Genomic DNA, 72,089 nt, shown 5'->3' on the forward strand with positions numbered 1-72,089 from the left:
CAAAAAATTGAAAAATCCACCCAAAACCTAAAAAAATTTAAATTTTTATATGAAAAACTTCTTTTGCCCATATCTCCTTAAATATGCGTCCTAGAGCGAAAAGGACTTTAATTCGTGACCACCCTCAAAAAGTGAAAAATCCACCCAAAACCTAAAAAAATTGAAATTTTTATATGAAAAACTTCTTTTGCCCATATCTCCTTAAATATGCGTCCTAGAGCGAAAAGGACTTTAATTCGTGACCACCCCAAAAAAATTGAAAAATCCACCCAAAACCTAAAAAAATTTTAATTTTTATATGAAAAACTTCTTTTGCCCATATCTCCTTAAATATGCGTCCTAGAGCGAAAAGGACTTTAATTCGTGACCACCCCCAAAATAGTGAAAAATCCACCCAAAACCTAAAATAATTTAAATTTTTATATGAAAAACTTCTTTTGCCCATATCTCCTTAAATATGCGTCCTAGAGCGAAAAGGGCTTTAATTCGTGACCACCCTCAAAAAATTTAAAAATTCACCCAAAACCAAAAAAAATTTAATTTTTATATGAAAAACTTCTTTTGCCCATATCTCCTTAAATATGCGTCCTAGAGCGAAATGGACTTTAATTCGTGACCACCCTCAAAAAATTGAAAAATCCACCCAAAACCTAAAAAAATTTTAATTTTTATATGAAAAACTTCTTTTGCCCATATCTCCTTAAATATGCGTCCTAGAGCGAAAAGGACTTTAATTCGTGACCACCCTCAAAAAATTGAAAAATCCACCCAAAACCTAAAAAAATTGAAATTTTTATATGAAAAACTTCTTTTGCCCATATCTCCTTAAATATGCGTCCTAGAGCGAAAAGGACTTTAATTCGTGACCACCCCCAAAAAATTGAAAAATCCACCCAAAACCTAAAAAATTGAAATTTTTATATGAAAAACTTCTTTTGCCCAAATCTCCTTAAATATGCGTCCTAGAGCGAAAAGGACTTTAATTCGTGACCACCCTCAAAAAATTGAAAAATCCACCCAAAACCTAAAATAATTTAAATTTTTATATGAAAAACTTCTTTTGCCCATATCTCCTTAAATATGCGTCCTAGAGCGAAAAGGACTTTAATTCGTGACCACCCCCAAAAAATTTAAAAATCCACCCAAAACCTAAAAAAATTGAAATTTTTATATGAAAAACTTCTTTTGCCCATATCTCCTTAAATATGCGTCCTAGAGCGAAAAGGACTTTAATTCGTGACCACCCTCAATAAAGTGAAAAATCCACCCAAAACCTAAAAAAATTGAAATTTTTATATGAAAAACTTCTTTTGCCCATATCTCCTTAAATATGCGTCCTAGAGCGAAAATGACTTTAATTCGTGACCACCCCCAAAAAATTGAATAATCCACCCAAAACCTAAAAAAATGTAAATTTTTATATGAAAAACTTCTTTTGCCCATATCTCCTTAAATATGCGTCCTAGAGCGAAAAGGACTTTAATTCGTGACCACCCTCAAAAAATTGAAAAATCCACCCAAAACCTTAAATAATTTAAATTTTTATATGAAAAACTTATTTTGCCCATATCTCCTTAAATATGCGTCCTAGAGCGAAAAGGACTTTAATTCGTGACCACCCTCAAAAAATTGAAAAATCCACCCAAAACCTAAAAAAATTTTAATTTTTATATGAAAAACTTCTTTTGCCCATATCTCCTTAACTATGCGTCCTAGAGCAAAAAGGACTTTAATTCGTGACCACCCTCAAAAAATTGAAAAATCCACCCAAAACCTAAAAAAATTTAAATTTTTATATGAAAAACTTCTTTTGCCCATATCTCCTTAAATATGCGTCCTAGAGCGAAAAGGACTTTAATTCGTGACCACCCCCAAAAAATTGAAAAATCCACCCAAAACCTAAAAAAATTTAAATTTTTATATGAAAAACTTCTTTTGCCCATATCTCCTTAAATATGCGTCCTAGAGCGAAAAGGACTTTAATTCGTGACCACCCTCAAAAAGTGAAAAATCCACCCAAAACCTAAAAAAATTGAAATTTTTATATGAAAAACTTCTTTTGCCCATATCTCCTTAAATATGCGTCCTAGAGCGAAAAGGACTTTAATTCGTGACCACCCCAAAAAAATTGAAAAATCCACCCAAAACCTAAAAAAATTTTAATTTTTATATGAAAAACTTCTTTTGCCCATATCTCCTTAAATATGCGTCCTAGAGCGAAAAGGACTTTAATTCGTGACCACCCTCAAAAAATTGAAAAATCCACCCAAAACGTTAAATAATTTAAATTTTTATATGAAAAACTTATTTTGCCCATATCTCCTTAAATATGCGTCCTAGAGCGAAAAGGACTTTAATTCGTGACCACCCCCAAAAAATTGAAAAATCCACCCAAAACCTAAAAAAATTGAAATTTTTATATGAAAAACTTCTTTTGCCCATATCTCCTTAAATATGCGTCCTAGAGCGAAAATGACTTTAATTCGTGACCACCCCCAAAAAATTGAATAATCCACCCAAAACCTAAAAAAATGTAAATTTTTATATGAAAAACTTCTTTTGCCCATATCTCCTTAAATATGTGTCCTAGAGCGAAAAGGACTTTAATTCGTGACCACCCTCAAAAAATTGAAAAATCCACCCAAAACTTTAAATAATTTAAATTTTTATATGAAAAACTTATTTTGCCTTAAATATGCGTCCTAGAGCGAAAAGGACTTTAATTCGTGACCACCCCCAAAAAATTGAAAAATCCACCCAAAACCTAAAAAAATTGAAATTTTTATATGAAAAACTTCTTTTGCCCATATCTCCTTAAATATGCGTCCTAGAGCGAAAAGGACTTTAATTCGTGACCACCCTCAAAAAATTGAAAAATCCACCCAAAACCTAAAAAAATTCGTGACCACCCCCAAAAAATTGAAAAATCCACCCAAAACCTAAAAAAATTGAAATTTTTATATGAAAAACTTCTTTTGCCCATATCTCCTTAAATATGCGTCCTAGAGCGAAAAGGACTTTAATTCGTGACCACCCCCAAAAAATTGAAAAATCCACCCAAAACCTAAAAAAATTTAAATTTTTATATGAAAAACTTCTTTTGCCCATATCTCCTAAACTAAGCGTCCTAGAGCGAAAATGACTTTAATTCGTGACCACCCCAAAAAATTGAAAAATCCACCCAAAACCTACAAAAATGTAAATTTTTATATGAAAAACTTCTTTTGCCCATATCTCCTTAAATATGCGTCCTAGAGCGAAAATGACTTTAATTCGTGACCACCCCCAAAAAATTGAAAAATCCACCCAAAACCTAAAAAAAATGTAAATTTTTATATGAAAAACTTCTTTTGCCCATATCTCCTTAAATATGCGTCCTAGAGCGAAAAGGACTTTAATTCGTGGCCACCCGAAAAAAAGTGAAAAATCCACCCAAAACCTAAAAAAATTGAAATTTTTAATGTAAATTTTTATATGAAAAACTTCTTTTGCCCATATCTCCTTAAATATGCGTCCTAGAGCGAAAAGGACTTTAATTCGTGGCCACCCGAAAAAAAGTGAAAAATCCACCCAAAACCTAAAAAAATTGAAATTTTTATATGAAAAACTTCTTTTGCCCATATCTCCTTAAATATGCGTCCTAGAGCGAAAAGGACTTTAATTCGTGACCACCCCCAAAAAATTGAAAAATCCACCCAAAACCTAAAAAAATTTAAATTTTTATATGAAAAACTTCTTTTGCCCATATCTCCTTAAATATGCGTCCTAGAGCGAAAAGGACTTTAATTCGTGACCACCCTCAAAAAATTGAAAAATCCACCCAAAACCTAAAATAATTGAAATTTTTATATGAAAAACTTCTTTTACCCATATCTCCTTAAATATGCGTCCTAGAGCGAAAAGGGCTTTAATTCGTGACCACCCTCAAAAAATTTAAAAATTCACCCAAAACCAAAAAAAATTTAATTTTTATATGAAAAACTTCTTTTGCCCATATCTCCTTAAATATGCGTCCTAGAGCGAAAAGGACTTTAATTCGTGACCACCCTCAAAAAATTGAAAAATCCACCCAAAACCTAAAAAAATTTTAATTTTTATATGAAAAACTTCTTTTGCCCATATCTCCTTAAATATGCGTCCTAGAGCGAAAAGGACTTTAATTCGTGACCACCCTCAAAAAATTGAAAAATCCACCCAAAACCTAAAAAAATTGAAATTTTTATATGAAAAACTTCTTTTGCCCATATCTCCTTAAATATGCGTCCTAGAGCGAAAAGGACTTTAATTCGTGACCACCCCCAAAAAATTGAAAAATCCACCCAAAACCTAAAAAATTGAAATTTTTATATGAAAAACTTCTTTTGCCCAAATCTCCTTAAATATGCGTCCTAGAGCGAAAAGGACTTTAATTCGTGACCACCCTCAATAAAGTGAAAAATCCACCCAAAACCTAAAATAATTTAAATTTTTATATGAAAAACTTCTTTTGCCCATATCTCCTTAAATATGCGTCCTAGAGCGAAAAGGACTTTAATTCGTGACCACCCCCAAAAAATTTAAAAATCCACCCAAAACCTAAAAAAATTTAAATTTTTATATGAAAAACTTCTTTTGCCCATATCTCCTTAAATATGCGTCCTAGAGCGAAAAGGACTTTAATTCGTGACCACCCTCAATAAAGTGAAAAATCCACCCAAAACCTAAAAAAATTGAAATTTTTATATGAAAAACTTCTTTTGCCCATATCTCCTTAAATATGCGTCCTAGAGCGAAAATGACTTTAATTCGTGACCACCCCCAAAAAATTGAATAATCCACCCAAAACCTAAAAAAATGTAAATTTTTATATGAAAAACTTCTTTTGCCCATATCTCCTTAAATATGCGTCCTAGAGCGAAAAGGACTTTAATTCGTGACCACCCTCAAAAAATTGAAAAATCCACCCAAAACCTTAAATAATTTAAATTTTTATATGAAAAACTTATTTTGCCCATATCTCCTTAAATATGCGTCCTAGAGCGAAAAGGACTTTAATTCGTGACCACCCTCAAAAAATTGAAAAATCCACCCAAAACCTAAAAAAATTTTAATTTTTATATGAAAAACTTCTTTTGCCCATATCTCCTTAACTATGCGTCCTAGAGCAAAAAGGACTTTAATTCGTGACCACCCTCAAAAAATTGAAAAATCCACCCAAAACCTAAAAAAATTTAAATTTTTATATGAAAAACTTCTTTTGCCCATATCTCCTTAAATATGCGTCCTAGAGCGAAAAGGACTTTAATTCGTGACCACCCCCAAAAAATTGAAAAATCCACCCAAAACCTAAAAAAATTTAAATTTTTATATGAAAAACTTCTTTTGCCCATATCTCCTTAAATATGCGTCCTAGAGCGAAAAGGACTTTAATTCGTGACCACCCTCAAAAAGTGAAAAATCCACCCAAAACCTAAAAAAATTGAAATTTTTATATGAAAAACTTCTTTTGCCCATATCTCCTTAAATATGCGTCCTAGAGCGAAAAGGACTTTAATTCGTGACCACCCCAAAAAAATTGAAAAATCCACCCAAAACCTAAAAAAATTTTAATTTTTATATGAAAAACTTCTTTTGCCCATATCTCCTTAAATATGCGTCCTAGAGCGAAAAGGACTTTAATTCGTGACCACCCTCAAAAAATTGAAAAATCCACCCAAAACTTTAAATAATTTAAATTTTTATATGAAAAACTTATTTTGCCCATATCTCCTTAAATATGCGTCCTAGAGCGAAAAGGACTTTAATTCGTGACCACCCCCAAAAAATTGAAAAATCCACCCAAAACCTAAAAAAATTGAAATTTTTATATGAAAAACTTCTTTTGCCCATATCTCCTTAAATATGCGTCCTAGAGCGAAAATGACTTTAATTCGTGACCACCCCCAAAAAATTGAATAATCCACACAAAACCTAAAAAACTGTAAATTTTTATATGAAAAACTTCTTTTGCCCATATCTCCTTAAATATGCGTCCTAGAGCGAAAAGGACTTTAATTCGTGACCACCCTCAAAAAATTGAAAAATCCACCCAAAACTTTAAATAATTTAAATTTTTATATGAAAAACTTATTTTGCCCATATCTCCTTAAATATGCGTCCTAGAGCGAAAAGGACTTTAATTCGTGACCACCCCCAAAAAATTGAAAAATCCACCCAAAACCTAAAAAAATTGAAATTTTTATATGAAAAACTTCTTTTGCCCATATCTCCTTAAATATGCGTCCTAGAGCGAAAAGGACTTTAATTCGTGACCACCCTCAAAAAATTGAAAAATCCACCCAAAACCTAAAAAAATTCGTGACCACCCCCAAAAAATTGAAAAATCCACCCAAAACCTAAAAAAATTGAAATTTTTATATGAAAAACTTCTTTTGCCCATATCTCCTTAAATATGCGTCCTAGAGCGAAAAGGACTTTAATTCGTGACCACCCCCAAAAAATTGAAAAATCCACCCAAAACCTAAAAAAATTTAAATTTTTATATGAAAAACTTCTTTTGCCCATATCTCCTAAACTAAGCGTCCTAGAGCGAAAATGACTTTAATTCGTGACCACCCCAAAAAATTGAAAAATCCACCCAAAACCTACAAAAATGTAAATTTTTATATGAAAAACTTCTTTTGCCCATATCTCCTTAAATATGCGTCCTAGAGCGAAAATGACTTTAATTCGTGACCACCCCCAAAAAATTGAAAAATCCACCCAAAACCTAAAAAAAATGTAAATTTTTATATGAAAAACTTCTTTTGCCCATATCTCCTTAAATATGCGTCCTAGAGCGAAAAGGACTTTAATTCGTGGCCACCCGAAAAAAAGTGAAAAATCCACCCAAAACCTAAAAAAATTGAAATTTTTAATGTAAATTTTTATATGAAAAACTTCTTTTGCCCATATCTCCTTAAATATGCGTCCTAGAGCGAAAAGGACTTTAATTCGTGGCCACCCGAAAAAAAGTGAAAAATCCACCCAAAACCTAAAAAAATTGAAATTTTTATATGAAAAACTTCTTTTGCCCATATCTCCTTAAATATGCGTCCTAGAGCGAAAAGGACTTTAATTCGTGACCACCCCCAAAAAATTGAAAAATCCACCCAAAACCTAAAAAAATTTAAATTTTTATATGAAAAACTTCTTTTGCCCATATCTCCTTAAATATGCGTCCTAGAGCGAAAAGGACTTTAATTCGTGACCACCCTCAAAAAATTGAAAAATCCACCCAAAACCTAAAATAATTGAAATTTTTATATGAAAAACTTCTTTTACCCATATCTCCTTAAATATGCGTCCTAGAGCGAAAAGGACTTTAATTCGTGACCACCCCCAAAAAATTGAAAAATCCACCCAAAACCTAAAATAATTTAAATTTTTATATGAAAAACTTCTGTTGCCCATATCTCCTAAACTAAGCGTCCTAGAGCGAAAAGCACTTTAATTCGTGACCACCTTCAAAAAATTGAAAAATCCACCCAAAACCTAAAAAAATTGAAATTTTTATATGAAAAACTTCTTTTGCCCATATCTCCTTAAATATGCGTCCTAGAGCGAAAAGGACTTTAATTCGTGACCACCCTCAAAAAATTGAAAAATCCACCCAAAACCTAAAAAAATGTAAATTTTTATATGAAAAACTTCTTTTGCTCATATCTCCTTAAATATGCGTCCTAGAGCGAAAAGGACTTTAATTTGTGACCACCCTCAAAAAAGTGAAAAATCCACCCAAAACCTAAAAAAATTGAAATTTTTATATGAAAAACTTCTTTTGCCCATATCTCCTTAAATATGCGTCCTAGAGCGATAAGGACTTTAATTCGTGACCACCCTCAAAAAATTTAAAAATCCACCCAAAACCTAAAAAAATTGAAATTTTTATATGAAAAACTTCTTTTGCCCATATCTCCTTAAATATGCGTCCTAGAGCTAAAAGGACTTTAATTCGTGACCACCCTCAAAAAAGTGAAAAATCCACCCAAAACCTAAAAAAATTGAAATTTTTATATGAAAAACTTCTCCTTAAATATGCATCCTAGAGCGAAAAGGACTTTAATTCGTGACCACCCCCAAAAAATTGAAAAATCCACCCAAAACCTAAAAAAATTTAAATTTTTATATGAAAAACTTCTTTTGCCCATATCTCCTTAAATATGCGTCCTAGAGCGAAAAGGACTTTAATTCGTGACCACCCCCAAAAAATTGAAAAATCCACCCAAAACCTAAAATAATTTAAATTTTTATATGAAAAACTTCTTTTGCCCATATCTCCTTAAATATGCGTCCTAGAGCGAAAAGGGCTTTAATTCGTGACCACCCTCAAAAAATTGAAAAATTCACCCAAAACCAAAAAAAATTTTAATTTTTATATGAAAAACTTCTTTTGCCCATATCTCCTTAAATATGCGTCCTAGAGCGAAAAGGACTTTAATTCGTGACCACCCTCAAAAAATTTAAAAATCCACCCAAAACCTAAAAAAATTTTAATTTTTATATGAAAAACTTCTTTTGCCCATATCTCCTTAACTATGCGTCCTAGAGCAAAAAGGACTTTAATTCGTGACCACCCTCAAAAAATTGAAAAATCCACCCAAAACCTAAAAAAATTTAAATTTTTATATGAAAAACTTCTTTTGCCCATATCTCCTTAAATATGCGTCCTAGAGCGAAAAGGACTTTAATTCGTGACCACCCCCAAAAAATTGAAAAATCCACCCAAAACCTAAAAAAATTGAAATTTTTATATGAAAAACTTCTTTTGCCCAAATCTCCTTAAATATGTGCGTCCTAGAGCGAAAAGGACTTTAATTCGTGACCACCCTCAAAAAATTGAAAAATCCACCCAAAACCTAAAATAATTTAAATTTTTATATGAAAAACTTCTTTTGCCCATATCTCCTTAAATATGCGTCCTAGAGCGAAAAGGACTTTAATTCGTGACCACCCCCAAAAAATTTAAAAATCCACCCAAAACCTAAAAAAATTGAAATTTTTATATGAAAAACTTCTTTTGCCCATATCTCCTTAAATATGCGTCCTAGAGCGAAAAGGACTTTAATTCGTGACCACCCTCAAAAAAGTGAAAAATCCACCCAAAACCTAAAAAAATTTAAATTTTTATATGAAAAACTTCTTTTGCCCATATCTCCTTAAATATGCGTCCTAGAGCGAAAATGACTTTAATTCGTGACCACCCCCAAAAAATTGAATAATCCACCCAAAACCTAAAAAAATGTAAATTTTTATATGAAAAACTTCTTTTGCCCATATCTCCTTAAATATGCGTCCTAGAGCGAAAAGGACTTTAATTCGTGACCACCCTCAAAAATTGAAAAATCCACCCAAAACCTAAAATAATTTAAATTTTTATATGAAAAACTTCTTTGCCCATATCTCCTTAAATATGCGTCCTAGAGCGAAAAGGACTTTAATTCGTGACCACCCCCAAAAAATTGAAAAATCCACCCAAAACCTAAAAAAATTTAAATTTTTATATGAAAAACTTCTTTTGCCCATATCTCCTTAAATATGCGTCCTAGAGCGAAAAGGACTTTAATTCGTGACCACCCTCAAAAAGTGAAAAATCCACCCAAAACCTAAAAAAATTGAAATTTTTATATGAAAAACTTCTTTTGCCCATATCTCCTTAAATATGCGTCCTAGAGCGAAAAGGACTTTAATTCGTGACCACCCCAAAAAAATTGAAAAATCCACCCAAAACCTAAAAAAATTTTAATTTTTATATGAAAAACTTCTTTCGCCCATATCTCCTTAAATATGCGTCCTAGAGCGAAAAGGACTTTAATTCGTGACCACCCCAAAAAATTGAAAAATTCACCCAAAACCTAAAATAATTTAAATTTTTATATGAAAAACTTCTTTTGCCCATATCTCCTTAAATATGCGTCCTAGAGCGAAAAGGGCTTTAATTCGTGACCACCCTCAAAAAATTTAAAAATTCACCCAAAACCAAAAAAATTTAATTTTTATATGAAAAACTTCTTTTGCCCATATCTCCTTAAATATGCGTCCTAGAGCGAAAAGGACTTTAATTCGTGACCACCCTCAAAAAATTGAAAAATCCACCCAAAACCTAAAAAAATTTTAATTTTTATATGAAAAACTTCTTTTGCCCATATCTCCTTAAATATGCGTCCTAGAGCGAAAAGGACTTTAATTCGTGACCACCCTCAAAAAATTGAAAAATCCACCCAAAACCTAAAAAAATTGAAATTTTTATATGAAAAACTTCTTTTGCCCATATCTCCTTAAATATGCGTCCTAGAGCGAAAAGGACTTTAATTCGTGACCACCCCCAAAAAATTGAAAAATCCACCCAAAACCTAAAAAAATTTAAATTTTTATATGAAAAACTTCTTTTGCCCAAATCTCCTTAAATATGCGTCCTAGAGCGAAAAGGACTTTAATTCGTGACCACCCTCAAAAAATTGAAAAATCCACCCAAAACCTAAAATAATTTAAATTTTTATATGAAAAACTTCTTTTGCCCATATCTCCTTAAATATGCGCCCTAGAGCGAAAAGGACTTTAATTCGTGACCACCCCCAAAAAATTTAAAAATCCACCCAAAATCTAAAAAAATTGAAATTTTTATATGAAAAACTTCTTTTGCCCATATCTCCTTAAATATGCGTCCTAGAGCGAAAAGGACTTTAATTCGTGACCACCCTCAATAAAGTGAAAAATCCACCCAAAACCTAAAAAAATTGAAATTTTTATATAAAAAATTTCTTTTGCCCATATCTCCTTAAATATGCGTCCTAGAGCGAAAATGACTTTAATTCGTGACCACCCCCAAAAAATTGAATAATCCACCCAAAACCTAAAAAAATGTAAATTTTTATATGAAAAACTTCTTTTGCCCATATCTCCTTAAATATGCGTCCTAGAGCGAAAAGGACTTTAATTCGTGACCACCCTCAAAAAATTGAAAAATCCACCCAAAACCTTAAATAATTTAAATTTTTATATGAAAAACTTCTTTTGCCCATATCTCCTTAAATATGCGTCCTAGAGCGAAAAGGACTTTAATTCGTGACCACCCCCAAAAAATTGAAAAATCCACCCAAAACCTAAAAAAATTGAAATTTTTATATGAAAAACTTCTTTTGCCCATATCTCCTTAAATATGCGTCCTAGAGCGAAAAGGACTTTAATTCGTGACCACCCTCAAAAAAGTGAAAAATCCACCCAAAACCTAAAAAAATTGAAATTTTTATATGAAAAACTTCTTTTGCCCATATCTCCTTAAATATGCGTCCTAGAGCGAAAAGGACTTTAATTCGTGACCACCCCCAAAAAATTGAAAAATCCACCCAAAACCTAAAAAAATTGAAATTTTTATATGAAAAACTTCTTTTGCCCATATCTCCTTAAATATGCGCCCTAGAGCGAAAAGGACTTTAATTCGTGACCACCCCCAAAAAATTGAAAAATCCACCCAAAACCTAAAATAATTTAAATTTTTATATGAAAAACTTCTTTTGCCCATATCTCCTTAAATATGCGTCCTAGAGCGAAAATGACTTTAATTCGTGACCACCCTCAAAAAATTGAAAAATCCACCCAAAACCTAAAAAAAATGTAAATTTTTATATGAAAAACTTCTTTTGCCCATATCTCCTTAAATATGCGTCCTAGAGCGAAAAGGACTTTAATTCGTGACCACCCTCAAAAAAGTGAAAAATCCACCCAAAACCTAAAAAAATTGAAATTTTTATATGAAAAACTTCTTTTGCCCATATCTCCTTAAATATGCGTCCTAGAGCGAAAAGGACTTTAATTCGTGACCACCCCCAAAAAATTGAAAAATCCATCCAAAACCTAAAAAAATTTAAATTTTTATATGAAAAACTTCTTTTGCCCATATCTCCTTAAATATGCGTCCTAGACCGAAAAGGACTTTAATTCGTGACCACCCTCAAAAAAGTGAAAAATCCACCCAAAACCTAAAATAATTGAAATTTTTATATGAAAAACTTCTTTTGCCCATATCTCCTTAAATATGCGTCCTAGAGCGAAAAGGACTTTAATTCGTGACCACCCCCAAAAAATTGAAAAATCCACCCAAAACCTAAAATAATTTAAATTTTTATATGAAAAACTTCTTTTGCCCATATCTCCTTAAATATGCGTCCTAGAGCGAAAAGGACTTTAATTCGTGACCACCCTCAAAAAATTGAAAAATCCACCCAAAACCTAAAAAAATTTTAATTTTTATATGAAAAACTTATTTTGCCCATATCTCCTTAAATATGCGTCCTAGAGCGAAAAGGACTTTAATTCGTGACCACCCCCAAAAAATTGAATAATCCACCCAAAACCTAAAAAAATGTAAATTTTTATATGAAAAACTTCTTTTGCCCATATCTCCTTAAATATGCGTCCTAGAGCGAAAAGGACTTTAATTCGTGACCACCCTCAAAAAATTGAAAAATCCACCCAAAACCTTAAATAATTTAAATTTTTATATGAAAAACTTCTTTTGCCCATATCTCCTTAAATATGCGTCCTAGAGCGAAAAGGACTTTAATTCGTGACCACCCCCAAAAAATTGAAAAATCCACCCAAAACCTAAAAAAATTGAAATTTTTATATGAAAAACTTCTTTTGCCCATATCTCCTTAAATATGCGTCCTAGAGCGAAAAGGACTTTAATTCGTGACCACCCTCAAAAAAGTGAAAAATCCACCCAAAACCTAAAAAAATTGAAATTTTTATATGAAAAACTTCTTTTGCCCATATCTCCTTAAATATGCGTCCTAGAGCGAAAAGGACTTTAATTCGTGACCACCCCCAAAAAATTGAAAAATCCACCCAAAACCTAAAAAAATTGAAATTTTTATATGAAAAACTTCTTTTGCCCATATCTCCTTAAATATGCGCCCTAGAGCGAAAAGGACTTTAATTCGTGACCACCCCCAAAAAATTGAAAAATCCACCCAAAACCTAAAATAATTTAAATTTTTATATGAAAAACTTCTTTTGCCCATATCTCCTTAAATATGCGTCCTAGAGCGAAAAGGGCTTTAATTCGTGACCACCCTCAAAAAATTGAAAAATTCACCCAAAACCAAAAAAAATTTTAATTTTTATATGAAAAACTTCTTTTGCCCATATCTCCTTAAATATGCGTCCTAGAGCGAAAAGGACTTTAATTCGTGACCACCCTCAAAAAATTGAAAAATCCACCCAAAACCTAAAAAAATTTTAATTTTTATATGAAAAACTTATTTTGCCCATATCTCCTTAAATATGCGTCCTAGAGCGAAAAGGACTTTAATTCGTGACCACCCCCAAAAAATTGAAAAATCCACCCAAAACCTAAAAAAATTGAAATTTTTATATGAAAAACTTCTTTTGCCCATATCTCCTTAAATATGCGTCCTAGAGCGAAAATGACTTTAATTCGTGACCACCCTCAAAAAATTGAAAAATCCACCCAAAACCTAAAAAAATTGAAATTTTTATATGAAAAACTTCTTTTGCCCATATCTCCTTAAATATGCGTCCTAGAGCGAAAATGACTTTAATTCGTGACCACCCCCAAAAAAATTGAAAAATCCACCCAAAACCTAAAAAAAATGTAAATTTTTATATGAAAAACTTCTTTTGCCCATATCTCCTTAAATATGCGTCCTAGAGCGAAAAGGACTTTAATTCGTGACCACCCTCAAAAAAGTGAAAAATCCACCCAAAACCTAAAAAAATTGAAATTTTTATATGAAAAACTTCTTTTGCCCATATCTCCTTAAATATGCGTCCTAGAGCGAAAAGGACTTTAATTCGTGACCACCCCCAAAAAATTGAAAAATCCATCCAAAACCTAAAAAAATTTAAATTTTTATATGAAAAACTTCTTTTGCCCATATCTCCTTAAATATGCGTCCTAGACCGAAAAGGACTTTAATTCGTGACCACCCTCAAAAAAGTGAAAAATCCACCCAAAACCTAAAATAATTGAAATTTTTATATGAAAAACTTCTTTTGCCCATATCTCCTTAAATATGCGTCCTAGAGCGAAAAGGACTTTAATTCGTGACCACCCCCAAAAAATTGAAAAATCCACCCAAAACCTAAAATAATTTAAATTTTTAGATGAAAAACTTCTTTTGCCCATATCTCCTAAACTAAGCGTCCTAGAGCGAAAAGGACTTTAATTCGTGACCACCTTCAAAAAATTGAAAAATCCACCCAAAACCTAAAAAAATTGAAATTTTTATATGAGAAACTTCTTTTGCCCATATCTCCTTAAATATGCGTCCTAGAGCGAAAAGGACTTTAATTCGTGACCACCCTCAAAAAAGTGAAAAATCCACCCAAAACCTAAAAAAATTGAAATTTTTATATGAAAAAATTCTTTTGCCCATATCTCCTTAAATATGCGTCCTAGAGCGATAAGGACTTTAATTCGTGACCACCCTCAAAAAATTGAAAAATCCACCCAAAACCTAAAAAAATTTTAATTTTTATATGAAAAACTTCTTTTGCCCATATCTCCTTAAATATGCGTCCTAGAGCGAAAAGGACTTTAATTCATGACCACCCTCAAAAAATTAAAAAATCCACCCAAAACCTAAAAAAATTTTAATTTTTATATGAAAAACTTCTTTTGCCCATATCTCCTTAAATATGCGTCCTAGAGCGAAAAGGACTTTAATTCGTGACCACCCTCAAAAAATTGAAAAATCCACCCAAAACCTAAAAAAATTGAAATTTTTATAAGAAAAACTTCTTTTGCCCATATCTCCTTATATATGCGTCCTAGAGCGAAAAGGACTTTAATTCGTGACCACCCCCAAAAAATTGAAAAATCCACCCAAAACCTAAAAAAATTAAAATTTTTATATGAAAAACTTCTTTTGCCCAAATCTCCTTAAATATGCGTCCTAGAGCGAAAAGGACTTTAATTCGTGACCACCCTCAAAAAATTGAAAAATCCACCCAAAACCTAAAATAATTTAAATTTTTATATGAAAAACTTCTTTTGCCCATATCTCCTTAAATATGCGTCCTAGAGCGAAAAGGACTTTAATTCGTGACCACCCCCAAAAAATTGAAAAATCCACCCAAAACCTAAAAAAATTTAAATTTTTATATGAAAAACTTATTTTGCCCATATCTCATAAACTAAGCGTCCTAGAGCGAAAATGACTTTAATTCGTGACCACCCCCAAAAAATTGAAAAATCCACCCAAAACCTAAAAAAAATTAAATTTTTATATGAAAAACTTCTTTTGCCCATATCTCCTTAAATATGCGTCCTAGAGCGAAAAGGACTTTAATTCGTGACCACCCTCAAAAAATTGGAAAATCCACCCAAAACCTAAAATAATTTAAATTTTTATATGAAAAACTTCTTTTGCCCATATCTCCTTAAATATGCGTCCTAGAGCGAAAAGGACTTTAATTCGTGACCACCCCCAAAAAATTGAAAAATCCACCCAAAACCTAAAAAAATTTAAATTTTTATATGAAAAACTTCTTTTGCCCATATCTCCTTAAATATGCGTCCTAGAGCGAAAAGGACTTTAATTCGTGACCACCCTCAAAAAGTGAAAAATCCACCCAAAACCTAAAAAAATTGAAATTTTTATATGAAAAACTTCTTTTGCCTATATCTCCTTAAATATGCGTCCTAGAGCGAAAAGGACTTTAATTCGTGACCACCCCCAAAAAATTGAAAAATCCACCCAAAACCTAAAAAAATTTTAATTTTTATATGAAAAACTTCTTTTGCCCATATCTCCTTAAATATGCGTCCTAGAGCGAAAAGGACTTTAATTCGTGACCACCCCCAAAAAATTGAAAAATCCACCCAAAACCTAAAATAATTTAAATTTTTATATGAAAAACTTCTTTTGCCCATATCTCCTTAAATATGCGTCCTAGAGCGAAAAGGGCTTTAATTCGTGACCACCCTCAAAAAATTTAAAAATTCACCCAAAACCAAAAAAAAATTTAATTTTTATATGAAAAACTTCTTTTGCCCATATCTCCTTAAATATGCGTCCTAGAGCGAAAAGGACTTTAATTCGTGACCACCCTCAAAAAATTGAAAAATCCACCCAAAACCTAAAAAAATTGAAATTTTTATATGAAAAACTTCTTTTGCCCATATCTCCTTAAATATGCGTCCTAGAGCGAAAAGGACTTTAATTCGTGACCACCCTCAAAAAATTGAAAAATCCACCCAAAACCTAAAAAAATTGAAATTTTTATATGAAAAACTTCTTTTGCCCATATCTCCTTAAATATGCGTCCTAGAGCGAAAAGGACTTTAATTCGTGACCACCCCCAAAAAAATTGAAAAATCCACCCAAAACCTAAAAAAATTGAAATTTTTATATGAAAAACTTCTTTTGCCCAAATCTCCTTAAATATGCGTCCTAGAGCGAAAAGGACTTTAATTCGTGACCACCCTCAAAAAATTGAAAAATCCACCCAAAACCTAAAATAATTTAAATTTTTATATGAAAAACTTCTTTTGCCCATATCTCCTTAAATATGCGTCCTAGAGCGAAAAGGACTTTAATTCGTGACCACCCCCAAAAAATTTAAAAATCCACCCAAAACCTAAAAAAAATTAAATTTTTATATGAAAAACTTCTTTTGCCCATATCTCCTTAAATATGCGTCCTAGAGCGAAAAGGACTTTAAATCGTGACCACCCTCAAAAAGTGAAAAATCCACCCAAAACCTAAAAAAATTGAAATTTTTATATGAAAAACTTCTTTTGCCCATATCTCCTTAAATATGCGTCCTAGAGCGAAAAGGACTTTAATTCGTGACCACCCCCAAAAAATTGAAAAATCCACCCAAAACCTAAAAAAATTTTAATTTTTATATGAAAAACTTCTTTTGCCCATATCTCCTTAAATATGCGTCCTAGAGCGAAAAGGACTTTAATTCGTGACCACCCCCAAAAAATTGAAAAATCCACCCAAAACCTAAAATAATTTAAATTTTTATATGAAAAACTTCTTTTGCCCATATCTCCTTAAATATGCGTCCTAGAGCGAAAAGGGCTTTAATTCGTGACCACCCTCAAAAAATTTAAAAATTCACCCAAAACCAAAAAAAATTTAATTTTTATATGAAAAACTTCTTTTGCCCATATCTCCTTAAATATGCGTCCTAGAGCGAAAAGGAGTTTAATTCGTGACCACCCTCAAAAAATTGAAAAATCCACCCAAAACCTAAAAAAATTTTAATTTTTATATGAAAAACTTCTTTTGCCCATATCTCCTTAAATATGCGTCCTAGAGCGAAAAGGACTTTAATTCGTGACCACCCTCAAAAAATTGAAAAATCCACCCAAAACCTAAAAAAATTGAAATTTTTATATGAAAAACTTCTTTTGCCCATATCTCCTTAAATATGCGTCCTAGAGCGAAAAGGACTTTAATTCGTGACCACCCCCAAAAAATTGAAAAATCCACCCAAAACCTAAAAAAATTGAAATTTTTATATGAAAAACTTCTTTTGCCCAAATCTCCTTAAATATGCGTCCTAGAGCGAAAAGGACTTTAATTCGTGCCCACCCTCAAAAAATTGAAAAATCCACCCAAAACCTAAAATAATTTAAATTTTTATATGAAAAACTTCTTTTGCCCATATCTCCTTAAATATGCGTCCTAGAGCGAAAAGGACTTTAATTCGTGACCACCCCCAAAAAATTTAAAAATCCACCCAAAACCTAAAAAAATTGAAATTTTTATATGAAAAACTTCTTTTGCCCATATCTCCTTAAATATGCGTCCTAGAGCGAAAAGGACTTTAATTCGTGACCACCCTCAATAAAGTGAAAAATCCACCCAAAACCTAAAAAAATTGAAATTTTTATATGAAAAACTTCTTTTGCCCATATCTCCTTAAATATGCGTCCTAGAGCGAAAATGACTTTAATTCGTGACCACCCCCAAAAAATTGAATAATCCACCCAAAACCTAAAAAAATGTAAATTTTTATATGAAAAACTTCTTTTGCCCATATCTCCTTAAATATGCGTCCTAGAGCGAAAAGGACTTTAATTCGTGACCACCCTCAAAAAATTGAAAAATCCACCCAAAACCTTAAATAATTTAAATTTTTATATGAAAAACTTCTTTTGCCCATATCTCCTTAAATATGCGTCCTAGAGCGAAAAGGACTTTAATTCGTGACCACCCCCAAAAAATTGAAAAATCCACCCAAAACCTAAAAAAATGTAAATTTTTATATGAAAAACTTCTTTTGCCCATATCTCCTTAAATATGCGTCCTAGAGCGAAAAGGACTTTAATTCGTGACCACCCTCAAAAAAGTGAAAAATCCACCCAAAACCTAAAAAAATTGAAATTTTTATATGAAAAACTTCTTTTGCCCATGTCTCCTTAAATATGCGTCCTAGAGGGAAAAGGACTTTAATTCGTGACCACCCCCAAAAAATTGAAAAATCCACCCAAAACCTAAAAAAATTGAAATTTTTATATGAAAAACTTCTTTTGCCCATATCTCCTTAAATATGCGCCCTAGAGCGAAAAGGACTTTAATTCGTGACCACCCCCAAAAAATTGAATAATCCACCCAAAACCTAAAAAAATGTAAATTTTTATATGAAAAACTTCTTTTGCCCATATCTCCTTAAATATGCGTCCTAGAGCGAAAAGGACTTTAATTCGTGACCACCCTCAAAAAATTGAAAAATCCACCCAAAACCTTAAATAATTTAAATTTTTATATGAAAAACTTCTTTTGCCCATATCTCCTTAAATATGCGTCCTAGAGCGAAAAGGACTTTAATTCGTGACCACCCCCAAAAAATTGAAAAATCCACCCAAAACCTAAAAAAATGTAAATTTTTATATGAAAAACTTCTTTTGCCCATATCTCCTTAAATATGCGTCCTAGAGCGAAAAGGACTTTAATTCGTGACCACCCTCAAAAAAGTGAAAAATCCACCCAAAACCTAAAAAAATTGAAATTTTTATATGAAAAACTTCTTTTGCCCATATCTCCTTAAATATGCGTCCTAGAGCGAAAAGGACTTTAATTCGTGACCACCCCCAAAAAATTGAAAAATCCACCCAAAACCTAAAAAAATTGAAATTTTTATATGAAAAACTTCTTTTGCCCATATCTCCTTAAATATGCGCCCTAGAGCGAAAAGGACTTTAATTCGTGACCACCCCCAAAAAATTGAAAAATCCACCCAAAACCTAAAATAATTTAAATTTTTATATGAAAAACTTCTTTTGCCCATATCTCCTTAAATATGCGTCCTAGAGCGAAAAGGGCTTTAATTCGTGACCACCCTCAAAAAATTGAAAAATTCACCCAAAACCAAAAAAAATTTTAATTTTTATATGAAAAACTTCTTTTGCCCATATCTCCTTAAATATGCGTCCTAGAGCGAAAAGGACTTTAATTCGTGACTACCCTCAAAAAATTGAAAAATCCACCCAAAACCTAAAAAAATTTTAATTTTTATATGAAAAACTTATTTTGCCCATATCTCCTTAAATATGCGTCCTAGAGCGAAAAGGACTTTAATTCGTGACCACCCCCAAAAAATTGAAAAATCCACCCAAAACCTAAAAAAATTGAAATTTTTATATGAAAAACTTCTTTTGCCCATATCTCCTTAAATATGCGTCCTAGAGCGAAAATGACTTTAATTCGTGACCACCCTCAAAAAATTGAAAAATCCACCCAAAAACTAAAAAAATTGAAATTTTTATATGAAAAACTTCTTTTGCCCATATCTCCTTAAATATGCGTCCTAGAGCGAAAATGACTTTAATTCGTGACCACCCCCAAAAAATTGAAAAATCCACCCAAAACCTAAAAAAAATGTAAATTTTTATATGAAAAACTTCTTTTGCCCATATCTCCTTAAATATGCGTCCTAGAGCGAAAAGGACTTTAATTCGTGACCACCCTCAAAAAATTGAAAAATCCACCCAAAACCTAAAAAAATTGAAATTTTTATATGAAAAACTTCTTTTGCCCATATCTCCTTAAATATGCGTCCTAGAGCGAAAAGGACTTTAATTCGTGACCACCCCCAAAAAATTGAAAAATCCATCCAAAACCTAAAAAAATTTAAATTTTTATATGAAAAACTTCTTTTGCCCATATCTCCTTAAATATGCGTCCTAGACCGAAAAGGACTTTAATTCGTGACCACCCTCAAAAAAGTGAAAAATCCACCCAAAACCTAAAATAATTGAAATTTTTATATGAAAAACTTCTTTTGCCCATATCTCCTTAAATATGCGTCCTAGAGCGAAAAGGACTTTAATTCGTGACCACCTCCAAAAAATTGAAAAATCCACCCAAAACCTAAAATAATTTAAATTTTTATATGAAAAACTTCTTTTGCCCATATCTCCTAAACTAAGCGTCCTAGAGCGAAAAGGACTTTAATTCGTGACCACCTTCAAAAAATTGAAAAATCCACCCAAAACCTAAAAAAATTGAAATTTTTATATGAAAAACTTCTTTTGCCCATATCTCCTTAAATATGCGTCCTAGAGCGAAAAGGACTTTAATTCGTGACCACCCTCAAAAAATTGAAAAATCCACCCAAAACCTAAAAAAATTTAAATTTTTATATGAGAAACTTCTTTTGCCCATATCTCCTTAAATATGCGTCCTAGAGCGAAAAGGACTTTAATTCATGACCACCCTCAAAAAATTGAAAAATCCACCCAAAACCTAAAAAAATTTTAATTTTTATATGAAAAACTTCTTTTGCCCATATCTCCTTAAATATGCGTCCTAGAGCGAAAAGGACTTTAATTCGTGACCACCCTCAAAAAATTGAAAAATCCACCCAAAACCTAAAAAAATTGAAATTTTTATAAGAAAAACTTCTTTTGCCCATATCTCCTTATATATGCGTCCTAGAGCGAAAAGGACTTTAATTCGTGACCACCCCCAAAAAATTGAAAAATCCACCCAAAACCTAAAAAAATTGAAATTTTTATATGAAAAACTTCTTTTGCCCAAATCTCCTTAAATATGCGTCCTAGAGCGAAAAGGACTTTAATTCGTGACCACCCTCAAAAAATTGAAAAATCCACCCAAAACCTAAAATAATTTAAATTTTTATATGAAAAACTTCTTTTGCCCATATCTCCTTAAATATGCGTCCTAGAGCGAAAAGGACTTTAATTCGTGACCACCCCCAAAAAATTGAAAAATCCACCCAAAACCTAAAAAATGTAAATTTTTATATGAAAAACTTCTTTTGCCCATATCTCCTTAAATATGCGTCCTAGAGCGAAAAGGACTTTAATTCGTGACCACCCCCAAAAAATTGAAAAATCCACCCAAAACCTAAAAAAAATTAAATTTTTATATGAAAAACTTCTTTTGCCCATATCTCCTTAAATATGCGTCCTAGAGCGAAAAGGACTTTAATTCGTGACCACCCCCAAAAAATTGAAAAATCCACCCAAAACCTAAATTAATTTAAATTTTTATATGAAAAACTTCTTTTGCCCATATCTCCTTAAATATGCGTCCTAGAGCGAAAAGGGCTTTAATTCGTGACCACCCTCAAAAAATTGAAAAATTCACCCAAAACCAAAAAAAAATTTAATTTTTATATGAAAAACTTCTTTTGCCCATATCTCCTTAAATATGCGTCCTAGAGCGAAAAGGACTTTAATTCGTGACCACCCTCAAAAAATTGAAAAATCCACCCAAAACCTAAAAAAATTGAAATTTTTATATGAAAAACTTCTTTTGCCCATGTCTCCTTAAATATGCGTCCTAGAGGGAAAAGGACTTTAATTCGTGACCACCCCCAAAAAATTGAAAAATCCACCCAAAACCTAAAAAAATTTTAATTTTTATATGAAAAACTTCTTTTGCCCATATCTCCTTAAATATGCGTCCTAGAGCGATAAGGACTTTAATTCGTGACCACCCTCAAAAAATTGAAAAATCCACCCAAAACCTAAAAAAATTGAAATTTTTATATGAAAAACTTCTTTTGCCCATATCTCCTTAAATATGCGTCCTAGAGCGAAAAGGACTTTAATTCGTGACCACCCTCAAAAAATTTAAAAATCCACCCAAAACCTAAAAAAATTTAAATTTTTATATGAAAAACTTCTTTTGCCCATATCTCCTTAAATATGCGTCCTAGAGCGAAAAGGACTTTAATTCGTGACCACCCTCCAAAAAATTGAAAAATCCACCCAAAACCTAAAAAAATGTAAATTTTTATATGAAAAACTTCTTTTGCCCATATCTCCTTAAATATGCGTCCTAGAGCGAAAAGGACTTTAATTTGTGACCACCCTCAAAAAATTGAAAAATCCACCCAAAACCTAAAAAAATGTAAATTTTTATACGAAAAACTTCTTTTGCCCATATCTCCTAAACTAAGCGTCCTATAGCGAAAAGGACTTTAATTCGTGACCACCCCCAAAAAATTGAAAAATCCACCCAAAACCTAAAATAATTTAAATTTTTATATGAAAAACTTCTTTTCCCATATCTCCTTAAATATGCGTCCTAGAGCGAAAAGGACTTTAATTCGTGACCACCCTCAAAAAGTGAAAAATCCACCCAAAACCTAAAATAATTGAAATTTTTATATGAAAAACTTCTTTTGCCCATATCTCCTTAAATATGCGTCCTAGAGCGAAAAGGACTTTAATTCGTGACTACCCTCAAAAAATTTAAAAATCCACCCAAAACCTAAAAAAATTTAAATTTTTATATGAAAAACTTCTTTTGCCCATATCTCCTTAAATATGCGTCCTAGAGCGAAAAGGACTTTAATTCGTGACCACCCTCAAAAAATTGAAAAATCCACCCAAAACCTAAAATAATTTAAATTTTTATATGAAAAACTTCTTTTGCCCATATCTCCTAAACTAAGCGTCCTAGAGCGAAAAGGACTTTAATTCGTGACCACCCTCAAAAAAGTGAAAAATCCACCCAAAACCTAAAAAAATTTAAATTTTTATATGAAAAACTTCTTTTGCCCATATCTCCTTAAATATGCGTCCCAGAGCGAAAAGGACTTTAATTCGTGACAACCCTCAAAAAATTTAAGAATCCACCCAAAACCTAAAATAATTTAAATTTTTATATGAAAAACTTCTTTTGCCCATATCTCCTAAACTAAGCGTCCTAGAGCGAAAAGGACTTTAATTCGTGACCACCCTCAAAAAATTGAAAAATCCACCCAAAACCTAAAAAAAAATGAAATTTTTATATGAAAAACTTCTTTTGCCCATATCTCCTTAAATATGCGTCCTAGAGCGAAAAGGACTTTAATTCGTGACCACCCTCAAAAAATTGAAAAATCCACCCAAAACCTAAAAAAATTGAAATTTTTATATGAAAAACTTCTTTTGCCCATATCTCCTTAAATATGCGTCCTAGAGCGAAAAGGACTTTAATTCGTGACCACCCTCAAAAAAGTGAAAAATCCACCCAAAACCTAAAAAAATTTTAATTTTTATATGAAAAACTTCTTTTGCCCATATCTCCTTAAATATGCGTCCTAGAGCGATAAGGACTTTAATTCGTGACCACCCTCAAAAAAATTTACAAAACCGCCCAAAACCTAAAAAAATTAAATTTTTATATGAAAAACTTCTTTTGCCCATATCTCCTTAAATATGCGTCCTAGAGCGAAAAGGACTTTAATTCGTGACCACCCTCAAAAAATTGAAAAATCCACCCAAAACCTAAAAAAATTGAATTTTTATATGAAAAACTTCTTTTGCCCATATCTCCTTAAATATGCGTCCTAGAGCGAAAAGGACTTTAATTCGTGACCACCCCCAAAAAATTGAAAAATCCACCCGGAACCTAAAAAAATTGAATTTTTATATGAAAAACTTCTTTTGCCCATATCTCCTAAACTAAGCGTCCTAGAGCGAAAAGGACTTTAATTCGTGACCACCCCCAACAAATTGAAAAATCCACCCAAAACCTAAAAAAAATTGAAATTTTTATATGAAAAACTTCTTTTGCCCATATCTCCTTAAATATGCGTCCTAGAGCGAAAAGGACTTTAATTCGTGACCACCCTCAGAAAATTGAAAAATCCACCCAAAACCTAAAAAAAAATTTAATTTTTATATGAAAAACTTCTTTTGCCCATATCTCCTTAAATATGCGTCCTAGAGTGAAAAGGACTTTAATTCGTGACCACCCCCAAAAAATTGAAAAATCCACCCAAAACCTAAAAAAATTGAAATTTTTATATGAAAAACTTCTTTTGCCCATATCTCCTTAAATATGCGTCCTAGAGCGGAAAGGACTTTAATTCGTGACCACCCTCCAAAAAATTGAAAAATCCACCCAAAACCTAAAAAAATGTAAATTTTTATATGAAAAACTTCTTTTGCCCATATCTCCTTAAATATGCGTCCTAGAGCGAAAAGGACTTTAATTCGTGACCACCCTCAAAAAATTGAAAAATCCACCCAAAACCTAAAAAAATGTAAATTTTTATACGAAAAACTTCTTTTGCCCATATCTCCTAAACTAAGCGTCCTATAGCGAAAAGGACTTTAATTCGTGACCACCCCCAAAAAATTGAAAAATCCACCCAAAACCTAAAAAAATTTCAATTTTTATATGAAAAATTTCTTTTGCCCATATCTCCTTAAATATGCGTCCTAGAGCGAAAAGGACTTTAATTCGTGACCACCCTCAAAAATTGAAAAATCCACCCAAAACCTAAAATAATTGAAATTTTTATATGAAAAACTTCTTTTGTCCATATCTCCTTAAATATGCGTCCTAGAGCGAAAATGACTTTAATTCGTGACCACCCTCAAAAAATTGAAAAATCCACCCAAAACCTAAAAAAATGTAAATTTTTATATGAAAAACTTCTTTTGCCCATATCTCCTTAAATATGCGTCCTAGAGCGAAAAGGACTTTAATTCGTGACCACCCCCAGAAAATTGGAAAATCCACCCAAAACCTAAAAAAATTGAAATTTTTATATGAAAAACTTCTTTTGCCCATATCTCCTTAAATATGCGTCCTAGAGCGAAAAGGACTTTAATTCGTGACCACCCTCAAAAAATTTAAAAATCCACCCAAAACCTAAAAAAATTTAATTTTTATACGAAAAACTTCTTTTGCCCATATCTCCTTAAATATGCGTCCTAGAGCGAAAAGGACTTTAATTCGTGACCACCCTCAAAAAATTGAAAAATCCACCCAAAACCTAAAAAAATTTAAATTTTTATATGAAAAACTTCTTTTGCCCATATCTCCTAAACTAAGCGTCCTAGAGCGAAAAGGACTTTAATTCGTGACCACCCCCAGAAAATTGGAAAATCCACCCAAAACCTAAAAAAATTGAAATTTTTATATGAAAAACTTCTTTTGCCCATATCTCCTTAAATATGCGTCCTAGAGCGAAAAGGACTTTAATTCGTGACCACCCTCAAAAAATTTAAAAATCCACCCAAAACCTAAAAAAATTTAAATTTTTATATGAAAAACTTCTTTTGCCCATATCTCCTTAAATATGCGTCCTAGAGCGAAAAGGACTTTAATTCGTGACCACCCTCAAAAATTGAAAAATCCACCCAAAATCTAAAAAAATTTCAATTTTTATATGAAAAATTTCTTTTGCCCATATCTCCTTAAATATGCGTCCTAGAGCGAAAAGGACTTTAATTCGTGACCACCCTCAAAAAAGTGAAAAATCCACCCAAAACCTAAAAAAATTGAAATTTTTATATGAAAAACTTCTTTTGCCCATATCTCCTTAAATATGCGTTCCAGAGCGAAAAGGACTTTAATTCGTGACAACCCTCAAAAAATTTAAGAATCCACCCAAAACCTAAAATAATTTAAATTTTTATATGAAAAACTTCTTTTGCCCATATCTCCTAAACTAAGCGTCCTAGAGCGAAAAGGACTTTAATTCGTGACCACCCTCAAAAAATTGAAAAATCCACCCAAAACCTAAAAAAAATTGAAATTTTTATATGAAAAACTTCTTTTGCCCATATCTCCTTAAATATGCGTCCTAGAGCGAAAAGGACTTTATTTCGTGACCACCCTCAAAAAATTGAAAAATCCACCCAAAACCTAAAAAAATGTAAATTTTTATATGAAAAACTTCTTTTGCCCATATCTCCTTAAATATGCGTCCTAGAGCGAAAAGGACTTTAATTCGTGACCACCCTCAAAAAAGTGAAAAATCCACCCAAAACCTAAAAAAATTTTAATTTTTATATGAAAAACTTCTTTTGCCAATATCTCCTTAAATATGCGTCCTAGAGCGATAAGGACTTTAATTCGTGACCACCCTCAAAAAAATTTAAAAATCCACCCAAAACCTAAAAAAATTTAAATTTTTATATGAAAAACTTCTTTTGCCCATATCTCCTTAAATATGCGTCCTAGAGCGAAAAGGACTTTAATTCGTGACCACCCTCAAAAAATTGAAAAATCCACCCAAAACCTAAAATAATTTAAATTTTTATATGAAAAACTTCTTTTGCCCATATCTCCTTAAATATGCGTCCTAGAGCGAAAAGGACTTTAATTCGTGACCACCCCCAAAAAATTGAAAAATCCACCCGAAACCTAAAAAAATTGAATTTTTTATATGAAAAACTTCTTTTGCCCATATCTCCTTAAATATGCGTCCTATAGCGAAAAGGACTTTAATTCGTGACCACCCTCAAAAAATTGAAAAATCCACCCAAAACCTAAAAAAATTTAAATTTTTATATGAAAAACTTCTTTTGCCCATATCTCCTAAACTAAGCGTCCTAGAGCGAAAAGGACTTTAATTCGTGACCACCCCCAACAAATTGAAAAATCCACCCAAAACCTAAAAAAATTGAAATTTTTATATGAAAAACTTCTTTTGCCCATATCTCCTTAAATATGCGTCCTAGAGCGAAAAGGACTTTAATTCGTGACCACCCTCAAAAAATTTAAAAATCCACCCAAAACCTAAAAAAATTTAAATTTTTATATGAAAAACTTCTTTTGCCCATATCTCCTTAAATATGCGTCCTAGAGCGAAAAGGACTTTAATTCGTGACCACCCTCAAAAAAGTGAAAAATCCACCCAAAACCTAAAAAAATTGAAATTTTTATATGAAAAACTTCTTTTGCCCATATCTCCTTAAATATGCGTCCTAGAGCGAAAAGGACTTTAATTCGTGACCACCCTCAAAAAATTTAAAAATCCACCCAAAACCTAAAAAAATTTAAATTTTTATATGAAAAACTTCTTTTGCCCATATCTCCTTAAATATGCGTCCTAGAGCGAAAAGGACTTTAATTCGTGACCACCCTCAAAAAATTGAAAAATCCACCCAAAACCTAAAAAAATTTCAATTTTTATATGAAAAATTTCTTTTGCCCATATCTCCTTAAATATGCGTCCTAGAGCGAAAAGGACTTTAATTCGTGACCACCCTCAAAAAAGTGAAAAATCCACCCAAAACCTAAAAAAATTGAAATTTTTATATGAAAAACTTCTTTTGCCCATATCTCCTTAAATATGCGTCCCAGAGCGAAAAGGACTTTAATTCGTGACAACCCTCAAAAAATTTAAGAATCCACCCAAAACCTAAAATAATTTAAATTTTTATATGAAAAACTTCTTTTGCCCATATCTCCTTAAATATGCGTCCTAGAGCGAAAAGGACTTTAATTCGTGACCACCCTCAAAAAAGTGAAAAATCCACCCAAAACCTAAAAAAATTGAAATTTTTATATGAAAAACTTCTTTTGCCCATATCTCCTTAAATATGCGTCCCAGAGCGAAAAGGAATTTAATTCGTGACAACCCTCAAAAAATTTAAGAATCCACCCAAAACCTAAAATAATTTAAATTTTTATATGAAAAACTTCTTTTGCCCATATCTCCTTAAATATGCGTCCTAGAGCGAAAAGGACTTTAATTCGTGACCACCCTCAAAAAAGTGAAAAATCCACCCAAAACCTAAAAAAAATGAAATTTTTATATGAAAAACTTCTTTTGCCCATATCTCCTTAAATATGCGTCCTAGAGCGACTTTAATTCGTGACCACCCTCAAAAAATTGAAAAATCCACCCAAAACCTAAAAAAATTGAAATTTTTATATGAAAAACTTCTTTTGCCCATATCTCCTTAAATATGCGTCCTAGAGCGAAAAGGACTTTAATTCGTGACCACCCTCAAAAAATTGAAAAATCCACCCAAAACCTAAAATAATTTAAATTTTTATATGAAAAACTTCTTTTGCCCATATCTCCTTAAATATGCGTCCTAGAGCGAAAAGGACTTTAATTCGTGACCACCCTCAAAAAAGTGAAAAATCCACCCAAAACCTAAAAAAATTGAAATTTTTATATGAAAAACTTCTTTTGCCCATATCTCCTTAAATATGCGTCCCAGAGCGAAAAGGACTTTAATTCGTGACAACCCTCAAAAAATTTAAGAATCCACCCAAAACCTAAAATAATTTAAATTTTTATATGAAAAACTTCTTTTGCCCATATCTCCTAAACTAAGCGTCCTAGAGCGAAAAGGACTTTAATTCGTGACCACCCTCAAAAAATTGAAAAATCCACCCAAAACCTAAAAAAAATTGAAATTTTTATATGAAAAACTTCTTTTGCCCATATCTCCTTAAATATGCGTCCTAGAGCGAAAAGGACTTTAATTCGTGACCACCCTCAAAAAATTGAAAAATCCACCCAAAACCTAAAAAATGTAAATTTTTATATGAAAAACTTCTTTTGCCCATATCTCCTTAAATATGCGTCCTAGAGCGAAAAGGACTTTAATTCGTGACCACCCCCAAAAAATTGAAAAATCCACCCAAAACCTAAAAAAATTGAAATTTTTATATGAAAAACTTCTTTTGCCCATATCTCCTTAAATATGCGTCCTAGAGCGAAAAGGACTTTAATTCGTGACCACCCTCAAAAAAATTTAAAAATCCACCCAAAACCTAAAAAAAATTAAATTTTTATATGAAAAACTTCTTTTGCCCATATCTCCTTAAATATGCGTCCTAGAGCGAAAAGGACTTTAATTTGTGACCACCCTCAAAAAATTGAAAAATCCACCCAAAACCTAAAATAATTTAAATTTTTATATGAAAAACTTCTTTTGCCCATATCTCCTTAAATATGCGTCCTAGAGCGAAAAGGACTTTAATTCGTGACCACCCCCAAAAAATTGCAAAATACACCCGAAACCTAAAAAAATTGAATTTTTTATATGAAAAACTTCTTTTGCCCATATCTCCTTAAATATGCGTCCTATAGCGAAAAGGACTTTAATTCGTGACCACCCTCAAAAAATTGAAAAATCCACCCAAAACCTAAAAAAATTGAAATTTTTATATGAAAAACTTCTTTTGCCCATATCTCCTAAACTAAGCGTCCTAGAGCGAAAAGGACTTTAATTCGTGACCACCCCCAACAAATTGAAAAATCCACCCAAAACCTAAAAAAATTGAAATTTTTATATGAAAAACTTCTTTTGCCCATATCTCCTTAAATATGCGTCCTAGAGCGAAAATGACTTTAATTCGTGACCACCCCCAAAAAATTGAAAAATCAACCCAAAACCTAAAAAAATTGAAATTTTTATATGAAAAACTTCTTTTGCCCATATCTCCTTAAATATGCGTCCTAGAGCGAAAAGGACTTTAATTCGTGACCACCCCCAAAAAATTGAAAAATCCACCCAAAACCTAAAAAAATTGAAATTTTTATATGAAAAACTTCTTTTGCCCATATCTCCTTAAATATGCGTCCTAGAGCGAAAAGGACTTTAATTCGTGACCACCCCCAAAAAATTAAAAAATCCACCCAAAACCTAAAATAATTTAAATTTTTATATGAAAAACTTCTTTTGCCCATATCTCCTTAAATATGCGTCCTAGAGCGAAAAGGGCTTTAATTCGTGACCACCCTCAAAAAATTGAAAAATCCATCCAAAACCTAAAAAAAATTAAATTTTTATATGAAAAACTTCTTTTGCCCATATCTCCTAAACTAAACGTCCTAGAGCGAAAAGGACTTCAATTCGTGACCACCCCCAAAAAATTGGAAAATCCACCCAAAACCTAAAAAAATTGAAATTTTTATATAAAAAACTTCTTTTGCCCATATATCCTTAAATATGCGTCCTAGACCGAAAAGGACTTTAATTCGTGACCACCCGAAAAAAAATGAAAAATCCACCCAAAACCTAAAAAAATTGAAATTTTTATATGAAAAACTTCTTTTGCCCATATCTCCTTAAATATGCGTCCTAGAGCGAAAAGGGCTTTAATTCGTGACCACCCTCAAAAAATTGAAAAATCCATCCAAAACCTAAAAAAAATTAAATTTTTATATGAAAAACTTCTTTTGCCCATATCTCCTAAACTAAACGTCCTAGAGCGAAAAGGACTTCAATTCGTGACCACCCCCAAAAAATTGGAAAATCCACCCAAAACCTAAAAAAATTGAAATTTTTATATAAAAAACTTCTTTTGCCCATATATCCTTAAATATGCGTCCTAGACCGAAAAGGACTTTAATTCGTGACCACCCGAAAAAAAATGAAAAATCCACCCAAAACCTAAAAAACTTGAAATTTTTATATGAAAAACTTCTTTTGCCCATATCTCCTTAAATATGCGTCCTAGAGCGAAAAGGACTTTAATTCGTGACCACCCCCAAAAAAGTGCAAAATCCACCCAAAACCTAAAAAAAATTGAAATTTTTATATGAAAAACTTCTTTTGCCCATATCTCCTTAAATATGCGTCCTAGAGCGAAAAGGACTTTAATTCGTGACCACCCCCAAAAAATTGGAAAATCCACCCAAAACCTAAAAAAATTGAAATTTTTATATAAAAAACTTCTTTTGCCCATATCTCCTTAAATATGCGTCCTAGAGCGAAAAGAACTTTAATTCGTAACCACCCTCAAAAAATTGAAAAATCCACCCAAAATCTAAAAAAATTTCAATTTTTATATGAAAAACTTCTTTTGCCCATATCTCCTTAAATATGCGTCCTAGAGCGAAAAGGACTTTAATTCGTGACCACCCTCAAAAAATTGAAAAATCCACCCAAAACCTAAAAAAATTGAAATTTTTATATGAAAAACTTCTTTTGCCCATATCTCCTTAAATATGCGTCCTAGAGCGAAAAGGACTTTAATTCGTGACCACCCTCAAAAATTTGAAAAATCCACCCAAAACCTAAAAAAAATTGAAATTTTTATATGAAAAACTTATTTTGCCCATATCTCCTTAAATATGCGTCCTAGAGCGAAAAGGACTTTAATTCGTGACCACCCTCAAAAAATTGAAAAATCCACCCAAAACCTAAAAAAATTTTAATTTTTATATGAAAAACTTCTTTTGCCCATATCTCCTTAAATATGCGTCCTAGAGCGAAAAGGACTTTAATTCGTGACCACCCGAAAAAAAATGAAAAATCCACCCAAAACCTAAAAAATGTAAATTTTTATATGAAAAACTTCTTTTGCCCATATCTCCTTAAATATGCGTCCTAGAGCGAAAAGGACTTTAATTCGTGACCACCCTCAAAAAATTGAAAAATCCACCCAAAACCTAAAAAAATTGAAATTTTTATATGAAAAACTTCTTTTGCCCATATCTCCTTAAATATGCGTCCTAGAGAGAAAAGGACTTTAATTCGTGACCACCCCCAAAAAATTGAAAAATCCACCCAAAACCTAAAAAAATTGAAATTTTTATATGAAAAACTTCTTTTGCCCATATCTCCTTAAATATGCGTCCTAGAGCGAAAAGGACTTTAATTCGTGACCACCCCCAAAAAATTGAAAAATCCACCCAAAACCTAAAAAATGTAAATTTTTATATGACAAACTTCTTTTGCCCATATCTCCTTAAATATGCGTCCTAGAGCGAAAAGGACTTTAATTCGTGACCACCCTCAAAAAATTGAAAAATCCACCCAAAACCTAAAAAATGTAAATTTTTATATGACAAACTTCTTTTGCCCATATCTCCTTAAATATGCGTCCTAGAGCGAAAAGGACTTTAATTCGTGACCACCCTCAAAAAATTGAAAAATCCACCCAAAACCTAAAAAAAATTAAATTTTTATATGAAAAACTTCTTTTGCCCATATCTCCTTAAATATGCGTCCTAGAGCGAAAAGGACTTTAATTCGTGACAACTCTCAAAAAATTGAAAAATCCACCCAAAACCTAAAAAAATTGAAATTTTTATACGAAAAACTTCTTTTGCCCATATCTCCTAAACTAAGCTTCCTATAGCGAAAATGACTTTAATTCGTGACCACCCTCAAAAAATTGAAAAATCCACCCAAAACCTAAAAAAAATTGAAATTTTTATATGAAAAACTTCTTTTGCCCATATCTCCTTAAATATGCGTCCTAGAGCAAAAGGGACTTTAAGTCGTGACCAGCCTCAAAAAATTGAAAAATCCACCCAAAACCTTAAAAAAATTGAAATTTTTATATGAAAAACTTCTTTTGCCCATATCTCCTTAAATATGCGTCCTAGAGCGAACAGGACTTTAATTCGTGACCACCCCCAAAAAATTGAAAAATCCACCCAAAACCTAAAAAAATTGAAATTTTTATATGAAAAACTTCTTTTGCCCATATCTCCTTAAATATGCGTCCTAGAGCGAAAAGGACTTTAATTCGTGACCACCCCCAAAAAATTGAAAAATCCACCCAAAACCTAAAAAAATTGAAATTTTTATATGAAAAACTTCTTTTGCCCATATCTCCTTAAATATGCGTCCTAGAGCGAAAAGGACTTTAATTCGTGACCACCCTCAAAAAATTTAAAAATCCACCCAAAACCTAAAAAAATGTAAATTTTTATATGAAAAACTTCTTTTGCCCATATCTCCTTAAATATGCGTCCTAGAGCGAAAAGGACTTTAATTCGTGACCACCCCCAAAAAATTGAAAAATCCACCCAAAACCTAAAAAAATGTAAATTTTTATATGAAAACTTCTTTTGCCTATATCTCCTTAAATATGCGTCCTAGAGCGAAAAGGACTTTAATTCGTGACCACCCCCAAAAAATTGAAAAATCCACCCAAAACCTAAAAAAATTGAATTTTTTATACGAAAAACTTCTTTTGCCCATATCTCCTAAACTAAGCGTCCTATAGCGAAAATGACTTTAATTCGTGACCACCCTCAAAAAATTGAAAAATCCACCCAAAACCTAACAAAATGTAAATTTTTATATGAAAAACTTCTTTTGCCCATATCTCCTTAAATATGCGTCCTAGAGCGAAAAGGACTTTAATTCGTGACCACCCCCAAAAAATTGAAAAATCCACCCAAAACCTAAAAAAATTTAATTTTTTATACGAAAAACTTCTTTTGCCCATATCTCCTAAACTAAGCGTCCTAGAGCGAAAAGGACTTTAATTCGTGACCACCCCCAAAAAAGTGAAAAATCCACCCAAAACCTAAAAAAATTTAAATTTTTATATGAAAAACTTCTTTTGCCCATATCTCCTTAAATATGCGTCCTAGAGCGAAAAGGACTTTAATTCGTGACCACCCTCAAAAAATTGAAAAATCCACCCAAAACCTAACAAAATGTAAATTTTTATATGAAAAACTTCTTTTGCCCATATCTCCTAAACTAAACGTCCTAGAGCGAAAAGGACTTCAATTCGTGACCACCCCCAAAAAATTGGAAAATCCACCCAAAACCTAAAAAAATTGAAATTTTTATATAAAAAACTTCTTTTGCCCATATATCCTTAAATATGCGTCCTAGACCGAAAAGGACTTTAATTCGTGACCACCCGAAAAAAAATGAAAAATCCACCCAAAACCTAAAAAAATTGAAATTTTTATATGAAAAACTTCTTTTGCCCATATCTCCTTAAATATGCGTCCTAGAGCGAAAAGGACTTTAATTCGTGACCACCCCCAAAAAAGTGCAAAATCCACCCAAAACCTAAAAAAAATTGAAATTTTTATATGAAAAACTTCTTTTGCCCATATCTCCTTAAATATGCGTCCTAGAGCGAAAAGGACTTTAATTCGTGACCACCCCCAAAAAATTGGAAAATCCACCCAAAACCTAAAAAAATTGAAATTTTTATATAAAAAACTTCTTTTGCCCATATCTCCTTAAATATGCGTCCTAGAGCGAAAAGAACTTTAATTCGTAACCACCCTCAAAAAATTGAAAAATCCACCCAAAATCTAAAAAAATTTAAATTTTTATATGAAAAATTTTTATATGACCACCCTCAAAAAATTGAAAAATCCACCCAAAACCTAAAAAAATTGAAATTTTTATATGAAAAACTTCTTTTGCCCATATCTCCTTAAATATGCGTCCTAGAGCGAAAAGGACTTTAATTCGTGACCACCCTCAAAAATTTGAAAAATCCACCCAAAACCTAAAAAAAATTGAAATTTTTATATGAAAAACTTATTTTGCCCATATCTCCTTAAATATGCGTCCTAGAGCGAAAAGGACTTTAATTCGTGACCACCCTCAAAAAATTGAAAAATCCACCCAAAACCTAAAAAAATTTTAATTTTTATATGAAAAACTTCTTTTGCCCATATCTCCTTAAATATGCGTCCTAGAGCGAAAAGGACTTTAATTCGTGACCACCCGAAAAAAAATGAAAAATCCACCCAAAACCTAAAAAATGTAAATTTTTATATGAAAAACTTCTTTTGCCCATATCTCCTTAAATATGCGTCCTAGAGCGAAAAGGACTTTAATTCGTGACCACCCTCAAAAAATTGAAAAATCCACCCAAACCTAAAAAAATTGAAATTTTTATATGAAAAACTTCTTTTGCCCATATCTCCTTAAATATGCGTCCTAGAGCGAAAAGGACTTTAATTCGTGACCACCCCCAAAAAATTGAAAAATCCACCCAAAACCTAAAAAATGTAAATTTTTATATGACAAACTTCTTTTGCCCATATCTCCTTAAATATGCGTCCTAGAGCGAAAAGGACTTTAATTCGTGACCACCCTCAAAAAATTGAAAAATCCACCCAAAACCTAAAAAATGTAAATTTTTATATGACAAACTTCTTTTGCCCATATCTCCTTAAATATGCGTCCTAGAGCGAAAAGGACTTTAATTCGTGACCACCCTCAAAAAATTGAAAAATCCACCCAAAACCTAAAAAAAATTAAATTTTTATATGAAAAACTTCTTTTGCCCATATCTCCTTAAATATGCGTCCTAGAGCGAAAAGGACTTTAATTCGTGACCACTCTCAAAAAATTGAAAAATCCACCCAAAACCTAAAAAAATTGAAATTTTTATACGAAAAACTTCTTTTGCCCATATCTCCTAAACTAAGCTTCCTATAGCGAAAATGACTTTAATTCGTGACCACCCTCAAAAAATTGAAAAATCCACCCAAAACCTAAAAAAAATTGAAATTTTTATATGAAAAACTTCTTTTGCCCATATCTCCTTAAATATGCGTCCTAGAGCAAAAGGGACTTTAAGTCGTGACCAGCCTCAAAAAATTTAAAAATCCACCCAAAACCTAAAAAAATTGAAATTTTTATATGAAAAACTTCTTTTGCCCATATCTCCTTAAATATGCGTCCTAGAGCGAACAGGACTTTAATTCGTGACCACCCCCAAAAAATTGAAAAATCCACCCAAAACCTAAAAAAATTGAAATTTTTATATGAAAAACTTCTTTTGCCCATATCTCCTTAAATATGCGTCCTAGAGCGAAAAGGACTTTAATTCGTGACCACCCCCAAAAAATTGAAAAATCCACCCAAAACCTAAAAAAATTGAAATTTTTATATGAAAAACTTCTTTTGCCCATATCTCCTTAAATATGCGTCCTAGAGCGAAAAGGACTTTAATTCGTGACCACCCTCAAAAAATTTAAAAATCCACCCAAAACCTAAAAAAATGTAAATTTTTATATGAAAAACTTCTTTTGCCCATATCTCCTTAAATATGCGTCCTAGAGCGAAAAGGACTTTAATTCGTGACCACCCCCAAAAAATTGAAAAATCCACCCAAAACCTAAAAAAATGTAAATTTTTATATGAAAACTTCTTTTGCCTATATCTCCTTAAATATGCGTCCTAGAGCGAAAAGGACTTTAATTCGTGACCACCCCCAAAAAATTGAAAAATCCACCCAAAACCTAAAAAAATTGAATTTTTTATACGAAAAACTTCTTTTGCCCATATCTCCTAAACTAAGCGTCCTATAGCGAAAATGACTTTAATTCGTGACCACCCTCAAAAAATTGAAAAATCCACCCAAAACCTAACAAAATGTAAATTTTTATATGAAAAACTTCTTTTGCCCATATCTCCTTAAATATGCGTCCTAGAGCGAAAAGGACTTTAATTCGTGACCACCCCCAAAAAATTGAAAAATCCACCCAAAACCTAAAAAAAATTAATTTTTTATACGAAAAACTTCTTTTGCCCATATCTCCTAAACTAAGCGTCCTAGAGCGAAAAGGACTTTAATTCGTGACCACCCCCAAAAAAGTGAAAAATCCACCCAAAACCTAAAAAAATTTAAATTTTTATATGAAAAACTTCTTTTGCCCATATCTCCTTAAATATGCGTCCTAGAGCGAAAAGGACTTTAATTCGTGACCACCCTCAAAAAATTGAAAAATCCACCCAAAACCTAAAAAAATGTAAATTTTTATATGAACAACTTCTTTTGCCCATATCTCCTTAAATATGCGTCCTAGAGCGAAAAGGACTTTAATTCATAACCACCCTCAAAAAATTGAAAAATCCTCCCAAAACCTAAAAAAATGTAAATTTTTATATGAAAAACTTCTTTTGCCCATATCTCCTTAAATATGCGTCCTAGAGCGAAAAGGACTTTAATTCGTGACCACCCTCAAAAAATTGAAAAATCCACCCAAAACCTAAAAAAATTGAAATTTTTATATGAAAAACTTCTTTTGCCCATATCTCCTTAAATATGCGTCCTAGAGCGAAAAGGACTTTAATTCGTGACCACCCCCAAAAAATTGAAAAATCCACCCAAAACCTAAAAAAATTGAAATCTTTATATGAAAAACTTCTTTTGCCCATATCTCCTTAAATATGCGTCCTAGAGCGAAAAGGACTTTAATTCGTGACCACTATCAAAAAATTGAAAAACCCACCCAAAACCTAAAAAAATGTAAATTTTTATATGAAAAACTTCTTTTGCCCATATCTCCTTAAATATGCGTCCTAGAGCGAAAAGGACGTTAATTCGTGACCACCCCCAAAAAATTGAAAAATCCACACAAAACCTAAAAAAATGTAAATTTTTATATGAAAAACTTCTTTTGCCCATATCTCCTTAAATATGCGTCCTAGAGCGAAAAGGACTTTAATTCGTGACCACCCCAAAAAAATTGAAAAATCCATCCAAAACCTAAAAAAATTGAATTTTTTATACGAAAAACTTCTTTTGCCCATATCTCCTAAACTAAGCGTCCTATAGCGAAAGTGACTTTAATTCGTGACCACCTTCAAAAAATTGAAAAATCCACCCAAAACCTAACAAAATGTAAATTTTTATATGAAAAACTTCTTTTGCCCATATCTCCTTAAATATGCGTCCTAGAGCGAAAAGGACTTTAATTCGTGACCACCCCCAAAAAATTGAAAAATCCACCCAAAACCTAAAAAAATTTAATTTTTTATACGAAAAACTTCTTTTGCCCATATCTCCTAAACTAAGCGTCCTAGAGCGAAAAGGACTTTAATTCGTGACCACCCCCAAAAAATTGGAAAATCCACCCAAAACCTAAAAAAATTAAAATTTTTATATAACAAACTTCTTTTGCCCATATCTCCTTAAATATGCGTCCTAGAGCGAAAAGGACTTTAATTCGTAACCACCCTCAAAAAATTGAAAAATCCACCCAAAACCTAAAAAAATTTAAATTTTTATATGAAAAACTTCTTTTGCCCATATCTCCTTAAATATGCGTCCTAGAGCGAAAAGGACTTTAATTCGTGACCACCCTCAAAAAATTGAAAAATCCACCCAAAACCTAAAAAAATTGAAATTTTTATATGAAAAACTTCTTTTGCCCATATCTCCTTAAATATGCGTCCTAGAGCGAAAAGGACTTTAATTCGTGACCACCATCAAAAAATTGAAAAATCCACCCAAAACCTAAAAAAATTTTAATTTTTATATGAAAAACTTCTTTTGCCCATATCTCCTTAAATATGCGTCCTAGAGCGAAAATGACTTTAATTCGTGACCACCCCCAAAAAATTGAAAAATCCACCCAAAACCTAAAAAAATTGAAATTTTTATATGAAAAACTTCTTTTGCCCATATCTCCTTAAATATGCGTCCTAGAGCGAAAAGGACTTTAATTCGTGACCACCCTCAAAAAATTGAAAAATCCACCCAAAACCTAAAAAAAATTAAATTTTTATATGAAAAACTTCTTTTGCCCATATCTCCTTAAATATGCGTCCTAGAGCGAAAAGGACTTTAATTCGTGACCACCCTCAAAAAATTGAAAAATCCACCCAAAACCTAAAAAAATTGAAATTTTTATACGAAAAACTTCTTTTACCCATATCTCCTAAACTAAGCGTCCTATAGCGAAAATGACTTTAATTCGTGACCACCCTCAAAAAATTGAAAAATCCACCCAAAACCTAAAAAAATTGAAATTTTTATATGAAAAACTTCTTTTACCCATATCTCCTTAAATATGCGTCCTAGAGCAAAAGGGACTTTAATTCGTGACCACCCTCAAAAAATTGAAAAATCCACCCAAAACCTAAAAAAATTGAAATTTTTATATGAAAAACTTCTTTTGCCCATATCTCCTTAAATATGCGTCCTAGAGCGAAAAGGACTTTAATTCGTGACCACCCCCAAAAAATTGAAAAATCCACCCAAAACCTAAAAAATTGAAATTTTTATATGAAAAACTTCTTTTGCCCATATCTCCTTAAATATGCGTCCTAGAGCGAAAATGACTTTAATTCGTGACCACCCCCAAAAAATTGAAAAATCCACCCAAAACCTAAAAAAATTGAAATTTTTATATGAAAAACTTCTTTTGCCCATATCTCCTTAAATATGCGTCCTAGAGCGAAAAGGACTTTAATTCGTGACCACCCTCAAAAAATTGAAAAATCCACCCAAAACCTAAAAAAATTGAAATTTTTATATGAAAAACTTCTTTTGCCCATATCTCCTTAAATATGCGTCCTAGAGCGAAAAGGACTTTAATTCGTGACCACCCCCAAAAAATTGAAAAATCCACCCAAAACCTAAAAAAATGTAAATTTTTATATGAAAAACTTCTTTTGCCCATATCTCCCTAAATATGCGTCCTAGAGCGAAAAGGACTTTAATTCGTGACCACCCCCAAAAAATTGAAAAATCCACCCAAAACCTAAAAAAATTGAATTTTTTATACGAAAAACTTCTTTTGCCCATATCTCCTAAACTAAGCGTCCTATAGCGAAAATGACTTTAATTCGTGACCACCCTCAAAAAATTGAAAAATCCACCCAAAACCTAACAAAATGTAAATTTTTATATGAAAAACTTCTTTTGCCCATATCTCCTTAAATATGCGTCCTAGAGCGAAAAGGACTTTAATTCGTGACCACCCCCAAAAAATTGAAAAATCCACCCAAAACCTAAAAAAATTTAATTTTTTATACGAAAAACTTCTTTTGCCCATATCTCCTAAACTAAGCGTCCTAGAGCGAAAAGGACTTTAATTCGTGACCACCCCCAAAAAAGTGAAAAATCCACCCAAAACCTAAAAAAATTGAAATTTTTATATGAAAAACTTCTTTTGCCCATATCTCCTTAAATATGCGTCCTAGAGCGAAAAGGACTTTAATTCGTGACCACCCTCAAAAAATTGAAAAATCCACCCAAAACCTAAAAAAAAATGTAAATTTTTATATGAAAAACTTCTTTTGCCCATATCTGCTTAAATATGCGTCCTAGAGCGAAACGGACTTTAATTTGTGACCACCCTCAAAGAAGTGAAAAATCCACCCAAAACCTAAAAAAATTGAAATTTTTATATGAAAAACTTCTTTTGCCCATATCTCCTTAAATATGCGTCCTAGAGCGAAAAGGACTTTAATTCGTGACCACCCTCAAAAAATTGAAAAATCCACCCAAAACCTAAAATAATTGAAATTTTTATATGAAAAACTTCTTTTGCCCATATCTCCTTAAATATGCGTCCTAGAGCGAAAAGGACTTTTATTCGTGACCACCCCCAAAAAATTGAAAAATCCACCCAAAACCTAAAATAATTGAAATTTTTATATAAAAAACTTCTTTTGCCCATATCTCCTTAAATATGCGTCCTAGAGCGAAAAGGACTTTAATTCGTGACCACCCTGAAAAAAGTGAAGTTTTTCATATAAAAATTTCAATTTTTTTAGGTTTTGGGTGGATTTTTCAATTTTTTGAAGAAGTTTTTCATATAAAAATTTCATTTTTTTTAGGTTTTGGGTGGATTTTTCAATTTTTTGAGGGTGGTCACGAATTAAAGTCCTTTTCGCTCTAGGACGCATATTTAAGGAGATATGGGCAAAAGAAGTTTTTCATATAAAAATTTCAATTTTTTTAGGTTTTGGGTGGATTTTTCAATTTTTTTGAGGGTGGTCACGAATTAAAGTCCTTTTCGCTCTAGGACGCTTAGTTTAGGAGATATGGGCAAAAGAAGTTTTACATATAAAAATTTAAATTTTTTTAGGTTTTGGGTGGATTTTTCAATTATTTGAGGGTGGTCACGAATTAAAGTCCTTTTCGCTCTAGGATGCATATTTAAGGAGATATGGGCAAAAGAAGTTTTTCATATAAAAATTCAATTTTTTTAGGTTTTGGGTGGATTTTTCAATTATTTGAGGGTGGTCACGAATTAAAGTCCTTTTCGCTCTAGGACGCATATTTAAGGAGATATGGGCAAAAGAAGTTTTTCATATAAAAATTTAAATTATTTTAGGTTTTGGGTGGATTTTTCAATTTTTTGGGGGTGGTCACGAATTAAAGTCATTTTCGCTCTAGGACGCATATTTAAGGAGATATGGGCCAAAGAAGTTTTTCATATAAAAATTTAAATTTTTTTAGGTTTTGGGTGGATTTTTCAATTTTTGAGGGTGGTCACGAATTAAAGTCCTTTACGCTCTAGGACGCATATTTAAGGAGATATGGGCAAAAGAAGTTTTTCATATAAAAATTTCAATTTTTTTAGGTTTTGGGTGGATGTTTCAATTTTTTGGGGTTGGTCACGAATTAAAGTCCTTTTCGCTCTAGGACGCATATTTAAGGAGATATGGGCAAAAGAAGTTTTTCATATAAAAATTTACATTTTTTTTGGGTGGATTTTTCAATTTTTTGGGGGTGGTCACGAATTAAAGTCATTTTCGCTCTAGGACGCATATTTAAGGAGATATGGGCAAAAGAAGTTTTTCATATAAAAATTTAAATTATTTTAGGTTTTGGGTGGATTTTTCAATTTTTTGGGGGTGGTCACGAATTAAAGTCCTTTTCGCTCTAGGACGCATATTTAAGGAGATATGGGCAAAAGAAGTTTTTCATATAAAAATTTCAATTTTTTTAGGTTTTGGGTGGATTTTTCACTTTTTTGAGGGTGGTCACGAATTAATGTCCTTTTCGCTCTAGGACGCATATTTAAGGAGATATGGGCAAAAGAAGTTTTTCATATAAAAATTTCAATTATTTTAGGTTTTGGGTGGATTTTTCAATTTTTTGAGGGTGGTCACGAATTAAAGTCCTTTACGCTCTAGGACGCATATTTAAGGAGATATGGGCAAAAGAAGTTTTTCATATAAAAATTTCAATTTTTTTAGGTTTTGGGTGGATGTTTCAATTTTTTGGGGTTGGTCACGAATTAAAGTCCTTTTCGCTCTAGGACGCATATTTAAGGAGATATGGGCAAAAGAAGTTTTTCATATAAAAATTTACATTTTTTTTGGGTGGATTTTTCAATTTTTTGGGGGTGGTCACGAATTAAAGTCATTTTCGCTCTAGGACGCATATTTAAGGAGATATGGGCAAAAGAAGTTTTTCATATAAAAATTTAAATTATTTTAGGTTTTGGGTGGATTTTTCAATTTTTTGGGGGTGGTCACGAATTAAAGTCCTTTTCGCTCTAGGACGCATATTTAAGGAGATATGGGCAAAAGAAGTTTTTCATATAAAAATTTCAATTTTTTTAGGTTTTGGGTGGATTTTTCACTTTTTTGAGGGTGGTCACGAATTAAAGTCCTTTTCGCTCTAGGACGCATATTTAAGGAGATATGGGCAAAAGAAGTTTTTCATATAAAAATTTCAATTATTTTAGGTTTTGGGTGGATTTTTCAATTTTTTGAGGGTGGTCACGAATTAAAGTCCTTTTCGCTCTAGGACGCATATTTAAGGAGATATGGGCAAAAGAAGTTTTTCATATAAAAATTTCAATTTTTTTAGGTTTTGGGTGGATTTTTCAATTTTTTGAGGGTGGTCACGAATTAAACTCCTTTTCGCTCTAGGACGCTTAGTTTAGGAGATATGGGCAAAAGAAGAGTTACATATAAAAATTTACATTTTTTTAGGTTTTGGGTGGATTTTTCAATTATTTGAGGGTGGTCACGAATTAAAGTCCTTTTCGCTCTAGGATGCATATTTAAGGAGATATGGGCAAAAGAAGTTTTTCATATAAAAATTCAATTTTTTTAGGTTTTGGGTGGATTTTTCAATTATTTGAGGGTGGTCACGAATTAAAGTCCTTTTCGCTCTAGGACGCATATTTAAGGAGATATGGGCAAAAGAAGTTTTTCATATAAAAATTTAAATTATTTTAGGTTTTGGGTGGATTTTTCAATTTTTTGGGGGTGGTCACGAATTAAAGTCATTTTCGCTCTAGGACGCATATTTAAGGAGATATGGGCAAAAGAAGTTTTTCATATAAAAATTTAAATTTTTTTAGGTTTTGGGTGGATTTTTCAATTTTTGAGGGTGGTCACGAATTAAAGTCCTTTTCGCTCTAGGACGCATATTTAAGGAGATACGGGCAAAAGAAGTTTTTCATATAAAAATTTCAATTTTTTTAGGTTTTGGGTGGATGTTTCAATTTTTTGAGGGTGGTCACGAATTAAAGTCCTTTTCGCTCTAGGACGCATATTTAAGGAGATATGGGCAAAAGAAGTTTTTCATATAAAAATTTACATTTTTTTTTGGGTGGATTTTTCAATTTGTTGGGGGTGGTCACGAATTAAAGTCATTTTCGCTCTAGGACGCATATTTAAGGAGATATGGGCAAAAGAAGTTTTTCATATAAAAATTTAAATTATTTTAGGTTTTGGGTGGATTTTTCAATTTTTTGGGGGTGGTCACGAATTAAAGTCCTTTTCGCTCTAGGACGCATATTTAAGGAGATATGGGCAAAAGAAGTTTTTCATATAAAAATTTCAATTTTTTTAGGTTTTGGGTGGATTTTTCACTTTTTTGAGGGTGGTCACGAATTAAAGTCCTTTTCGCTCTAGGACGCATATTTAAGGAGATATGGGCAAAAGAAGTTTTTCATATAAAAATTTCAATTATTTTAGGTTTTGGGTGGATTTTTCAATTTTTTGAGGGTGGTCACGAATTAAAGTCCTTTACGCTCTAGGACGCATATTTAAGGAGATATGGGCAAAAGAAGTTTTTCATATAAAAATTTCAATTTTTTTAGGTTTTGGGTGGATGTTTCAATTTTTTGGGGTTGGTCACGAATTAAAGTCCTTTTCGCTCTAGGACGCATATTTAAGGAGATATGGGCAAAAGAAGTTTTTCATATAAAAATTTACATTTTTTTTGGGTGGATTTTTCAATTTTTTGGGGGTGGTCACGAATTAAAGTCATTTTCGCTCTAGGACGCATATTTAAGGAGATATGGGCAAAAGAAGTTTTTCATATAAAAATTTAAATTATTTTAGGTTTTGGGTGGATTTTTCAATTTTTTGGGGGTGGTCACGAATTAAAGTCCTTTTCGCTCTAGGACGCATATTTAAGGAGATATGGGCAAAAGAAGTTTTTCATATAAAAATTTAAATTTTTTTAGGTTTTGGGTGGATTTTTCAATTTTTGAGGGTGGTCACGAATTAAAGTCCTTTACGCTCTAGGACGCATATTTAAGGAGATATGGGCAAAAGAAGTTTTTCATATAAAAATTTCAATTTTTTTAGGTTTTGGGTGGATGTTTCAATTTTTTGGGGTTGGTCACGAATTAAAGTCCTTTTCGCTCTAGGACGCATATTTAAGGAGATATGGGCAAAAGAAGTTTTTCATATAAAAATTTACATTTTTTTTGGGTGGATTTTTCAATTTTTTGGGGGTGGTCACGAATTAAAGTCATTTTCGCTCTAGGACGCATATTTAAGGAGATATGGGCAAAAGAAGTTTTTCATATAAAAATTTAAATTATTTTAGGTTTTGGGTGGATTTTTCAATTTTTTGGGGGTGGTCACGAATTAAAGTCCTTTTCGCTCTAGGACGCATATTTAAGGAGATATGGGCAAAAGAAGTTTTTCATATAAAAATTTCAATTTTTTTAGGTTTTGGGTGGATTTTTCACTTTTTTGAGGGTGGTCACGAATTAATGTCCTTTTCGCTCTAGGACGCATATTTAAGGAGATATGGGCAAAAGAAGTTTTTCATATAAAAATTTCAATTATTTTAGGTTTTGGGTGGATTTTTCAATTTTTTGAGGGTGGTCACGAATTAAAGTCCTTTACGCTCTAGGACGCATATTTAAGGAGATATGGGCAAAAGAAGTTTTTCATATAAAAATTTCAATTTTTTTAGGTTTTGGGTGGATGTTTCAATTTTTTGGGGTTGGTCACGAATTAAAGTCCTTTTCGCTCTAGGACGCATATTTAAGGAGATATGGGCAAAAGAAGTTTTTCATATAAAAATTTACATTTTTTTTGGGTGGATTTTTCAATTTTTTGGGGGTGGTCACGAATTAAAGTCATTTTCGCTCTAGGACGCATATTTAAGGAGATATGGGCAAAAGAAGTTTTTCATATAAAAATTTAAATTATTTTAGGTTTTGGGTGGATTTTTCAATTTTTTGGGGGTGGTCACGAATTAAAGTCCTTTTCGCTCTAGGACGCATATTTAAGGAGATATGGGCAAAAGAAGTTTTTCATATAAAAATTTCAATTTTTTTAGGTTTTGGGTGGATTTTTCACTTTTTTGAGGGTGGTCACGAATTAAAGTCCTTTTCGCTCTAGGACGCATATTTAAGGAGATATGGGCAAAAGAAGTTTTTCATATAAAAATTTCAATTATTTTAGGTTTTGGGTGGATTTTTCAATTTTTTGAGGGTGGTCACGAATTAAAGTCCTTTTCGCTCTAGGACGCATATTTAAGGAGATATGGGCAAAAGAAGTTTTTCATATAAAAATTTCAATTTTTTTAGGTTTTGGGTGGATTTTTCAATTTTTTGAGGGTGGTCACGAATTAAACTCCTTTTCGCTCTAGGACGCTTAGTTTAGGAGATATGGGCAAAAGAAGAGTTACATATAAAAATTTACATTTTTTTAGGTTTTGGGTGGATTTTTCAATTATTTGAGGGTGGTCACGAATTAAAGTCCTTTTCGCTCTAGGATGCATATTTAAGGAGATATGGGCAAAAGAAGTTTTTCATATAAAAATTCAATTTTTTTAGGTTTTGGGTGGATTTTTCAATTATTTGAGGGTGGTCACGAATTAAAGTCCTTTTCGCTCTAGGACGCATATTTAAGGAGATATGGGCAAAAGAAGTTTTTCATATAAAAATTTAAATTATTTTAGGTTTTGGGTGGATTTTTCAATTTTTTGGGGGTGGTCACGAATTAAAGTCATTTTCGCTCTAGGACGCATATTTAAGGAGATATGGGCAAAAGAAGTTTTTCATATAAAAATTTAAATTTTTTTAGGTTTTGGGTGGATTTTTCAATTTTTGAGGGTGGTCACGAATTAAAGTCCTTTTCGCTCTAGGACGCATATTTAAGGAGATACGGGCAAAAGAAGTTTTTCATATAAAAATTTCAATTTTTTTAGGTTTTGGGTGGATGTTTCAATTTTTTGAGGGTGGTCACGAATTAAAGTCCTTTTCGCTCTAGGACGCATATTTAAGGAGATATGGGCAAAAGAAGTTTTTCATATAAAAATTTACATTTTTTTTTGGGTGGATTTTTCAATTTGTTGGGGGTGGTCACGAATTAAAGTCATTTTCGCTCTAGGACGCATATTTAAGGAGATATGGGCAAAAGAAGTTTTTCATATAAAAATTTAAATTATTTTAGGTTTTGGGTGGATTTTTCAATTTTTTGGGGGTGGTCACGAATTAAAGTCCTTTTCGCTCTAGGACGCATATTTAAGGAGATATGGGCAAAAGAAGTTTTTCATATAAAAATTTCAATTTTTTTAGGTTTTGGGTGGATTTTTCACTTTTTTGAGGGTGGTCACGAATTAAAGTCCTTTTCGCTCTAGGACGCATATTTAAGGAGATATGGGCAAAAGAAGTTTTTCATATAAAAATTTCAATTATTTTAGGTTTTGGGTGGATTTTTCAATTTTTTGAGGGTGGTCACGAATTAAAGTCCTTTACGCTCTAGGACGCATATTTAAGGAGATATGGGCAAAAGAAGTTTTTCATATAAAAATTTCAATTTTTTTAGGTTTTGGGTGGATGTTTCAATTTTTTGGGGTTGGTCACGAATTAAAGTCCTTTTCGCTCTAGGACGCATATTTAAGGAGATATGGGCAAAAGAAGTTTTTCATATAAAAATTTACATTTTTTTTGGGTGGATTTTTCAATTTTTTGGGGGTGGTCACGAATTAAAGTCATTTTCGCTCTAGGACGCATATTTAAGGAGATATGGGCAAAAGAAGTTTTTCATATAAAAATTTAAATTATTTTAGGTTTTGGGTGGATTTTTCAATTTTTTGGGGGTGGTCACGAATTAAAGTCCTTTTCGCTCTAGGACGCATATTTAAGGAGATATGGGCAAAAGAAGTTTTTCATATAAAAATTTCAATTTTTTTTGGTTTTGGGTGGATTTTTCACTTTTTTGAGGGTGGTCACGAATTAAAGTCCTTTTCGCTCTAGGACGCATATTTAAGGAGATATGGGCAAAAGAAGTTTTTCATATAAAAATTTCAATTATTTTAGGTTTTGGGTGGATTTTTCAATTTTTTGAGGGTGGTCACGAATTAAAGTCCTTTTCGCTCTAGGACGCATATTTAAGGAGATATGGGCAAAAGAAGTTTTTCATATAAAAATTTCAATTTTTTTAGGTTTTGGGTGGATTTTTCAATTTTTTGAGGGTGGTCACGAATTAAAGTCCTTTTCGCTCTAGGACGCTTAGTTTAGGAGATATGGGCAAAAGAAGAGTTACATATAAAAATTTACATTTTTTTAGGTTTTGGGTGGATTTTTCAATTATTTGAGGGTGGTCACGAATTAAAGTCCTTTTCGCTCTAGGATGCATATTTAAGGAGATATGGGCAAAAGAAGTTTTTCATATAAAAATTCAATTTTTTTAGGTTTTGGGTGGATTTTTCAATTATTTGAGGGTGGTCACGAATTAAAGTCCTTTTCGCTCTAGGACGCATATTTAAGGAGATATGGGCAAAAGAAGTTTTTCATATAAAAATTTAAATTATTTTAGGTTTTGGGTGGATTTTTCAATTTTTTGGGGGTGGTCACGAATTAAAGTCATTTTCGCTCTAGGACGCATATTTAAGGAGATATGGGCAAAAGAAGTTTTTCATATAAAAATTTAAATTTTTTTAGGTTTTGGGTGGATTTTTCAATTTTTGAGGGTGGTCACGAATTAAAGTCCTTTTCGCTCTAGGACGCATATTTAAGGAGATACGGGCAAAAGAAGTTTTTCATATAAAAATTTCAATTTTTTTAGGTTTTGGGTGGATGTTTCAATTTTTTGAGGGTGGTCACGAATTAAAGTCCTTTTCGCTCTAGGACGCATATTTAAGGAGATATGGGCAAAAGAAGTTTTTCATATAAAAATTTACATTTTTTTTTGGGTGGATTTTTCAATTTGTTGGGGGTGGTCACGAATTAAAGTCATTTTCGCTCTAGGACGCATATTTAAGGAGATATGGGCAAAAGAAGTTTTTCATATAAAAATTTAAATTATTTTAGGTTTTGGGTGGATTTTTCAATTTTTTGGGGGTGGTCACGAATTAAAGTCCTTTTCGCTCTAGGACGCATATTTAAGGAGATATGGGCAAAAGAAGTTTTTCATATAAAAATTTCAATTTTTTTAGGTTTTGGGTGGATTTTTCACTTTTTTGAGGGTGGTCACGAATTAAAGTCCTTTTCGCTCTAGGACGCATATTTAAGGAGATATGGGCAAAAGAAGTTTTTCATATAAAAATTTCATTTTTTTAGGTTTTGGGTGGATTTTTCAATTTTTTGAGGGTGGTCACGAATTAAAGTCCTTTTCGCTCTAGGACGCATATTTAAGGAGATATGGGCAAAATAAGTTTTTCATATAAAAATTTAAATTTTTTTAGGTTTTGGGTGGATTTTTCAATTTTTTGAGGGTGGTCACGAATTAAAGCCCTTTTAGCTCTAGGACGCATATTTAAGGAGATATGGGCAAAAGAAGTTTTTCATATAAAAATTTACATTTTTTTAGGTTTTGGGTGGATTTTTCAATTTTTTGGGGGTATTCACGAATTAAAGTCCTTTTCGCTATAGGACGCATATTTAAGGAGATATGGGCAAAAGAAGTTTTTCATATAAAAATTTCATTTTTTTTAGGTTTTGGGTGGATTTTTCAATTTTTTGGGGGTGGTCACGAATTAAAGTCCTTTTCGCTCTAGGACGCATATTTAAGGAGATATGGGCAAAAGAAGTTTTTCATATAAAAATTTCAATTTTTTTAGGTTTTGGGTGGATTTTTCACTTTTTTGAGGGTGGTCACGAATTAAAGTCCTTTTCGCTCTAGGACGCATATTTAAGGAGATATGGGCAAAAGAAGTTTTTCATATAAAAATTTCAATTATTTTAGGTTTTGGGTGGATTTTTCAATTTTTTGAGGGTGGTCACGAATTAAAGTCCTTTTCGCTCTAGGACGTATATTTAAGGAGATATGGGCAAAAGAAGTTTTTCATATAAAAATTTAAATTTTTTTATGTTTTGGGTGGATTTTTCAATTTTTTGAGGGTGGTCACGAATTAAAGTCCTTTTCGCTCTAGGACGCATATTTAAGGAGATATGGGCAAAAGAAGTTTTTCATATAAAAATTTAATTTTTTTTAGGTTTTGGGTGGATTTTTCAATTTTATGGGGGTAGTCACGAATTAACGTCCTTTTCGCTATAGGACGCTTAGTTTAGGAGATATGGGCAAAAGAAGTTTTTCATATAAAAATTTAAATTTTTTTAGGTTTTGGGTGGATTTTTTACTTTTTTGAAGAAGTTTTTCATATAAAAATTTAAATTTTTTTGGGTTTTGGGTGGATTTTTCAATTTTTTGGGGGTGGTCACGAATTTAAGTCCTTTTCGCTCTAGGACGCATATTTAAGGAGATATGGGCAAAAGAAGTTTTTCATATAAAAACTTAAATTTTTTTAGGTTTTGGGTGGATTTTTTACTTTTTTGAAGAAGTTTTTCATATAAAAATTTAATTTTTTTTAGGTTTTGGGTGGATTTTTCAATTTTTTGAGGGTGGTCACGAATTAAAGTCCTTTTCGCTTTAGGACGCATATTTAAGGAGATATGGGCAAAAGAAGTTTTTCATATAAAAATTTCAATTATTTTAGGTTTTGGGTGGATTTTTCAATTTTTTGAGGGTGGTCACGAATTAAAGTCCTTTTCGCTCTAGGACGCATATTTAAGGAGATATGGGCAAAAGAAGTTTTTCATATAAAAATTTCAATTTTTTTAGGTTTTGGGTGGATTTTTCAATTTTTTGGGGGTGGTCACGAATTAAAGTCCTTTTCGCTCTAGGACGCATATTTAAGGAGATATGGGTAAAAGAAGTTTTTCATATAAAAATTTCAATTATTTTAGGTTTTGGGTGGATTTTTCAATTTTTTTGGGGGTGGTCACGAATTTAAGTCCTTTTCGCTATAGGACGCATATTTAAGGAGATATGGGCAAAAGAAGTTTTTCATATAAAAAATTTAATTTTTTTAGGTTTTGGGTGGATTTTTCAATTTTTTGGGGGTGGTCACGAATTAAAGTCCTTTTCGCTCTAGGACGCATATTTAAGGAGAAATGGGCAAAAGAAGTTTTTCATATAAAAATTTCAATTTTTTTAGGTTTTGGGTGGATTTTTCAATTTTTTGAGGGTGGTCACGAATTAAAGTCCTTTTCGTTCTAGGACGCATATTTAAGGAGATATGGGAAAAAGAAGTTTTTCATATAAAAAATTCAATTTTTTTAGGTTTTGGGTGGATTTTTCAATTTTTTGGGGGTGGTCACGAATTAAAGTCCTTTTCGCTCTAGGACGCATATTTAAGGAGATATGGGCAAAAGAAGTTTTTCATATAAAAATTTCAATTTTTTTAGGATTTGGGTGGATTTTTCACTTTTTTGGGGGTGGTCACGAATTAAAGTCCTTTTCGCTCTAGGACGCATATTTAAGGAGATATGGGCAAAAGAAGTTTTTTATATAAAAATTTCAATTTTTTTAGGTTTTGGGTGGATTTTCCAATTTTTTGGGGGTGGTCACGAATTAAAGTCCTTTTCGCTCTAAGACGCATATTTAAGGAGATATGGGCAAAAGAAGTTTTTCATATAAAAATTTCAATCTTTTTAGGTTTTGGGTGGATTTTTCAATTTTTTGAGGGTGGTCACGAATTAAAGTCCTTTTCGCTCTAGGACGCTTAGTTTAGGAGATATGGGCAAAAGAAGTTTTTCATATAAAAATTTCAATTTTTTTAGGTTTTGGGTGGATTTTTCACTTTTTTGAGGGTGGTCACGAATTAAAGTCCTTTTCGCTCTAGGACGCACATTTAAGGAGATATGGGCAAAAGAAGTTTTCCGTACAAAAATTTCAATTTTTTTAGGTTTTGGGTGGATTTTTCAATTTTTTGGGGGTGGTCACGAATTTAAGTCCTTTTCGCTATAGGACGCATATTTAAGGAGATATGGGCAAAAGAAGTTTTTCATATAAAAATTTCAATTTTTTTAGGTTTTGGGTGGATTTTTCAATTTTTTGAGGGTGGTCACGAATTAAAGTCCTTTTCGCTCTAGGACGCATATTTAAGGAGATATGGGCAAAAGAAGTTTTTCATATAAAAATTTACATTTTTTTAGATTTTGGGTGGATTTTTCAATTTTTTGGGGGCGGTCACAAATTACAGTCCTTTTCGCTCTAGGACGCATATTTAAGGAGATATGGGCAAAAGAAGTTTTTCATATACAAATTTAAATTATTTTAGGTTTTGGGTGCATTTTTCAATTTTTTGAGGGTGGTCACGAATTAAAGTCCTTTTCGCTCTAGGACGCATATTTAAGGAGATATGGGCAAAATAAGTTTTTCATATAAAAATTTCAATTTTTTTAGTTTTTGGGTGGATTTTTCAATTTTTTGAGGGTGGTCACGAATTAAAGTCCTTTTCGCTATAGGACGCATATTTAAGGAGATATGGGCAAAAGAAGTTTTTCATATAAAAAATTCAATTTTTTTAGGTTTTGGGTGGATTTTTCAATTTTTTGGGGGTGGTCACGAATTAAAGTCCTTTTCGCTCTAGGACGCATATTTAAGGAGATATGGGCAAAAGAAGTTTTTCATATAAAAATTTCAATTTTTTTAGGTTTTGGGTGGATTTTTCAATTTTTTGAGGGTGGTCACGAATTAAAGTCCTTTTCGCTCTAGGACGCTTAGTTTAGGAGATATGGGCAAAAGAAGTTTTTCATATAAAAATTTAAATTTTTTTAGGATTTGGGTGGATTTTTCAATTTTTTGGGGGTGGTCACGAATTTAAGTCCTTTTCGCTATAGGACGCATATTTAAGGAGATATGGGCAAAAGAAGTTTTTCATATAAAAATTTAAATTTTTTAAGGATTTGGGTGGATTTTTCACTTTTTTGGGGGTGGTCACGAATTAAAGTCCTTTTCGCTCTAGGACGCATATTTAAGGAGATATGGGCAAAAGAAGTTTTTCGTATAAAAATTTCAATCTTTTTAGGTTTTGGGTGGATTTTTCAATTTTTTGAGGGTGGTCACGAATTAAAGTCCTTTTCGCTCTAGGACGCTTAGTTTAGGAGATATGGGCAAAAGAAGTTTTTCATATAAAAATTTCAATTTTTTTAGGTTTTGGGTGGATTTTTCACTTTTTTGAGGGTGGTCACGAATTAAAGTCCTTTTCGCTCTAGGACGCATATTTAAGGAGATATGGGCAAAAGAAGTTTTCCGAACAAAAATTTCAATTTTTTTAGGTTTTGGGTGGATTTTTCAATTTTTTGGGGGTGGTCACGAATTTAAGTCCTTTTCGCTATAGGACGCATATTTAAGGAGATATGGGCAAAAGAAGTTTTTCATATAAAAATTTACATTTTTTTAGATTTTGGGTGGATTTTTCAATTTTTTGGGGGCGGTCACGAATTACAGTCCTTTTCGCTCTAGGACGCATATTTAAGGAGATGTGGGCAAAAGAAGTTTTTCATATACAAATTTAAATTATTTTAGGTTTTGGGTGCATTTTTCAATTTTTTGAGGGTGGTCATGAATTAAAGTCCTTTTCGCTCTAGGACGCATATTTAAGGAGATATGGGCAAAAGAAGTTTTTCATATAAAAATTTCAATTTTTTTAGGTTTTGGGTGGATTTTTCAATTTTTTGAGGGTGGTCACGAATTAAAGTCCTTTTCGCTATAGGACCCATATTTAAGGAGATATGGGCAAAAGAAGTTTTTCATATAAAAAATTCAATTTTTTTAGGTTTTGGGTGGATTTTTCAATTTTTTGGGGGTGGTCACGAATTAAAGTCCTTTTCGCTCTAGGACGCATATTTAAGGAGATATGGGCAAAAGAAGTTTTTCATATAAAAATTTCAATTTTTTTAGGGTTTGGGTGGATTTTTCAATTTTTTGGGGGTGGTCACGAATTTAAGTCCTTTTCGCTATAGGACGCATATTTAAGGAGATATGGGCAAAATAAGTTTTTCATATAAAAATTTCAATTTTTTTAGGTTTTGGGTGGATTTTTCAATTTTTTGGTGTGGTCACGAATTAAAGTCCTTTTCGCTCTAGGACGCATATTTAAGGAGATATGGGCAAAAGAAGTTTTTCATATAAAAAATTCAATTTTTTTAGGTTTTGGGTGGATTTTTCAATTTTTTGGGGGTGGTCACGAATTTAAGTCCTTTTTGCTCTAGGACGCATATTTAAGGAGATATGGGCAAAAGAAGTTTTTCATATACAAAATTAATTTTTTTTAGGTTTTGGGTGGATTTTTCAATTTTTTGAGGGTGGTCACGAATTAAAGTCCTTTTCGCTCTAGGACGCTTAGTTTAGGAGATATGGGCAAAAGAAGTTTTTCATATAAAAATTTAAATTTTTTTAGGTTTTGGGTGGATTTTTCAATTTTTTGAGGGTGGTCACGAATTAAAGTCCTTTTCGCTCTAGGACGCATATTTAAGGAGATATGGGCAAAAGAAGTTTTTCATATAAAAATTTCAATTTTTTTAGGTTTTGGGTGGATTTTTCAATTTTTTGGGGTGGTCACGAATTTAAGTCCTTTTCGCTCTAGGACGCATATTTAAGGAGATATGGACAAAAGAAGTTTTTCATATAAAAATTTCAATTTTTTTAGGTTTTGGGTGGATTTTTCAATTTTTTGAGGGTGGTCACGAAGTAAAGTCCTTTTCGCTCTAGGACGCATATTTAAGGAGATATGGGCAAAATAAGTTTTTCATATAAAAATTTAAATTTTTTTAGGTTTTGGGTGGATTTTTCAATTTTTTGAGGGTGGTCACGAATTATAGTCCTTTTCGCTCTAGGACGCTTAGTTTAGGAGATATGGGCAAAAGAAGTTTTCCATATAAAAATTTAAATTTTTTTAGGTTTTGGGTGGATTTTTCAATTTTTTGAGGGTGGTCACGAATTAAAGTCCTTTTCGCTCTAGGACGCATATTTAAGGAGATATGGGCAAAAGAAGCTTTTCATATAAAAATTTAAATTTTTTTAGGTTTTGGGTGGATTTTTCAATTTTTTGGGGGTGGTCACGAATTTAAGTCCTTTTCGCTATAGGACGCATATTTAAGGAGATATGGGCAAAAGAAGTTTTTCATATAAAAATTTCAATTTTTTTAGGTTTTGGGTGGATTTTTCAATTTTTTGGTGTGGTCACGAATTTAAGTCCTTTTCGCTCTAGGACGCATATTTAAGGAGATATGGGGAAAAGAAGTTTTTCATATAAAAAATTCAATTTTTTTAGGTTTTGGGTGGATTTTTCAATTTTTTGGGGGGTGGTCACGAATTTAAGTCCTTTTCGCTCTAGGACGCATATTTAAGGAGATATGGGCAAAAGAAGTTTTTCATATAAAAAATTAATTTTTTTTAGGTTTTGGGTGGATTTTTCAATTTTTTGAGGGTGGTCACGAATTAAAGTCCTTTTCGCTCTAGGACGCTTAGTTTAGGAGATATGGGCAAAAGAAGTTTTTCATATAAAAATTTAAATTTTTTTAGGATTTGGGTGGATTTTTCACTTTTTTGGGGGTGGTCACGAATTAAAGTCCTTTTCGCTCTAGGACGCATATTTAAGGAGATATGGGCAAAAGAAGTTTTTCGTATAAAAATTTCAATCTTTTTAGGTTTTGGGTGGATTTTTCAATTTTTTGAGGGTGGTCACGAATTAAAGTCCTTTTCGCTCTAGGACGCTTAGTTTAGGAGATATGGGCAAAAGAAGTTTTTCATATAAAAATTTCAATTTTTTTAGGTTTTGGGTGGATTTTTCACTTTTTTGAGGGTGGTCACGAATTAAAGTCCTTTTCGCTCTAGGACGCATATTTAAGGAGATATGGGCAAAAGAAGTTTTCCGAACAAAAATTTCAATTTTTTTAGGTTTTGGGTGGATTTTTCAATTTTTTGGGGGTGGTCACGAATTTAAGTCCTTTTCGCTATAGGACGCATATTTAAGGAGATATGGGCAAAAGAAGTTTTTCATATAAAAATTTACATTTTTTTAGATTTTGGGTGGATTTTTCAATTTTTTGGGGGCGGTCACGAATTACAGTCCTTTTCGCTCTAGGACGCATATTTAAGGAGATATGGGCAAAAGAAGTTTTTCATATACAAATTTAAATTATTTTAGGTTTTGGGTGCATTTTTCAATTTTTTGAGGGTGGTCATGAATTAAAGTCCTTTTCGCTCTAGGACGCATATTTAAGGAGATATGGGCAAAAGAAGTTTTTCATATAAAAATTTCAATTTTTTTAGGTTTTGGGTGGATTTTTCAATTTTTTGAGGGTGGTCACGAATTAAAGTCCTTTTCGCTATAGGACGCATATTTAAGGAGATATGGGCAAAAGAAGTTTTTCATATAAAAAATTCAATTTTTTTAGGTTTTGGGTGGATTTTTAAATTTTTTGGGGGTGGTCACGAATTAAAGTCCTTTTCGCTCTAGGACGCATATTTAAGGAGATATGGGCAAAAGAAGTTTTTCATATAAAAATTTCAATTTTTTTAGGGTTTGGGTGGATTTTTCAATTTTTTGGGGGTGGTCACGAATTTAAGTCCTTTTCGCTATAGGACGCATATTTAAGGAGATATGGGCAAAATAAGTTTTTCATATAAAAATTTCAATTTTTTTAGGTTTTGGGTGGATTTTTCAATTTTTTGGTGTGGTCACGAATTAAAGTCCTTTTCGCTCTAGGACGCATATTTAAGGAGATATGGGCAAAAGAAGTTTTTCATATAAAAAATTCAATTTTTTTAGGTTTTGGGTGGATTTTTCAATTTTTTGGGGGTGGTCACGAATTTAAGTCCTTTTCGCTCTAGGACGCATATTTAAGGAGATATGGGCAAAAGAAGTTTTTCATATACAAAATTAATTTTTTTTAGGTTTTGGGTGGATTTTTCAATTTTTTGAGGGTGGTCACGAATTAAAGTCCTTTTCGCTCTAGGACGCTTAGTTTAGGAGATATGGGCAAAAGAAGTTTTTCATATAAAAATTTAAATTTTTTTAGGTTTTGGGTGGATTTTTCAATTTTTTGAGGGTGGTCACGAATTAAAGTCCTTTTCGCTCTAGGACGCATATTTAAGGAGATATGGGCAAAAGAAGTTTTTCATATAAAAATTTCAATTTTTTTAGGTTTTGGGTGGATTTTTCAATTTTTTGGGGTGGTCACGAAGTTAGTCCTTTTCGCTCTAGGACGCATATTTAAGGAGATATGGACAAAAGAAGTTTTTCATATAAAAATTTCAATTTTTTTAGGTTTTGGGTGGATTTTTCACTTTTTTGAGGGTGGTCACGAATTAAAGTCCTTTTCGCTCTAGGACGCATATTTAAGGAGATATGGGCAAAAGAAGTTTTTCATATAAAAATTTCAATTTTTTTAGGTTTTGGGTGGATTTTTCAATTTTTTGGGGGTGGTCACGAATTAAAGTCCTTTTCGCTCTAGGACGCTTAGTTTAGGAGATATGGGCAAAAGAAGTTTTTCATATAAAAATTTCAATTTTTTTAGGTTTTGGGTGGATTTTTCACTTTTTTGAGGGTGGTCACGAATTAAAGTCCTTTTCGCTCTAGGACGCATATTTAAGGAGATATGGGCAAAATAAGTTTTTCATATAAAAATTTAAATTTTTTTAGGTTTTGGGTGGATTTTTCAATTTTTTGAGGGTGGTCACGAATTAAAGTCCTTTTCGCTCTAGGACGCTTAGTTTAGGAGATATGGGCAAAAGAAGTTTTCCATATAAAAATTTAAATTTTTTTAGGTTTTGGGTGGATTTTTCAATTTTTTGAGGGTGGTCACGAATTAAAGTCCTTTTCGCTCTAGGACGCTTAGTTTAGGAGATATGGGCAAAAGAAGTTTTTCATATAAAAATTTAAATTTTTTTAGGTTTTGGGTGGATTTTTCAATTTTTTGGGGGTGGTCACGAATTTAAGTCCTTTTCGCTATAGGACGCATATTTAAGGAGATATGGGCAAAAGAAGTTTTTCATATAAAAATTTCAATTTTTTTAGGTTTTGGGTGGATTTTTCAATTTTTTGGTGTGGTCACGAATTTAAGTCCTTTTCGCTCTAGGACGCATATTTAAGGAGATATGGGGAAAAGAAGTTTTTCATATAAAAAATTCAATTTTTTTAGGTTTTGGGTGGATTTTTCAATTTTTTGGGGGGTGGTCACGAATTTAAGTCCTTTTCGCTCTAGGACGCATATTTAAGGAGATATGGGCAAAAGAAGTTTTTCATATAAAAAATTAATTTTTTTTAGGTTTTGGGTGGATTTTTCAATTTTTTGAGGGTGGTCACGAATTAAAGTCCTTTTCGCTCTAGGACGCTTAGTTTAGGAGATATGGGCAAAAGAAGTTTTTCATATAAAAATTTAAATTTTTTTAGGTTTTGGGTGGATTTTTCAATTTTTTGAGGGTGGTCACGAATTAAAGTCCTTTTCGCTCTAGGACGCATATTTAAGGAGATATGGGCAAAAGAAGTTTTTCATATAAAAATTTCAATTTTTTTAGGTTTTGGGTGGATTTTTCAATTTTTTGAGGGTGGTCACGAATTAAAGTCCTTTTCGCTCTAGGACGCTTAGTTTAGGAGATATGGGCAAAAGAAGTTTTTCATATAAAAATTTAATTTTTTTTAGGTTTTGGGTGGATTTTTCAATTTTTTGGGGGTGGTCACGAATTTAAGTCCTTTTCGCTATAGGACGCATATTTAAGGAGATATGGGCAAAAGAAGTTTTTCATATAAAAATTTCAATTTTTTTAGGTTTTGGGTGGATTTTTCAATTTTTTGGTGTGGTCACGAATTTAAGTCCTTTTCGCTCTAGGACGCATATTTAAGGAGATATGGGGAAAAGAAGTTTTTCATATAAAAAATTAAATTTTTGTAGGTTTTGGGTGGATTTTTCAATTTTTTGGGTGTGGTCACGAATTTAAGTCCTTTTCGCTCTAAGACGCATATTTAAGGAGATATGGGCAAAAGAAGTTTTTCATATAAAAAATTAATTTTTTTTAGGTTTTGGGTGGATTTTTCAATTTTTTGAGGGTGGTCACGAATTAAAGTCCTTTTCGCTCTAGGACGCTTAGTTTAGGAGATATGGGCAAAAGAAATTTTTCATATAAAAATTTAAATTTTTTTAGGTTTTGGGTGGATTTTTTGGGGGTGGTCACGAATTAAAGTCCTTTTCGCTCTAGGACGCTTAGTTTAGGAGATATGGGCAAAAGAAGTTTTTCATATAAAAATTAAAATTTTTTTAGGTTTTGGGTGGATTTTTCAATTTTTTGGGGGTGGTCAGGAATTAAAGTCCTTTTCGCTCTAGGACGCATATTTAAGGAGATATGGGCAAAAGAAGTGTTTCATATAAAAATTTAAATTATTTTAGGTTTTGGGTGGATTTTTCAATTTTTTGGGGTGGTCACGAATTTAAGTCCTTTTCGCTCTAGGACGCATATTTAAGGAGATATGGGCAAAAGAAGTTTTTCATATAAAAATTTCAATTTTTTTAGGTTTTGGGTGGATTTTTCAATTTTTTGGGGTGGTCACGAATTTAGTCCTTTTCGCTCTAGGACGCATATTTAAGGAGATATGGGCAAAATAAGTTTTTCATATAAAAATTTAAATTTTTTTAGGTTTTGGGTGGATTTTTCAATTTTTTGAGGGTGGTCACGAATTAAAGTCCTTTTCGCTCTAGGACGCATATTTAAGGAGATATGGGCAAAAGAAGTTTTTCATATAAAAAATTCAATTTTTTTAGGTTTTGGGTGGATTTTTCAATTTTTTGAGGGTGGTCACGAATTAAAGTCCTTTTCGCTCTAAGACGCATATTTAAGGAGATATGGGCAAAAGAAGTTTTTCATATAAAAATTTAAATTTTTTTAGGTTTTGGGTGGATTTTTAAATTTTTTGGGGGTGGTCAGGAATTAAAGTCCTTTTCGCTCTAGGACGCATATTTAAGGAGATATGGGCAAAAGAAGTTTTTCATATAAAAATTTAAATTATTTTAGGTTTTGGGTGGATTTTTCAATTTTTTGGGTGTGGTCACGATTTTAAGTCCTTTTCGCTCTAGGACGCATATTTAAGGAGATATGGGCAAAAGTAGTTTTTCATATAAAAATTTCAATTTTTTTAGGTTTTGGGTGGATTTTTCAATTTTTTGGGGGTAGTCACAAATTAAAGTCATTTTCGCTATAGGACGCATATTTAAGGAGATATGGGCAAAATAAGTTTTTCATATAAAAATTTCAATTTTTTTAGGTTTTGGGTGGATTTTTCAATTTTTTGAGGGTGGTCACGAATTAAAGCCCTTTTAGCTCTAGGACGCATATTTAAGGAGATATGGGCAAAAGAAGTTTTTCATATAAAAATTTACATTTTTTTTAGGTTTTGGGTGGATTTTTCAATTTTTTGGGGGTATTCACGAATTAAAGTCCTTTTCGCTCTAGGACGCATATTTAAGGAGATATGGGCAAAAGAAGTTTTTCATATAAAAATTTAAATTATTTTAAGTTTTGGGTGGATTTTTAAATTTTTTGAGGGTGGTCACGAATTAAAGTCCTTTTCGCTCAAGGACGCATATTTAAGGAGATATGGGCAAAAGAAGTTTTTCATATAAAAATTTAAATTATTTTAGGTTTTAGGTGGATTTTTCAATTGTTTGGGGGTGGTCACGAATTAAAGTCCTTTTCGCTCTAGGACGCATATTTAAGGAGATATGGGCAAAAGAAGTTTTTCATATAAAAATTTACATTTTTTTAGGTTTTGGGTGGATTTTTTACTTTTTTGAGGGTGGTCACGAATTAAAGTCATTTTCGCTCTAGGACGCTTAGTTTAGGAGATATGGGCAAAAGAAGTTTTTCATATAAAAATTTAAATTATTTTAGGTTTTGGGTGGATTTTTCACTTTTTTGAGGGTGGTCACGAATTAAAGTCCTTTTCGCTCTAGGACGCATATTTAAGGAGATATGGGCAAAAGAAGTTTTTCATATAAAAATTTCAATTTTTTTAGGTTTTGGGTGGATTTTTCAATTTTTTGAGGGTGGTCACGAATTAAAGCCCTTTTAGCTCTAGGACGCATATTTAAGGAGATATGGGCAAAAGAAGTTTTTCATATAAAAATTTAAATTATTTTAGGTTTTGGGTAGATTTTTCAATTTTTTGGGGGTGGTCACGAATTAAAGTCCTTTTCGCTCTAGGACGCATATTTAAGGAGATATGGGCAAAAGAAGTTTTTCATATAAAAATTTCAATTTTTTTAGGTTTTGGGTGGATTTTTCACTTTTTTGAGGGTGGTCACGAATTAAAGTCCTTTTCGCTCTAGGACGCATATTTAAGGAGATATGGGCAAAAGAAGTTTTTCATACAAAAATTTCAATTTTTTTAGGTTTTGGGTGGATTTTTCAATTTTTTGGGGGTGGTCACGAATTAAAGTCCTTTTCGCTCTAGGACGCTTAGTTTAGGAGATATGGGCAAAAGAAGTTTTTCATATAAAAATTTCAATTTTTTTAGGTTTTGGGTGGATTTTTCACTTTTTTGAGGGTGGTCACGAATTAAAGTCCTTTTCGCTCTAGGACGCATATTTAAGGAGATATGGGCAAAAGAAGTTTTTTATATAAAAATTTCAATTTTTTTAGGTTTTGGGTGGATTTTCCAATTTTTTGGGGGTGGTCACGAATTAAAGTCCTTTTCGCTCTAGGACGCATATTTAAGGAGATATGGGCAAAAGAAGTTTTTCGTATAAAAATTTCAATTTTTTTAGGTTTTGGGTGGATTTTTCAATTTTGTGGGGGTGGTCACGAATTAAAGTCATTTTCGCTTTAGGACGCTTAGTTTAGGAGATATGGGCAAAAGAAGTTTTTCATATAAAAATTTAATTTTTTTTTTAGGTTTTGGGTGGATTTTTCACTTTTTTGAGGGTGGTCACGAATTAAAGTCCTTTTCGCTCTAGGACGCATATTTAAGGAGATATGGGCAAAAGAAGTTTTTTATAAAAAAATTTCAATTTTTTTAGGTTTTGGGTGGATTTTCCAATTTTTTGGGGGTGGTCACGAATTAAAGTCCTTTTCGCTCTAGGACGCATATTTAAGGAGATATGGGCAAAAGAAGTTTTTCATATAAAAATTTCAATTTTTTTAGGTTTTGGGTGGATTTTTCAATTTTTTGAGGGTGGTCACGAATTAAAGCCCTTTTAGCTCTAGGACGCATATTTAAGGAGATATGGGCAAAAGAAGTTTTTCATATAAAAATTTAAATTATTTTAGGTTTTGGGTGGATTTTTCAATTTTTTGGGGGTGGTCACGAATTAAAGTCCTTTTCGCTCTAGGACGCTTAGTTTAGGAGATATGGGCAAAAGAAGTTTTTCATATAAAAATTTCAATTTTTTTAGGTTTTGGGTGGATTTTTCACTTTTTTGAGGGTGGTCACGAATTAAAGTCCTTTTCGCTCTAGGACGCATATTTAAGGAGATATGGGCAAAAGAAGTTTTTCATATAAAAATTTAAATTTTTTTAGGATTTGGGTGGATTTTTCACTTTTTTGAGGGTGGTCACGAATTAAAGTCCTTTTCGCTCTAGGACGCATATTTAAGGAGATATGGGCAAAAGAAGTTTTTCATATAAAAATTTCAATTTTTTTAGGTTTTGGGTGGATTTTTCAATTTTTTGGGGGTGGTCACGAATTAAAGTCCTTTTCGCTCTAGGACGCATATTTAAGGAGATATGGGCAAAAGAAGTTTTTCATATAAAAATTTCAATTTTTTTAGGTTTTGGGTGGATTTTTCAATTTTTTGAGGGTGGTCACGAATTAAAGTCCTTTTCGCTCTAGGACGCATATTTAAGGAGATATGGGCAAAAGAAGTTTTTCATATAAAAATTTAAATTTTTTTAGGTTTTGGGTGGATTTTTCAATTTTTTGAGGGTGGTCACGAATTAAAGTCCTTTTCGCTCTAGGACACATATTAAGGAAATATGGGCAAAAGAAGTTTTTCATATAAAAAATTCAATTTTTTTAGGTTTTGGGTGGATTTTTCACTTTTTTGAGGGTGGTCACGAATTAAAGTCCTTTTCGCTCTAGGACGCATATTTAAGGAGATATGGGCAAAAGAAGTTTTTCATATAAAAATTTCAATTTTTTTAGGTTTTGGGTGGATTTTTCACTTTTTTGAGGGTGGTCACGAATTAAAGTCCTTTTCGCTCTAGGACGCATATTTAAGGAGATATGGGCAAAAGAAGTTTTTCATATAAAAATTTCAATTATTTTAGGTTTTGGGTGGATTTTTCAATTTTTTGAGGGTGGTCACGAATTAAAGTCCTTTTCGCTCTAGGACGCATATTTAAGGAGATATGGGCAAAAGAAGTTTTTCATATAAAAATTTCATTTTTTTAGGTTTTGGGTGGATTTTTCAATTTTTTGGGGGTGGTCACGAATTAAAGTCCTTTTCGCTCTAGGACGCATATTTAAGGAGATATGGGCAAAAGAAGTTTTTCATATAAAAATTTCAATTTTTTTAGGTTTTGGGTGGATTTTTCAATTTTTTGAGGGTGGTCACGAATTAAAGTCCTTTTCGCTCTAGGACGCATATTTAAGGAGATATGGGCAAAAGAAGTTTTTTATATAAAAATTTCAATTTTTTTAGGTTTTGGGTGGATTTTTCAATTTTTTGAGGGTGGTCACGAATTAAAGTCCTTTTCGCTCTAGGACGCATATTTAAGGAGATATGGGCAAAAGAAGTTTTTCATATAAAAATTTCATTTTTTTAGGTTTTGGGTGGATTTTTCAATTTTTTGGGGGTGGTCACGAATTAAAGTCCTTTTCGCTCTAGGACGCATATTTAAGGAGATATGGGCAAAAGAAGTTTTTCATATAAAAATTTCAATTTTTTTAGGTTTTGGGTGGATTTTTCAATTTTTTGGGGGTGGTCACGAATTAAAGTCCTTTTCGCTCTAGGACGCATATTTAAGGAGATATGGGCAAAAGAAGTTTTTTATATAAAAATTTCAATTTTTTTAGGTTTTGGGTGGATTTTCCAATTTTTTGGGGGTGGTCACGAATTAAAGTCCTTTTCGCTCTAGGACGCATATTTAAGGAGATATGGGCAAAAGAAGTTTTTCATATAAAAATTTACATTTTTTTAGGTTTTTGGTGGATTTTTTACTTTTTTGAGGGTGGTCACGAATTAAAGTCATTTTCGCTCTAGGACGCTTAGTTTAGGAGATATGGGCAAAAGAAGTTTTTCATATAAAAATTAAAATTATTTTAGGTTTTGGGTGGATTTTTCACTTTTTTGAGGGTGGTCACGAATTAAAGTCCTTTTCGCTCTAGGACGCATATTTAAGGAGATATGGGCAAAAGAAGTTTTTCATATAAAAATTTCAATTTTTTTAGGTTTTGGGTGGATTTTTCAATTTTTTGAGGGTGGTCACGAATTAAAGCCCTTTTAGCTCTAGGACGCATATTTAAGGAGATATGGGCAAAAGAAGTTTTTCATATAAAAATTTCAATTTTTTTAGGTTTTGGGTGGATTTTTCACTTTTTTGAGGGTGGTCACGAATTAAAGTCCTTTTCGCTCTAGGACGCATATTTAAGGAGATATGGGCAAAAGAAGTTTTTCATATAAAAATTTCAATTTTTTTAGGTTTTGGGTGGATTTTTCACTTTTTTGAGGGTGGTCACGAATTAAAGTCCTTTTCGCTCTAGGACGCTTAGTTTAGGAGATATGGGCAAAAGAAGTTTTTCATATAAAAATTTCAATTTTTTTAGGTTTTGGGTGGATTTTTCACTTTTTTGAGGGTGGTCACGAATTAAAGTCCTTTTCGCTCTAGGACGCATATTTAAGGAGATATGGGCAAAAGAAGTTTTTTATATAAAAATTTCAATTTTTTTAGGTTTTGGGTGGATTTTCCAATTTTTTGAGGGTGGTCACGAAGTAAAGTCCTTTTCGCTCTAGGACGCATATTTAAGGAGATATGGGCAAAAGAAGTTTTTCATATAAAAATTTAAATTTTTTTAGGATTTGGGTGGATTTTTCACTTTTTGGAGGGTGGTCACGAATTAAAGTCCTTTTCGCTCTAGGACGCATATTTAAGGAGATATGGGCAAAAGAAGTTTTTCATATAAAAATTTCAATTTTTTTAGGTTTTGGGTGGATTTTTCACTTTTTTGAGGGTGGTCACGAATTAAAGTCCTTTTCGCTCTAGGACGCATATTTAAGGAGATATGGGCAAAAGACGTTTTTCATATAAAAATTTCAATTTTTTTAGGTTTTGGGTGGATTTTTCACTTTTTTGAGGGTGGTCACGAATTAAAGTCCTTTTCGCTCTAGGACGCATATTTAAGGAGATATGGGCAAAAGAAGTTTTTCATATAAAAATTTCAATTATTTTAGGTTTTGGGTGGATTTTTCAATTTTTTGAGGGTGGTCACGAATTAAAGTCCTTTTCGCTCTAGGACGCATATTTAAGGAGATATGGGCAAAAGAAGTTTTTCATATAAAAATTTCAATTTTTTTAGGTTTTGGGTGGATTTTTCAGTTTTTTGGGGGTGGTCACGAATTAAAGTCCTTTTCGCTCTAGGACGCATATTTAAGGAGATATGGGCAAAAGAAGTTTTTCATATAAAAATTTAATTTTTTTTTTAGGTTTTGGGTGGATTTTTCACTTTTTTGAGGGTGGTCACGAATTAAAGTCCTTTTCGCTCTAGGACGCATATTTAAGGAGATATGGGCAAAAGAAGTTTTTCATATAAAAATTTAAATTATTTTAGGTTTTGGGTGGATTTTTCAATTTTTTGGGAGTGGTCACGAAATAAAGTCCTTTTCGCTCTAGGACGCATATTTAAGGAGATATGGGCAAAAGAAGTTTTTCATATAAAAATTTCAATTATTTTAGGTTTTGGGTGGATTTTTCAATTTTTTGAGGGTGGTCACGAATTAAAGTCCTTTTCGCTCTAGGACGGATATTTAAGGAGATATGGGCAAAAGAAGTTTTTCATATAAACATTTCAATTTTTTTAGGTTTTGGGTGGATTTTTCAATTTTTTGGGGGTGGTCACGAATTAAAGTCCTTTTCGCTCTAGGACGCATATTTAAGGAGATATGGGCAAAAGAAGTTTTTCATATAAAAATTTCAATTTTTTTAGGTTTTGGGTGGATTTTTCAATTTTTTGAGGGTGGTCACGAATTAAAGTCCTTTTCGCTCTAGGACGCATATTTAAGGAGATATGGGCAAAAGAAGTTTTTCATATAAAAATTTACATTTTTTTAGGTTTTGGGTGGATTTTTCAATTTTTTGAGGGTGGTCACGAATTAAAGTCCTTTTCGCTCTAGGACGCATATTTAAGGAGATATGGGCAAAAGAAGTTTTTCATATAAAAAATTCAATTTTTTTAGGTTTTGGGTGGATTTTTCAATTTTTTGAGGGTGGTCACGAATTAAAGTCATTTTCGCTCTAGGACGCATATTTAAGGAGATATGGGCAAAAGAAGTTTTTCATATAAAAATTTCAATTTTTTTAGGTTTTGGGTGGATTTTTCAATTTTTTGAGGGTGGTCACGAATTAAAGTCCTTTTCGCTCTAGGACGCATATTTAAGGAGATATGGGCAAAAGAAGTTTTTCATATAAAAATTTACATTTTTTTAGGTTTTGGGTGGATTTTTCAATTTTTGGGGGTGGTCACGAATTAAAGTCATTTTCGCTCTAGGACGCATATGTAAGGAGATATGGGCAAAAGAAGTTTTTCATATAAAAATTTCATTTTTTTTAGGTTTTGGGTGGATTTTTCAATTTTTTGAGGGTGGTCACTAATTAAATTCTTTTTCGCTCTAGGACGCATATTTAAGGAGATATGGGCAAAAGAAGTTTTTCATATAAAAATTAAAATTTTTTTAGGTTTTGGGTGGATTTTTCAATTTTTTGAGGGTGGTCACGAATTAAAGTCCTTTTCGCTCTAGGACGCATATTTAAGGAGATATGGACAAAAGAAGTTTTTCATATAAAAATTTCAATTATTTTAGGTTTTGGGTGGATTTTTCAATTTTTTTAGGGTGGTCACGAATTAAAGTCCTTTTCGCTCTAGGACGCATATTTAAGGAGATATGGGCAAAAGAAGTTTTTCATATAAAAATTTACATTTTTTTAGGTTTTGGGTGGATTTTTCAATTTTTGGGGGTGATCACGAATTAAAGTCATTTTCGCTCTAGGACGCATATGTAAGGAGATATGGGCAAAAGAAGTTTTTCATATAAAAATTTCATTTTTTTTAGGTTTTGGGTGGATTTTTCAATTTTTTGAGGGTGGTCACTAATTAAATTCTTTTTCGCTCTAGGACGCATATTTAAGGAGATATGGGCAAAAGAAGTTTTTCATATAAAAAATTAAAATTTTTTAGGTTTTGGGTGGATTTTTCAATTTTTTGAGGTTGGTCACGAATTAAAGCCCTTTTCGCTCTAGGACGCATATTTAAGGAGATATGGGCAAAAGAAGTTTTTCGCATAAAAATTTAAATTTTTTTAGGTTTTGGGTGGATTTTTCAATTTTTTGGGGGTGGTCACGAATTAAAGTCCTTTTCGCTCTAGGACGCATATTTAAGGAGATATTGGCAAAAGCAGTTTTTTATATAAAAATTCATTTTTTTTAGGTTTTGGGTGGATTTTTCAATTTTTTGGGGTGGTCACGAATTAAAGCCCGTTTCGCTCTAGGACGCATATTTAAGGAGATATGGGCAAAAGAAGTTTTTCATATAAAAATTTCAATTTTTTTAGGTTTTGGGTGGATTTGTCACTTTTTTGAGGGTGGTCACGAATAAAAGTCCTTTTCGCTCTAGGACGCATATTTAAGGAGATATGGGCAAAAGAAGTTTTTCTTATAAAAATTTAAATTTTTTTAGGTTTTGGGTGGATTTTTCAATTTTTTTTGAGGGTTTTGGGTGGATTTGTCACTTTTTTGAGGGTGGTCACGAATTAAAGTCCTTTTCGCTCTAGGACGCATATTTAAGGAGATATGGGCAAAAGAAGTTTTTCTTATAAAAATTTAAATTTTTTTAGGTTTTGGGTGGATTTTTCAATTTTTTTTGAGGGTGGTCACGAATTAAACTCCTTTTCGCTCTAGGACGCATATTTAAGGAGATATGGGCAAAAGAAGTTTTTCATATAAAAATTTACATTTTTTTTAGGTTTTGGGTGGATTTTTCACTTTTTTGAGGGTGGTCACGAATTAAAGTCCTTTTCGCTCTAGGACGCATATTTAAGGAGATATGGGCAAAAGAAGTTTTTCATATAAAAATTTAAATTTTTTTAGGTTTTGGGTGGATTTTTCAATTTTTTGAGGGTGGTCACGAATTAAAGTCCTTTTCGCTCTAGGACGCATATTTAAGGAGATATGGGCAAAAGAAGTTTTTCATATAAAAATTTAAATTTTTTTAGGTTTTGGGTGGATTTTTCAATTTTTTGGGGGTGGTCACGAATTAAAGTCCTTTTCGCTCTAGGACGCTTAGTTTAGGAGATATGGGCAAAAGAAGTTTTTCATATAAAAATTTAAATTATTTTAGGTTTTGGGTGGATTTTTCAATTTTTTGGGGGTGGTCACGAATTAAAGTCCTTTTCGCTCTAGAACGCATATTTAAGGAGATATGGGCAAAAGAAGTTTTTCATATAAAAATTTCAATTTTTTTAGGTTTTGGGTGGATTTTTCACTTTTTTGAGGGTGGTCACGAATTAAAGTCCTTTTCGCTCTAGGACGCATATTTAAGGAGATATGGGCAAAAGAAGTTTTTCATATAAAAATTGAAATTTTTTTAGGTTTTGGGTGGATTTTTCAATTTTTTGGGGGTGGTCACGAATTAAAGTCCTTTTCGCTCTAGGACGCATATTTAAGGAGATATGGGCAAAAGAAGTTTTTCATATAAAAATTTCATTTTTTTTAGGTTTTGGGTGGATTTTTCACTTTTTTGAGGGTGGTCACGAATTAAAGTCCCTTTCGCTCTAGGACGCATATTTAAGGAGATATGGGCAAAAGAAGTTTTTCGTATAAAAATTTCAATTTTTTTTAGGTTTTGGGTGGATTTTTCACTTTTTTGAGGGTGGTCACGAATTAAAGTCCTTTTCGCTCTAGGACGCATATTTAAGGAGATATGGGCAAAAGAAGTTTTTCATATAAAAATTTAATTTATTTTAGGTTTTGGGTGGATTTTTCAATTTTTTGAGGGTGGTCACGAATTAAAGTCCTTTTCGCTCTAGGACGCATATTTAAGGAGATATGGGCAAAAGAAGTTTTTTATATAAAAATTTAAATTTTTTTAGGTTTTGGGTGGATTTTCCAATTTTTTGGGGGTGGTCACGAATTAAAGTCCTTTTCGCTCTAGGACGCATATTTAAGGAGGTATGGGCAAAAGAAGGTTTTGGGTGGATTTTTCAATTTTTTGGGGTGGTCACGAATTAAAGTCCTTTTCGCTCTAGGACGCATATTTAAGGAGATATGGGCAAAAGAAGTTTTTCATATAAAAATTCAATTTTTTTAGGTTTTGGGTGGATTTTTCAATTTTTTGGGGGTGGTCACGAATTAAAGTCATTTTCGCTCTAGGACGCATATTTAAGGAGATATGGGCAAAAGAAGTTTTTCATATAAACATTTAATTTTTTTTAGGTTTTGGGTGGATTTTTCAATTTTTTGAGGGTGGTCACGAATTAAAGTCCTTTTCGCTCTAGGACGCATATTTAAGGAGATATGGGCAAAAGAAGTTTTTCATATAAAAATTTACATTTTTTTAGGTTTTGGGTGGATTTTTCAATTTTTTGGGGTTGGTCACGAATTAAAGTCATTTTCGCTCTAAGACGCATATTTAAGGAGATATGGGCAAAAGAAGTTTTTCATATAAAAATTTCAATTTTTTAGGTTTTGGGTGGATTTTTCAATTTTTTGGGGGTGGTCACGAATTAAAGTCCTTTTCGCTCTAGGACGCATATTTAAGGAGATATGGGCAAAAGAAGTTTTTCATATAAAAATTTAAATTTTTTTAGGTTTTGGGTGGATTTTTCAATTTTTTGAGGGTGGTCACGAATTAAAATCCTTTTCGCTCTAGGACGCATATTTAAGGAGATATGGGCAAAAGAAGTTTTTCATATAAAAATTTCAATTTTTTTAGGTTTTGGGTGGATTTTTCAATTTGTTGGGGGTGGTCACGAATTAAAGTCCTTTTCGCTCTAGGACGCTTAGTTTAGGAGATATGGGCAAAAGAAGTTTTTCGTATAAAAATTTCAATTTTTTTTAGGTTTTGGGTGGATTTTTCACTTTTTTGAAGGTGGTCACGAATTAAAGTCCTTTTCGCTCTAGGACGCATATTTAAGGAGATATGGGCAAAAGAAGTTTTTCATATAAAAATTTCAATTTTTTTAGGTTTTGGGTGGATTTTTCAATTTTTTGTGGGTGGTCACGAATTAAAGTCCTTTTCGCTCTAGGACGCATATTTAAGGAGATATGGGCAAAAGAAGTTTTTCATATAAAAATTTCAATTTTGTTAGGTTTTGGGTGGATTTTTCAATTTTTTGAGGGTGGTCACGAATTAAAGTCCTTTTCGCTCTAGGATAAGATATGGGCAAAAGAAGTTTTTCATATAAAAATTTAAATTATTTTAGGTTTTGGGTGGATTTTTCAATTTTTTGGGGGTGGTCACGAATTAAAGTCCTTTTCGCTCTAGGACGCATATTTAAGGAGATATGGGCAAAAGAAGTTTTTCATATAAAAATTTCATTTTTTTAGGTTTTGGGTGGATTTTTCAATTTTTTGAGGGTGGTCACTAATTAAATTCTTTTTCGCTCTAGGACGCATATTTAAGGAGATATGGGCAAAAGAAGTTTTTCATATAAAAAATTAAAATTTTTTAGGTTTTGGGTGGATTTTTCAATTTTTTGAGGTTGGTCACGAATTAAAGCCCTTTTCGCTCTAGGACGCATATTTAAGGAGATATGGGCAAAAGAAGTTTTTCGCATAAAAATTTAAATTTTTTTAGGTTTTGGGTGGATTTTTCAATTTTTTGGGGGTGGTCACGAATTAAAGTCCTTTTCGCTCTAGGACGCATATTTAAGGAGATATGGGCAAAAGAAGTTTTTCTTATAAAAATTTAAATTTTTTTAGGTTTTGGGTGGATTTTTCAATTTTTTGGGGTGGTCACGAATTAAAGCCCGTTTCGCTCTAGGACGCATATTTAAGGAGATATGGGCAAAAGAAGTTTTTCATATAAAAATTTCAATTTTTTTAGGTTTTGGGTGGATTTGTCACTTTTTTGAGGGTGGTCACGAATTAAAGTCCTTTTCGCTCTAGGACGCATATTTAAGGAGATATGGGCAAAAGAAGTTTTTCTTATAAAAATTTAAATTTTTTTAGGTTTTGGGTGGATTTTTCAATTTTTTTTGAGGGTTTTGGGTGGATTTGTCACTTTTTTGAGGGTGGTCACGAATTAAAGTCCTTTTCGCTCTAGGACGCATATTTAAGGAGATATGGGCAAAAGAAGTTTTTCTTATAAAAATTTAAATTTTTTAGGTTTTGGGTGGATTTTTCAATTTTTTTTGAGGGTGGTCACGAATTAAACTCCTTTTCGCTCTAGGACGCATATTTAAGGAGATATGGGCAAAAGAAGTTTTTCATATAAAAATTTACATTTTTTTAGGTTTTGGGTGGATTTTTCACTTTTTTGAGGGTGGTCACGAATTAAAGTCCTTTTCGCTCTAGGACGCATATTTAAGGAGATATGGGCAAAAGAAGTTTTTCATATAAAAATTTAAATTTTTTTAGGTTTTGGGTGGATTTTTCAATTTTTTGAGGGTGGTCACGAATTAAAGTCCTTTTCGCTCTAGGACGCATATTTAAGGAGATATGGGCAAAAGAAGTTTTTCATATAAAAATTTCAATTTTTTTAGGTTTTGGGTGGATTTTTCAATTTTTTGGGGGTGGTCACGAATTAAAGTCCTTTTCGCTCTAGGACGCTTAGTTTAGGAGATATGGGCAAAAGAAGTTTTTCATATAAAAATTTAAATTATTTTAGGTTTTGGGTGGATTTTTCAATTTTTTGGGGGTGGTCACGAATTAAAGTCCTTTTCGCTCTAGAACGCATATTTAAGGAGATATGGGCAAAAGAAGTTTTTCATATAAAAATTTCAATTTTTTTAGGTTTTGGGTGGATTTTTCACTTTTTTGAGGGTGGTCACGAATTAAAGTCCTTTTCGCTCTAGGACGCATATTTAAGGAGATATGGGCAAAAGAAGTTTTTCATATAAAAATTGAAATTTTTTTAGGTTTTGGGTGGATTTTTCAATTTTTTGGGGGTGGTCACGAATTAAAGTCCTTTTCGCTCTAGGACGCATATTTAAGGAGATATGGGCAAAAGAAGTTTTTCATATAAAAATTTCATTTTTTTTAGGTTTTGGGTGGATTTTTCACTTTTTTGAGGGTGGTCACGAATTAAAGTCCCTTTCGCTCTAGGACGCATATTTAAGGAGATATGGGCAAAAGAAGTTTTTCGTATAAAAATTTCAATTTTTTTTAGGTTTTGGGTGGATTTTTCACTTTTTTGAGGGTGGTCACGAATTAAAGTCCTTTTCGCTCTAGGACGCATATTTAAGGAGATATGGGCAAAAGAAGTTTTTCATATAAAAATTTAATTTATTTTAGGTTTTGGGTGGATTTTTCAATTTTTTGAGGGTGGTCACGAATTAAAGTCCTTTTCGCTCTAGGACGCATATTTAAGGAGATATGGGCAAAAGAAGTTTTTTATATAAAAATTTAAATTTTTTTAGGTTTTGGGTGGATTTTCCAATTTTTTGGGGGTGGTCACGAATTAAAGTCCTTTTCGCTCTAGGACGCATATTTAAGGAGGTATGGGCAAAAGAAGGTTTTGGGTGGATTTTTCAATTTTTTG

Source organism: Haematobia irritans, unplaced genomic scaffold (genome assembly GCF_050003625.1).
Source record: "Haematobia irritans isolate KBUSLIRL unplaced genomic scaffold, ASM5000362v1 scaffold_10, whole genome shotgun sequence".
Taxonomy (NCBI): Eukaryota; Metazoa; Arthropoda; class Insecta; order Diptera; family Muscidae; genus Haematobia; species Haematobia irritans.